The sequence below is a fragment of the Anarhichas minor genome, unplaced genomic scaffold (assembly GCF_050575085.1).
Source record: "Anarhichas minor isolate MPS153535 unplaced genomic scaffold, ASM5057508v1 ptg000006l, whole genome shotgun sequence".
Lineage (NCBI taxonomy): Eukaryota > Metazoa > Chordata > Actinopteri > Perciformes > Anarhichadidae > Anarhichas > Anarhichas minor.
The window spans coordinates 2518607-2590695 of NW_027466452.1; the positions used below are offsets into that span (position 1 = coordinate 2518607).

The 72089-nt window shown below is 40.7% G+C and overlaps 2 protein-coding genes across 4 annotated transcripts in view; one reads left to right on the plus strand and one right to left on the minus strand.

Annotated features, from left to right (window-relative positions):
• Nucleotides 1-12095: 12095 nt before the first annotated feature.
• On the minus strand, nt 12096-27190 carry LOC142933886 (dual specificity protein phosphatase CDC14AB-like). The gene is made up of 14 exons (XM_076078170.1): nt 27145-27190; nt 24674-24764; nt 23078-23153; nt 22815-22907; nt 22629-22708; nt 18243-18309; nt 17895-17957; nt 16178-16265; nt 15714-15944; nt 15385-15523; nt 13528-13735; nt 13247-13320; nt 12359-12499; nt 12096-12138 (listed from the first exon to the last, which is right to left on the minus strand). Exons 1-14 carry the CDS (start codon nt 27188-27190, stop codon nt 12096-12098), a joined length of 1440 nt encoding a protein of 479 aa, XP_075934285.1.
• Nucleotides 27191-47392: 20202 nt separating this feature from the next.
• LOC142935085 (xenotropic and polytropic retrovirus receptor 1 homolog) overlaps nt 47393-72089 on the plus strand; it is a 59060-nt gene continuing 34363 nt past the window's right edge. The window contains exons 1-2 of one of the 3 annotated variants that reach the window (XM_076079219.1): nt 47395-47942; nt 49082-49131. Coding sequence is in view for 2 of the 3 variants with exons in the window: in XM_076079227.1 (XP_075935342.1) it covers nt 47874-47942 (69 nt within the window). In the remaining variant the exon portion in view is untranslated. Of the gene's footprint in view, nt 47943-49081; nt 49132-72089 lie in introns of all 3 variants that reach the window. The other 2 variants (XM_076079227.1, XM_076079212.1) reach the window with 2 other exon arrangements.

Below are 72089 nucleotides of genomic sequence, written 5' to 3' on the forward strand. Positions count from 1 at the left end.
CTCATTCAGCAAACACTGTCAATGTGCATGCGTGGGTATATGTGTAAACAATAGACAGAGGGGGAGAAACAGAAGAGAAAGTATAGTTACATTTGTCAGGTAAGGATGAGAGAATGGCTGTTTTTCATAAAACCACAGTTTTTTCCTAACTTGACCCTTTCTTGACACCATTTATTTAGGAAATTTCAATTCACAATTTGGTAACTTGTTTAAGAAACACAGATACTTTATTTCTGGATTCAGTAACTTTGCTACTGTAATTTGATTTGCTCTCTCATTTCATGAAAAACACATTTGAGCACATTCTAATTCTGAATACATTTTTAATTGAAAATTGAAACGTTGAAAAGAACTTCAGTAGAGATGTAAAGTCTATGACCTAAGGTGTTCTGCAGTTAGAATTATTAAACTCTTGAATGTAAAATAACATTAACTGCTAAAAGGCATCAGTGAGGTGATGTTGAGGTTTTCCAGTTGATTTGCCTGGAAACGTTTAGCCGTACACCGTTAGCAACATATGCTGAGGATAGCACAGCAGGCTGGTTGACGTGTGAAGGTTAGGGTTAAGAGATGAATAAGTATTTCGGAACCCCCTGTAACCTCTCCCCTCTTAACTTCATCTTATGAGAGCCCATACGCCTAATTTAATGTGCTAATTTAATGTGCTAATGTGAGTCTGTGAAGTCTTGTTAAAAAATAGAGGTTGGGGTTAGGATTGGTTGGGTAAGGAGACTGTCTCCAGGCCACTGCCACAAGTCACTTCATTTAAAAAAATACACAAACCGAATTAAAAATAAAACCCACTGTAAAAAACACCAGTTGACAGGTGCGTAGGAGAATACCTCGAGTAGACAATATAAAACAAGAAGGTCCCGCTCACTGTCTTCTTCACTTGCATTCAGAGATATTTAGTGACGTTTCGGTACATAGACCTTCATCAGCTTACTTTACAAAACAATGAGAGAGCATGTCTTAAATATGTTGGTTTACCCACGTAGTACAATCACACTACACAATGACATCGCTCAGTCAATCAAGAATCATTAACATCACATCGAGGCACCAAAGGCCGACAACATCAGCATGAAAACATATACATCTTTATATATAGAAAGAGTGTGGTCAAAATGGTTCAAAATGCACATCAACATAATCAAGAAAAGCTGCCATACCAAGATAAATGTTTATAATATGTAGTTCAGAATTGGAAAGTGGAAGTTTGAAAAAATATGTCTTCTAGAGTCGGTTCCTAGACCGAAAGGAGAAGAAATGGTATTAGAGAAAAACATGTAAATAGGTTCTCAAGAAGCTCATAAAGAGGAAATCCGCTGTAAAATATGTAATCCATTTGGGATGAGTACAAAACAAACAGTACATCAGAAAAATCACAGAGAATATCTGGGAACATTACACTGAGAAGCAGCTCATCATTCAAACCCTTGGGAGACAAGGCTTTTAGAATGAAGATCTAGAAAGCTTCACGTTGCTTTAACAGCAAGTCAAGATCGCCACCTCTCGGTGGTAGGCTGAATGTTTCAATGTCACAAATACTTGTCTCGGGCCAGACTATAGAAGATATATGAAATGATGTATATGTTTTCATGCTGATGTTGTCGGCCTTTGGTGCCTCGATGTGATGTTAATGATTCTTGATTGACTGAGGGATGTCATTGTGTAGTGTGACCTGATTGGCCAACATGGGTCGACCAACCTAAAGTAAAGTAACCTGATGTAGGTCTATGTTGTCACTAAATATCTCTGAATGCAAGTGAAGACAACAGTGTGGGGGAGTTTTTTGTTCATTAAAGCCCACTATAAAACATCAGGAACATCAAAGATAAAAAATATATAAAAGGAACATGCATCAATAAGTTAGTGCTATGTGAAAGACATCAAAATGTATAACAGAAGGTTAGGTAATCCCAATATCAAAACGAATAAGAAATGTAAATAGACAAAGACAAACAAGCAAAACACAACAAATTAAATATATATATCTACAAATGTTCAAGTCAGGATGGAGGGAATACCTCCTCTAGCTGGACCGTTTTGGTTACGTAAGGTAAGGAAACTGTCGTTACAGGGCATTGGCACAGGTCAGTTGTCATTCTAAAATGTCTAACCTCATTAAAAAAGGAAGGGTGGAGCATTACAGGTAAGCGTAGACCCATAGCAGCGTAGTACAAGGACAGTCTTTTGGAATTGTCCACTGTGTGTAATACCAAATACACACACACACACACACACACACATAACCCATCAACCACACCCCGCCGCCTTTTACTCAAAAACACAAGGTGACCTGTGATAGATTTACCATTCATCAGTTGGTCAGATTGGGTCAACAGTGTACTCCATGTCTTGTTTCCAGTCTTGACCACTAGAGGGTACTCTAGTCCTTCCTAAATCCAGAAGCCTCAACTAGTGTGAACCACATATTCTCCATCATCATCATATAATGTGATACAATATGTGACCACGTTTTTTCATTGTGGGACATGGGCTTTGTGAATATGTTGTTGTGTACAAGGTGGTGGGGTGGTGGTTAATGGGTTATTTGTGTGTGTGTGTGTGTGTGTGTGTGTGTGTGTGTGTGTGTGTGTGTGTGTGCGTGCGTGTGCGTGTGCGTGTGTGTGTGCGTGTGTGTGTGTGTGTGTGTGTGTGTGTGTGTGTGTGTGTGTGTGTGTGTGAGGATGTGGAACTGTGGGAACAGCCAGTAATCGAGAGCCGGAGGTCTGCAATGGTTGTACTGGATCAGGAGATCTGATAAATATCTTGGCTCTAAACTGCTCAGTGATTTATGAACAATCAATATAATTTTGAAGTTGATTCTGTGAGAAACTGGCCAGTGACAAGCCAATGTAGTGATCAGAGTTATATAAAGTTATGAGCTTTAGAGTCTTTTGGGTCCTTGTTTTACAACCCTGCCATTGCAGTAGTCCAGCCTGCTGAGATAAAATCATGTACAAGTTCCTCTAGAGCAGCGGTTCCCAAACTTTTTAGGCCACGCACCCCCTTCTACATCCCAACCGGGTTCACGCACCCCCAATCCCCCACACCTTAAAAAAAAAAAAAATCAACAGAGCCTATTTATAGCCGCATAACAATCGGACCAATGAGAGAACAGTTTGCTCGCGCGTGGCGTTTGTTTACAAGATTTAGTCCGCTGTTAAATGTTGCAGTGTGAACACAAACCGAACAAAGGGGCAACTGCAACATTGTATCATATTAATCCCTGAATCGGAACAAAGCAAACGAACTACGGGTGTGAAAACGCCCTGAAACACTGCAACAAAGTTTCAATACATTTCAGTTACACAAGGCGTCACTTTTAAAGAGCAATAAGGATGGCGAGGACACACGCACAGGCTCAGAGGCAGATTGCATCACATTTAATTTACAATTAACCATACATAGCGGTTACATTAATCTGAATCGAATTACAATAAAGTTACTCTCTCCAATCATACATTCCACCATCTCTTTGGCAGCTGGCGAGCACACGTCTTCGGCGATTATGTGAGGTAGCCCCTTTCTTGATATTCTGTAACTGACCAGATATGAAGCCCGTAGTGCGTTTTTTGTAGACCCAACACATGAATGAGACTGCAGTTGTTTTTGGCTGTTTTGTAACTCCTCCAATTTCGATATAAAAAATGTAAGGGGCTTTTGACTTGCACTGGCACGCTTGGTGTACAGGTGGCGACGTAAATAAGAGGGCTTCAGACAGCTGTTAGCCAGAACCTCACTGCACACCATGCACTGTGGCTTTGGGCAATCTTGCCAATCCAAGTGAAGCCCAGACCCAGATCATTTTCATCATATTTCCTCTTTTTTTTCCGAGTCTGATGCTCACTCACGTTTCCTCTTGTTTCACCTTGACTCCGCGATGGGCCTATGTGCTCCCGATTTGTCTGTGCTATCCCTTCCTCCTTTTCGGTCTCCTCCGTCTCATCTTTCTCTGACTCCTGCTCGATTTCTTCTCCCGGTCTCTCCCCAACGCACCTCTCTGTTCCTCTCGCCTCCGATTCCTCTCTCTCTCTCTCTGTCCCTCTCCTCTTTTATGACTGATAGCTTCAGATGTTCCACCTGACAGTTTCAGCCAGTTTAGCATATTTGCATGAACGTTGCTGTTAGCTGACGTTATAGCTGCACAAGCTAGGCTAGCTAGTGTGTAGTAAAAGTCTGGCGGCAGGAGCTGAAGTGCATTTATTTACTAAATTGTAAGTTTTTAAATTTAAATGTTACAAAGGGAATTTTTATAATTCATGTTTTTGTGAAAAATCCCACTTACATTTTTTAAAATTATATCTAATATCAATTATTACACCATTAGACCACCATTACATTTTTCCTCTCGCGCACCCCCTGGAGGCAGCTCGCGCACCCCCAGGGGTGCACGCACCACACTTTGGGAATCCCTGCTCTAGAGCATCTTTTGACATCAAGTCTCTGATACTTTACTTACGATATAAGGTGGGAGAATTTTGTTATTGATTTAATTTAACTATTGAAATTTACATTTAAATTTAGCTTGCTTATTTTCTTCAAGGACAGACTATTAAGAACAGACTTTAAGTATTGATTGCATCATTTTTGTCCTTAGTAACTGCTGTAATGGTAAATTTTGACTTAGTATATATTTCTACTTACTTATATATGTATATGGTATTCATGCATAAGTACTTCTGCTCTGAACTCTGTTGAACTTCACCGTGTCTCTGTTGTGCAAAAGAAGAATTCTCCTTTGCCGGCACACAAAGATAACTACCTGTGTTGTATGAGAATGTTACAGCACCATGGCCGTCTGGCCGCTGGTTTTTCATTGTTGTTTCTATCAGTCTGAGACCAAAATGTCTGTAACATTGGCCTCCACCTTTGTATAAAGAAGGAGCTTTACACGGGGTTCTTCCTCGCTGAGACTGTACGCATTCTGTTGTGATGATTGAACCTTCTCTGCGCAAAGAATAAATACTCAAAAGGTGATATTCTTTATTTCAGCATTAAAAGACTCACGCAAAGCGGGTATGGAATTTTTCCCACCACACTGCACAAACATTTGAAATATCTACTAATTTGCCTAACGAGCTGTATTCATCTACATCATATTCAAAAGAGTGTCAAAGTTACTAGGGTGGGTAGTGGGCACAGAAGAGAGGAAACTGTGTTGGGTTAAGGTTAAGGTTAGGGAATTGTGAACTAATAAAAACACTGAAAATGATCTGGAAACGGCAGACAGGCTTCTGTGGGGGATGTCCGGAAGAGGAGTCAGTTGAGTGCGTAGTTTTGAGTTGTAGGGACTATGGGATGCAGCGGTAATTAGGACCACTCTGAGGGATTAGGCAGCCAGGAATCCAATTTATAAGGATTGTAGAGCATGGGTGAGATGGGGTGAGGTACTGTTAGCTTTCTAAAGGAACACAGGTGTTTTAGTAGTATATGATGGATCAGCAGCGATAGGGTGCAAGGGTGCTTGTCAGGGACTCAGATTTATGACAAGAGTTTAAAACATGAAGGATAAAATATAGGTGCTCGAACTACCGGGGTATCACACTATTCAGCCTCCCGGGGAAGGCTTATGCCAGGGTGCTGGAAAGGAGGCTCCGACCGTTTGTCGAACCTCAGATTCAAGAGGAGCAATGCGGATTCCGTCCCGGCCGTGGAACAGTGGACCAGCTCTTTACCCTCGCAAGACTACTGGAGGGGTTCTGGGAGTTTGCCCAACCAGTCTACATGTGTTTTGTGGACTTGGAGAAGGCCTTCGACCGGGTCCCTCGGGGGTTCTTGTGGGGGGTGCTGCGGGAGTATGGGGTGCCAGACCCATTACAATGGGCGATCCGGTCTCTGTACGACTGCAGTAGGAGCTGTGCCCTTTGTCTAACACGCTGGAGGGATTACATCTCCCAGCTGGCCTGGGAACGCCTCGGGATCCCCCAGAATGAGCTGGAACATGTTGCCGGTGAGAGGGAAGTCTGGGTCAGCCTGCTTGGCCTGTTGCCACCGCGACCCGACCCCGGATAAGCGGAGGAAAATGGATGGATGGATGGATGTTTTTAAAGGATGATCCACACTCCGGAGCAGAAGGTAGCAGAAATGCACCATTAAGCTGGATTCCAGCTGCCTTAAAAGCAGAAGAAGGAGAAGACAGCTGATATCATGGGTCTTTCTCATTTCCCGAATTTGTGGCACCTCGATTCCTTTCCTCGCCTCCTCGCGTCTTAGTCCCGCCCACAGGGGATGCGAACAGAGGAGGAAGAGATGTGAGGAGAGAGGAGTCAAGGGCACAAGCATTTAACAAATGAGATCTCCCCACTTCGGACCGTCATTTTAATGCAATGTCAATTAAGTACGGCGTGTGTCATAGCTGAATCAGCTGTCCATTGTTTGGTTATACTGCTCTATTTATGATCTCTGTCAGAAGAGCATAACGGTGTTCATGACAGCTTATATACTAGTAATTTAATTCACAACGTGGCATAATGTGACAAGAATATTTCGGATGTCATGCATTTTTATTGAACACACACACCCACACACAAATGTTATAGGCTTTATAGATTATTTTGTGTAAAGCACTACAAATGAAAAGTGACATATGATTAAGTCATATACATGTATATCATATACACACAGTCCTGTCTATCTACATAACACCATGAAATACAACAAATTAGTGCTAAATCCAATGTTCTTATCTATATACAAATGTGATGCAGCAGCTGTTTGCCATCATGTCAGGATTATAGCTGTGAATTGGATGTAGTTTACATTAAATTTAAAAACATAAGGAATATCAAGGAGAATGTCATTAACAAAATGCGGTTAGAACAGAGCCTTATGAGGAGCTACATAAACTTTGAACGGCAAACACTTTGATCGCACATCTGACCATCTTAAATATCCAGAAATTATGAATACAAAAAGGAACAGTTACATTTGTAGTGTCCTGCTATGGTTTTAGATTATTCCAGCTGTGTGTGTCACGTATATTTTATATGTCACGGGGGCCGCAAACACTTCTTGAAAGTATACAAGGATACAGCCTCCTCGATCCGTGCTCCGCGAGATGCACTATAGGAATTGGGATGTCCTTGAAGTGCTGGAATCGGTTTCTGGGTCACAAGCCGGAGGAACAAGGAGTGAGGTCTCGAGGAGGCACAAAATCAGGAAATGAAAGACCCCATGATTGACAGGCCCAAACAATGAGAGCAAGGAAATTAGGAGTGAGCAGGGGCGTTTCTAGGAGTCAAAGAAAGGGGGGGCTTAGCCCCAAGGAGAGAGGCATGTTTACGCGCGTAGCGCGCGGCAATTGTTTTTGGGGCCCATTTGGGGCCGTGGATATCCATTGTTTCAGACAGTTCATAGATTGGTTCAATCAGAAAGAGTGTGATTTTGCTCTGTAGTTTTGCTTGCATTCAGTATATGATAACACAGGAGACAGAATTTCAGGGTCATTGTGAAATTTGACAACACAAATATGAACTTTTCTCAAATAAAGAGAGAGAAATAATTTTCCTGCTTGTAAAGGAAAGACGGATAAACTAGCTTTCATATCCGCGTCACTCCCAAATCCTAATTCTTAAAGGGACCGCACACAATGGATGGAGAATGGACCTGACAGTGTCAACTTTTGAGTTGTTTACTTGTTTTATTATGAGCAGAAGGGAATAAGATTTTGATCAATATTTACATCTATTTTGTTGTCCGTGTAGTTTTTACATACCAGTGATATTTTATGCTCATTTGGACACTATCACTGAGATAAAGATGAACTAGTTCAGTGTCAAATATACCATTCAATGGGAAAAAAAAACATGCACGCAGCAGCCTCCCCAAGATCCTAGTGCCCGGGGTTTATATCGTTAAGTATGATGATAGGCTATTGGATTGTAATTTGAAGGGGGAGAAAACATACAAACCAGAACGCACGCACATATGTAGCATGTTAGAGTTATAAATAACTTGTCCATGTGAGAAACAATAGTTTAATGACATCACCAAAAAAAAAAAAAAAAGCCAATAATGCCAAATTATTTGGGGGGGCTGAAGAACATTTTAGGGGGCTAACGACGCCCCTGGGAGTGAGCATGACGAGAGGAGCGAATGGCAGGATGTATGAGAAATAAACTACAGGTCTAAGCATGCAAAAGTATATTCTTCCTAAACTTATGCTGAAAATGTATTTCAGTCAAAAAAATACTTTGAGTTTATGATTTGTAATAAAATCATTAGTCAATTAGCATTTGCCTAACAGGATTCTTACATTCAGAAAAGCCAAATGCATTGTGTTAGGGTCAGGTACAGAGATTATTGTCTGTTGGCGAAGAACAACAGTCAGGTTTAATAATTGTGCTGACTAAGTTGGATACACCCTGTTGCCTCTATCTCTAATCATGACAGCTACTTATGATCAGGTCTGATATCTGACATGAAGTAGTGCTTTGTGGGGGACAAGTGATGGCGACTGTGGCTCAGTAGAAGAGCAGGTCGTCCCTCAATCAGAAGATCGGCGGTGGTCCTCTCGCTTGCCTCTCCGCTGCCCCGGTCTAGCCTCGCACCTATTTGCTATGTCAATGTAATCATAACTATTATGATGGTTATTATAATTATTGCTTATAATATTATTATTATATGACTATTATATGATAACATGTCTTCAGATGATGAAGGGGTGCAGCAGTCGACGGGTCATGAACACAAGGCCGGAACAAAAGGTAGAACTGGCAGAGCAGCGAAAGAGAGATCTGGCATCCAGGACACAACGTCCTTCAATCTTTGTCGGGGCGTATTAGGCCAAGACGTGGAAGAGGCATATTCCGAAGTTCTTGCTTTCAGGTCGGCTTTATGGCGATTATGGCGATCTCAGAATGTTGGGATGTGCCGGGCTCACAGTGGGCCTCCGGTCTTCAGGGTAAAGTTGTAGAGATCACAGTTAAGCGTCAAAGTCCCGAGTAAATGAGCCACTTCTTCTGACTTCTACTTATCTGCTATTATATAATATGCTATTATCTTCTGAGAAAGGGGCGCTGTTCAGTGGTGCACACAACATATCACTCTTATCTTAATACCTAAATCGATTCTTTCATGCTGCAGAACGGTACTAAACACTTTGGTATAATTCACCTGATCAGTTGAGAAGCGCCTGTTGTAAAACCTGATCAGTTGAATTAGAATTAATTAAATAATTACATGTAATAATATAAACGACAACTTTGTTATAAGGTATACAAACACTACAACAGACATGCCTATATATGTTATGTATATATATGTTCCTATATGCATAGTAAATACATATTATTTACACAGACTTACGTTGCACCACAATAGCTGCGTTAAGCAAAGCCTGAGACAGTAGTGCCCACCTCGATGTGTGCGATGTGCGTTGAACACAGCGGCAAGCGCAACACTATCTGTGTCCTGCGTTAGAGGCCAGTTAACTTGAAACAATACTAGATCATGTAGCTCCTTAGGGTTGTGAAATGAAACAAAGGCCCACATTCACCCATTCTACAAATCTGGATACAAAATAAACAGTAATATGAATAATTGTATCATCATCAGCAACCTTTATTCTTCATTTAAAAAATAATCTCTGCAGCAACTCCAAAGACATCTTACAATAGTACATTGAATATCTCATATGATCATTTTTGAATTAGACAATACATTTCTAAAACAAAACTAGCTATGATGGTCACATATAAACCACAACCAGATTAATATATTTCATAATAAATGGAACAGCATTTGCATTGCACATTAGAGTTAAAAATACAATTTGCTCATGCAGATAGGAGAAAAATGTTTTAACACAGCTACACACACAAACCAAACAATTTTCCTTTTGTCATTCCCTTATGTACGACTTTCATGACTAACCTTTTTGGCTGCCAAAATTATTGTTGGCAACTAAAAATATCATATGGTTACATTGTAATCTTGGCTCTGGAGAATTTCTGTGAACAGACTTTCTCTCCTGTGACCTTTCAGCCTTTGGGCATCTCTGAAGGAATCAAGGATCATTCTCGTTCCGTTTGTATACACAAACATTGCCACCATCCCTCACAGGGTTATGGCAGACTTCCCAGATTCCATCTAGGTCTGCAAAAATGACATGACATTCAGGGCTGCAGCTGAGTAGGGATCCACTTGGTGAGCCCCCAACGGTATGGGTAGGCAGCCCTAGTGGATGGGGCTTTCACTACAGGCTCTGGAAAGCCTAACGCCAACAGGCTGTCCCTTTCAGGGGCCAGGCCACTAATCTGAGCCCTGCCGGTAAGAGGTGGAACAGGGTCCCGCTTGACTGATTCAGCAGGTCCCTCCAAAGCAGTAGCTCCCATTGCATTCTGTTTAGAGGTGTAATTGCTGAAAACCACGCCATGTGGAGCCAAATAGGAAACAGCCTCACCCCTTCTACCGGAACGCTTTTGAGAAGGCAATGTTTCAACATTGTGCCTACTATCTGGAAGCGAACAAGGTGACTGCCAAAAGACTGCCATCTCCTGAGTTTGGACCTCTTGACATCTTGACATCTGCTGTCGTGTTCAACGGCTCTGGCACATGCAAAGCCCTGAGTGAGCAGCAGAGGGCGAGCCCACAGCCACAGTATGCCGGTTTGCATAGGTTGGGGAGCCTAGGCCTCCCTACCTGTCAATGTAGGCCGCCATGGCTTTGCTGTCAGCTCTGCCAATGACGTGCTGAGCTCTCAGTTTTGGCAGCAACTGTCAAAGTGTGAGGAGATCATCACAGACACATCCCTGGCAGACTGGCCACATCCGTGACCCCACAGTCTTTGTGGACATCGCCCCAGTTTGTCTGGGATGCGTCTCAGTAGATCAGCTGGCTGTAAACCACTGGTCCTAGAGTACTTTCCTTTACAACATTGCCTGAATGTAAAGCCTACCTTAGGCTATACCTGTACTATGAATGCCGTTAAGCTCATGAGACAAAGGTCAAGTCCCTAGTTGACCCAATATGCAGCTGACAATCTGCAGTGGTATTGCTCTTGTGCTTTTAGGCTGCTAGATATTTGAGAAACTTGAACTTCTGGTTGAAGGTCTAGTGATAAACCGAAGGATTCGCCAACCTTGTTACAGGAGGTCTGCAATACAATTTTAACCTGTAGCCATGGGTTATCATGGTGAACACAACACACAAGTTCAGAACCTTCCAGTGCCTGACGGGACAGATAATTATTAGAGATAAAGGCTCCAGAATTAGCAACATGGGACTGCGTAGCCATAGCTCTGTGGCATCTTAGCAACTAGAGGGCAGGTGGCTTTGCCAAAAATTATGCTAGAGGGAGAAACCAGCAGAGAGAGGGCTTGATAAATCCGAGGGCATAACCAAAAATCTACCTGCTCTCCACCCTGCAGACCACTTGTGCAAGGCTACCAGTAAATACAAGTGTTTGCACAAGCAGATCTTTAAAATCAGACAGGAGGTGTACATCCACATTCTCCTGAAACCGACAGGGGGAACTATAAGGCTTTCAGTGAGGGTAACATCTAGAGCTGCCTAATAACCATTATTGTTCATAACCTCTTCAGTGTCTTGCCCACGGACACTTCGACATGGAGCCAAGGTATGAAACCGGCAATCTTTCGATTGGTAGACGACCCATTTATCTCACAATCCATTGAGGACTAAGAGTTCTCCCTAGACAGTATAGTTGGTTGATGTTCCAAACACTACACTGATCATGGCCATCTTCTAATGGTATTAAATGCGACAAAGGAATGTCCCTGCTGGCTTGCCATAGCTGACATAGCACTTTGAGATTTGTGGGGGGATAGATGTAAGTGTGCAAATATCTCCTTTATCAGCTTGTAATTTTTTAGCACTTTAGTTCAAATATAGCTAGGTGGTCATCATCATGCATGGTGCCAGGGTAAAAAAATATAAGCTTCTTTACTTTGAGTTGACTCTACAAAACTCTAGATTATGTGAATCCCTGCAGTTACTTTGTCAGACAAATAATTAAAATATTTGTCAAGTTTGATAAAATATTTGAGGCCTAGACAACCGAGGCATGGTGGTAGTCCGGTTTATGACTTCATTATCATTTGAATCAACTTGTGCAAATTGTGACGTCAGTGAATGGCAGCAGACCTGGTGGTGAACAGACTGAAGGGACTGGGGAGAGAGTAAGAGAGAAAGGAATTTGCTTTATAATTCTTTCAATTCATTGATTCTCTGTATATATAATCTGGAGGATGACATGGGAAATAATATGAATGTCTGCACAATAGTGTTGTCACAGTCAGTTACCTGTTTGGGCATATTTTGCTGTATAGTTTTGATGCACTGCATTTCAAAAATGCAATTGAAATGGTACATGAACATGGACACTCACCTCTTGATCTGCGTGGCGAGGGAGGACGAGCTTCGTATAAGCTTCTTAGAAGAGGAGGAAGAGGAGGGGAAGGAGATGGAGTCTTTAGGGGACTTCGGGGGTGGGAGAATGGAGCCGTGAGAGGCCTTGGACAGGTTTAACCTGAATAACAAACACGGACAAACAATTGATTAGAACATATGTCATTTTGATATTTTCTAAATCATCGAATATACCTAAGAATCATGACTGTATAATGTAAAAATTTGATCAGAAAATATATAGAAACAGGAATTACAGAATGTATGCAAAATTAGTAAATATTGTAAATTTGATGACACACAAATATAGAAAATATAACGTTATGCTACTTACATACAAAACATGACTGAACTGTATGTGTCATAATAAAACATTTGGGGTAGTGAAACTTCTGCACAAGTTGAAGTTATGTTTAGCTGTGCTGAAATTAAGTGAGGTCATCAATCAGCATGAACAAATAAGAATGATAATAGTTTGATGCAAAACAAAATTGGACATTAAACCAATGTCAACCAAGTCTGTACACACCCACATCCCTTAGATGAAAATAAGTGAAAACACCTGTGTAGAAGGACCATGTGTGTGCAGAGCATTGAATTTGATTATATTTATTGTCTGTATATATTCTGCAATAGCCATTCAATGTATATACACTGAGTTTTCACTGCCATTCAAGTTATTTTCTCTCACACACACACACACACACACACACACACACACACACACACACACACACACACACACAGAGACACACAGACACACACACACACACACAATGGCAAACTTACTTTAACAATAACAATTACATACCTTACCCAAATTATAACTCTAATGTTGGCCAAACAACTATTTACAAGCAAGTTCTACCTTGAGGAGGATGAGGTTGATCTAGGCGGTCGTTTTCCCTTCAGGGCTCTCAGTTTGTCTCCCTGAGTGAGACTCTACACACATACAGTATACATAAGGAATGAGTGAGAGAGAATATTATCAGCATATAAAGAAAACGTTTTTCAAATTGAAAAAGAAAATGTCAAGTCATCACATTGATCACATTGTAAATATAAACCACATTGTTTATAGTTTTAATTACAACAATCCTCATTTTCAAGGGAGCAACGACAAAGATGCCAGAACATTCCGATACTCACCTCATCCAAGCTGTATGATTTGTAAAGGGTGGTGTTGATTGATAGGTCATCCATGCTGGAGAGTAGGTGGGACATGCCTCCCTCAGGGCTGTGAAGCTGCTGCTGTTGACGATGTTGCTGTAGCTGCTGTCGTCGACTCAGTCTTTGCTGAATGAGCTTCTGTTTGGAGCGATAAACGTCACCCTGGACCCACAAACTGTATTGTTTCCTACACACACAAGGAACAGACAGTGCGGTTCATTGACCGGTCAAATTCTTGAGTCAGATATTATTGCTGGTCAAAAGTCTTTTCGGTAATGGAGCTGTGCTGACAAGCCGCAAGCTATCAACTCTCCTGCAGTTGTCAAATGATAATTCTTAATACCCACTCATAACTTTTTTTTCTGTGATAAGTTAACCTAGGTACCAAGTGACAATACCACAGATAAAGAAGAAAGAAACTCAAGCGGAAAGCTAACTGTTCTACTGTTGTTGAGCTGTAGGTTGTTCCCTGAGCACCACTCTGTGCACTTTGCAGAGCTCCTTTTTCTACAGTGTGTTTCTCCTTTTTGGTGCTGGTGTGTGGAGAGGCCCAGATCCCACATCATGTCCCATGCCTTTCGTCTTAACCTACCTTCAAACTGAAGTAGTAAATATTGATTTGGCGCCATCTACAGTTAAAGTGCATGCTGCAGCCATTTGTCCTGCCAAGAAGGCTATGGGAAGAGATCGCCTCATCAGAATAAGGCAAAAGAAGAGTCTCACCGACTCTGCCCACTGTGCGCTTTGTCTCAGTAGGTTGTACGCACGGTTAACATAACGCAGACACAGAAGCTATTCATTCATTTCAGAGCGTGCTCGTAAGGCATGGCTCTGTCAAAACAGGGTTTGTCTAATTGGCTGTGTCACACAAGTCTACAGTGCAATCAGAATGGAGCCTCCACAGGGCGTCTAGACGCACCCCACAAGAGCTTTATCCTCAGCCATGGACCTCATCAGAGGGATGGCGGTGGCAGACATCTGTGCAGTGACATCCTGGGTTTTTCCATGCCCTTTCATCCCTTTCTATCTATACAATGTATCTAAGTCCTCCCTGACTCATTCGATACTAAATGTGCTAGACAGCAGATGAAGTGTTGCCTGATCTGACACTTTAAGCACATGTCTAACGGTGCACCTCTAATCTGATCATCACAGATTAGTGTGCTGCATATAGGGTACATTATGGTACATAATCGACATCCCACTCTTTTGCAGCGGCAGTACTTTTTTTCTTCACACAGGGCTGGCATGATGTTAACCTCCTTGCCTAATTACGCATGTCATTTACTGTTTGTGAATTGGTGTGCATTGTCTAAATTGGGAGCAGAACTATGGTCGCATGGTTGTTGTATGTCGCAAGGCCAAAAACCCTAAGAAGGGCCGTGCAAGCGCTCGCTTAAAAGAATTGTACGTATCTAACATTTACCATGTTCACCATCCCAGTTTAGCATATTAACCTCCCTTTTTACCAGAAATCATATTACATTTGGAATCAATAGTTCTTATTTAGATACATTCATTGTTGATTTGGGTATTGTCATGGGATTTATTGACAACAGAAAGCATTGTATTTAAAAAAAAGTATTTTTAATGTATACGATCTTAGATTCAAAATTTAGAGTCATTAGAGGCACTGTAAAAAAAAAAAAAGAAGTTAAGTCAAGTCATTAGGATTCATCCTCTCCAGACCATGTATGACCATATAAAATTCCAGGACAATCAATTCAGCTTCTTTCAATGCATTGCACTCTGAACCAACATGACTAGTCCCAGAATTTTCAAAGATTATCCTCAAAGTTATCTCGTTTATATCGTGGAACCACAATTGAGACTCACTCCTCTAAGAAGTTTTGCTGGGGGCCGATGATGGAACCAGGCCGGCAAATTCTGATCCATGCAATGGCCTCAGCTGCAATGAACCGGAAGTGCTTCATCAGGTAGCAGCCAATCAGAGTGCCTGTACGGCCAAGGCCAGCTGCGATTGGATGGAATATTTAAAAGGAGAAAGTCAGGAGATACAAATTTGAAACAAATGAAGAAAAGGTTTAACACCTTGACTTGCAACACACTTCTATACATATATAATATTATTTTCTGCCTATCTGCTAGATGCAATGTCTTTCGCTGTGAAAAACAAAATCAATACACACACAAATGTACTTTACCTTTACAGTGCAAAGCCACAGCTCCTTCAGTACTTTCACATATGTGCAGGAAGCGCCTGATGATGAGGTCAGAGGGCGTGGTCCCATCGAGGAAGAAGAGGTCATGGTGCTCAAATCCTGCATCCTCAAACCGCCTACTGTCATACAACTTCCTGTTAAAACGGACCACAGCTGTGACGTCATTTTGGCGAAAGTAATCAAAATACGCCTCTGGTGCGTGGAGAGGGTAACCTGGAAAAAAAAACATTACTATTTGTTAGAACTGAGTAATAGCACTTTAAAGTTATACCATGAGACATTTACAAATACTGTGTACCTGACTAATATAACAACCAATAATGTAATAATGGTGAAAATGTGGACTGTGCGACTTCTGATCAGAATAGACCCATGACATTCTCATGCTGACTTTAAAATAATTATTTCAATTAAATAAAATTCTGGGTGATTTAAGTCTGACTCACCATTCTCTATCTTACTGTGATGGTGAGGACTGCTGAATGCCAGAACTTTTCCTGGAATGATCCAGTTCATATCCCTGTTTTCTACTCGCTAAAAACACAGACAGAAAAGAAGGAGATGCAGTGTGTGACTGAGGTGCTCCAACTATGTGTAACATAACAGGTAATGTAACACATGTTTGACTTTGCTCAGGAGGATACCTGCACTGGTAATTGTCCTTTCACTCTTTCATTATCTGTGCTAGAAGAACAGTGCTCTCTTGCTTTCTGTGTTCAGGATAGGAAATCCAGCAGATGACCCTTCATATCCTACCTTGTGGCTCTCAGTGTAAAGACAACATATTTTTATATTGTCATTATTTATATACAGTATATATTTTTATGAACGTAAGTAAGTACATTTACCCAGGTACGGTACTTCAGTACAAATTCAAGGTACTTGAACCTTACTTGAGTATTTCCATTTAATGCTACTTTATGCTACATTTCAGAGGGAAACATTACTAATAGTACTTTTAACTCGATTACGTTTCCTTTAAGATTTATATATAAAACACATGATCAGTTTACAGAACATTAGCAGTTATAGATGAAACTGCCTAACAGTATGTGAAGTGGTTGCACCTTGACCATGGACAACATCATAGTACCACTTATATATTACTTTAAAAGATCAATAATAATGATGCCATCCTGCATAATGAATACGTTTACTTTTGATACTTTTACTAATACATCTGTACCTTACTCAAGTAGAATTTTGAAAACAGAATTATTACTCGGAATAGAGTATTCTATATAGTATGGTACTGCTATTTCTAGCTAAGCCAATTATTTGAATACTTCTTCCACCAATAATTTCACAAAAGGTGGCACTATAGTTACAAAGTAATTACAAGAAAAAGACAGGAAACATTGATATAACAAGGTAATAGAATGGAATAGAATGAAATGGAATATAAATTAACAAGCGTGATAAGTGTAAGACTAGCGATTTCACACATAAAGGTCAGTCTACTCGTCATGAGGAGTACTAATCTTCTTGAGAAAACCGTTGTATAATGTTCCGTGTGGCTCAAGAGGAAGGTATATCCCTAATGAGGGATGTCACCAGAGTTATCTCCACTTGGGCTTGGAGAACAAATTCATGACAGAAAGCCTGCCTTACTAACTGGGGGTGTGGCGTATGCGAGACGAGGGCGTTTATCAAACAGGTAAAATATTCTGGTTGCATTATGGGAAATGTAGCTATCTCTATATAGAATTAGGGATTCAAAATCCAGATATTATGGCCTCCGTTGCTTGAATTCTGACATCTGCACAGATCTGTTTCCAACTTTGTGAAAGAACAGAACTAAATGGCTGGAATATAACTTTAATTTGGGCTGGGGTGGAAGTATTGTGCATAGTGTTCTATTGATGCATATGCGTATGTTCATGTAAGAATGAGTGCATGTGGCAATATGTCTGTCAGTGCCAAAGCAGGTGGGTTGTGTTGGTCTTGCTCAATCCGAGCAAAGCTAAGTACTTTTCTCCGACTTCTACTTAGATCACTGAGCAGGTGCACCCACACTGTCTCAACACATTCAATGCTCCTTGTCTTTTAAATACATCTTTTATTGTTACATGGAATGAAATTGCCCATAATTGTGTCTTTTAACTGTTATGCAAGTGGGTCTGTGTGAGTTGATGATAGTTACTAGTGTCTGTGTGCCCTCACCTCATAATGTTCATATTCCTTCACATCAAAAGTTTCAAAGTCAAAGAAACCATGCTGTAATGCCTGGAGGAGAGAGAGAGTTCAACTTCAGTGAGAACGAAAATCCCTAGTTTTCAGGGCAAATGCTGTATTATCCTATACTGTTTATCAGAATAGCTTACATCGGTCAAATATGATATAACAACAGGGGGTTAGAATTGTTTCCTCAGGTGACTGGATAAACTTAAGCTGACACACCATTGACTAATCGCTGATAACGAGTCTGCGTGTGTGAGGGGTTAAGTAAGTACTCAACTACTCAATTTACTAACTTAAGTCACTGCGGTTCATGTTGTTGTGGTTGTTTACCTTCCGTATTCCTTGTAAGCAATCGAGGAGAGTAAGGTTGAAGAAGCACTCTCCCAATGCTGCGTCCCTGCAGGACACACATGCACATGTGAACACAACAAGGGCAGTTTACTAGTGGTGGCTGCTTTTTTATACACTGATATTGATCCTGTTCATCGTGTTGTTGTGTTGGGCAGAATTAGCCTGTCAAAACATAACACAACTAGGTGGATGGCCAACAAGAAAGAATGAATATTACGATACTTGTACTTTTTGTGATTGTATTTTAGTGCAATGCAGATAAATGTAATTATAGCAGTTTACTATAACATTTCTAGTCAAAAGCAAAGTTGCAATCATAGACTCTGAATAAGAAGTGGAAGTAGTCGCCATGATGTCACCCAGTGGTTTGTGGACTAACATTTTTAACCTCAAGTTTGGCATTAGGCCGTCGCCATGTTGGTTTGTTCCTGTCGCCATCTTGGCTTTTTGCAACCAGAAACTACATGAGAGGTTGGAGCTAAGTACAACCAAACGCTGAATAAGACATTACAAGGCAATCTAAATATTACTTAATTAACACATTTTCATTAACTGAAAACCAGTGGTGTATAAAGTACCGCAAAGCCATACTTGAGTAAAAGTAAAGATACCTGACTGGAAAACTACTCCAGTAAAAGTAAAAGTCACCTATTAGAATACTACTTGAGTAAAAGTCTTAAAGTATCTGATATTTATTGTACTTAAGTATCAAAAGTAATTTTCTGATATTAAATGTACTTAAGTATTGAAAGTAAAAGTACAAGTAAATGCTGTTAATAAAAAAGCAAAGCGTCAGAATTTTGAGAATTATGAAGTTTATTCTTTTAAGTGCAGTGGCCACCATGACCAAGGACATGGAGCTGTGTTGACAATAATTGGGTTGGCTGTGATCCATCCAGGAGCAACAATGTTCAACATAATATATTGTACATAAGTATACTTTTGCATCTACTATGAACTTATCATTATAATTCTCCTCTAGTCGCAATATGACACTATGAAGGAGTTGTAACAGTGCGTTTATAAGTATGCTCATTCCGACTAGAGGATGTAGAGGGCAAATGCATAATATTGTGTTCAGCAAAAAATATCCACTTGATGCATCAGGTCAGTGTTTAGAGAAAGGACACCTGCCTTGTAAACTCCTATGGGCCTGATTTGAACACAATAGGCAAAGGTTTTGCTCAAGCTGAATCTGCAATTGGGCGACTGCTACCATCAGAACTCCATCTGATCATCCACAAAATGACTCAAATATCAAAACATGATCAATACTAAAGCAGCACCGAAAGTAACAACCCAGTCATTACTTGAAACTGAAAAATGTCCTGTTCATCTTCAAAAGAAGTTGGTTTTCAAAATTGCGAGAATTCAGTCTCGCTCTTCTTGGGCTGAAGACTAGTCCTGCGATGCTAAATAGCCTTTCACAGGCCGCTGAGGCAGGTAGAGGTGTGTTCAGCTTCAGAGACAGCTTGCGCACAGCTGGGAAGGATTTCCCTACTGCTGCGCTCTCGCGGCTCCTGTCAATCATATGGTGTGGTGGCTAGCTAACGTTAAGTTAGCTAACGTTAGCCAACTAGTGCTGCACAACTGTCAACACTTCCTCAGCTCACTAACTCGCTAGCGAACCACGGGTGTTGGTCTTCGTCACCACCGTCGTTTGTTGCGGGAGTAGCAGGTGCTTCCATTTCTGCTTCCATCATGAAATCAGTCATCGTAGAGTGGAATTCTGCTCATGTAGTCGCTCGCTAGCTATAGCATATAGCATCCTGGGCATCACTGGGAATCAAAACACCGCGGCTTTGAGAGCACTTGTTTGCAATTGCGCATTAACGTGATTAACCAATGATTTAACTTGCAAGCTAGGACCACTAGTTCGCCAAACCTGCTTGCTTGCAGGCTCTGTTCCACCACAGTCCCCGACGTTGGTCTCATGATTCATTTTTTTTCTTAAGATAGATTGATTGATTTTGTAGCGAGTAACGAAGGTTTCAGGGGAAATGTATCGGAGTAAAAGTATCAGTTTTCTTTGCAAAATGTAGTGAAGTAAAAGTAAAAGTCAACAGAAATATAAATAGTAAAGTAAAGTACAGATATCCAAAAAAACGACTTAAGTACAGTAACGAAGTATTTCTACTTCGTTACTGTACACCACTTCTGAAAACACACGTTAAAAGCATTGAATCACATCCTGCTTTATGGTCTATTTGACTCTAAATGGATCATAATTTACTAAATGAAATGTATTGAAGAAGAATTGAAACTAGAGATTGAGACCATAAACTCATGTTTACAATGTTTACTGAGGTAATAAATCATGAGAGAAGTAGAGTCATTTTCTCAGACTTCATTACAACCAGAGGAGTCGCCCCCTGATGGACACTAGAGAGAATGCAAGTTGAAGGCATTGCAAAATATGACCAAAATATCAAATCATTTTCATATCAGTGGGTTTGAGCTACAGAATCTTTGCAAAAAAACCAACACATACATGATAGTTTGCACAACACAAATATGTGTGTGTGTGTGTGTGTGTGTGTGTTTACATGTAATGTGAGTTGTGTGTCTGGTGTTTATACAGTATTTAACTGTAAAGTGTATGAGACTCTGAACTGGAAATAAACAGAAGTTGAGTATGATGTTTGCATTTTGGAAATGCCCATTTGCTTCCTTATTGAGAGAGAGATGAAACAAATTGATACTCCTCTCATATCTGTTAAAGGTCCAGTGTCAAAGAGTCAATTGGGAGAAATGGAATATAGTGTTCATGAATCTGTTTTCATTAGTGTATGATAACCTGAAACTAAGAACTGTTGTGTTTTTGTTATCTTAGAATAAGCCCTTCATATCTACATGTTGTCCATGCTAAACTACCAGGTTTCTACAGTTTTTACCACTAGATGGAACAAAATCCTACATACTGGTCCTTTAAATATGAAGTGACCCCCAGCCGCTGGACAGCATAAAGACTGGCTCTAATAAAATTGACTTACCAGCACATCTAAAACTCACTGCTTAAATACTTATATTTTGTTTGTTTTATCTGTACGTAAACTGAAGTGGGAGTGTCTCTGTACCCTGCCTATAGGCTTGGGAAATGCACTCACAATGCCATTCCATCAGGCGTTTCTTGGACAGGGAATTACAAGCCCCACCCTGAAGCACATAAGCAGCTGTTCAGTGTGTCTGATGGGGGCCGTCCGTTCAACATAACATGCCAATGCACAAACTGTACAAAGCAGATGTAACTTTGCCTCCCTTAGCCCCGCTACGGTCACCACGAAGCAGCAAGCAGCTTGAGTGCACCAACAGTGCTGTTAGTTCACACACTCTCTTAGCTGAGGGTAGTGGTAAATGGACTTGTACTTGTATAGCATCTTTCTAGTCTTCCTACCACTCACATTGCTTTAACACTACATGTCATTCACCCATTCACACCCATTCATACACTGATGGCAGGCTACCATGGAAGGTGCCACCATCCATCAGGGCTAGTTAACCAGTCACACACCGATGGCACTACTACAGGAGCAATTTGGGGTTAAGTGTCTTGCCCAATGACCCATGAGCCACCAGTGCCAGTAGCAAAGCCATCTTGAATGATAACGCCTTCAGAGACGAGGGCTCCAGTAGCTCCAAGAGCCCCTTTACCAAGGACTAAAGTACTTTCCATTGTGGAGAGAAAGAGCGGATTACTGGGCTTTGAGAGGGTGGTCTGTTGCTAAAACCCAGTGGCATGAGACAGCCCTCTATCCACCAAACACTGCAAAAAGGAGAGAATAGATCCAACAGCACAAGACAGGGGATCTAGCCCCCTTTCCTGGCACCAGTGTTGGAACCTTGACCACTTTGCCTTGTAACAATAGCGATCCCACTCTTGCCGCCTGGATGGCCTGTACAACCTGTACAGACAGTCGAGCTCTCCTCAGCCTGTCCCCCTCAGGAGCCAAGCCTATAGAGGATGGCCCAGAGGGGGCGATGTGCTTATCACACCCAACTCCTGAGACAGAGCCACCGGAGACTGGGGGATGGTCCACGGCTAGGCTGCCATCATCTGTTCCATGTCTGTATAACACAGAGTGACCAGGGAGGAGAGGGAGGAGAGCCGAGATGGAAGCTAAGCTAACCCAGCTAAGACCTGATGCTACTCCACTACCCAGCCGACTGCTGGGTGTCTGATAGACCTGGTTCCATCGTTCATCCCGGATCAAGTTTCACTTGACGGGTGGACCGCAGGACAGAGAGCAGGACTCTGGTGGGACCAGAGGAGGTGGACATCATGATGCTTGGTGCTCAAACATCCTTGAATCTTTGACCTGGGGCTACCAGAATGACAATTGTGTGTTTGTGTGTATTTAGTCCTACCTGAATGGCAGGTAGCATGTGTTGTTTCCTGAGATCAGAGTTCTGTAGGCTTCTTCTGGGTTTCTTTTCAAATAAATCACCTATAGGGAAGAGGTTAGACTGCATTATTAATAATGGACAAAAGGACAGTCAGATAAAGTAAAAGGATGAATAGAAGGATAAGTGAACAAATATAGAAATACTTACAGCATAGGCACCGATGAGAAGAGCAGCATTTGCTCTCTTCTTCTGGTCATAACTGGTATAGTGGACCAGTTTCTTTCTAGACATCGTGAAGGACTGAAGTGACAAAAAAAGTCAATATCTGATGAAAAATCAGTAACAAAACCGCACAAGTTTTTTATTGCCCAAAGTCCATGTAATGTAGACAATGAATTTACATCACAGAGCTTTATGGTAATTTAGGTAATTTGGCTGTGGCTATTACAGGTATGGGATAAGTCTGTTACCTTGAGCTTCATTATGACTTTGCAGCAGTATCTGTACAGCATGGCCAGGTTGAGCGGCCCAAAGTCTGCATAGAAACTGCAACACATAAAGAAACAGATGAATGTGTCGTGTCATCCAATCTGCTCTCAAATCAAACATAATCAAATAAAATGTTTTTATAATTTCATGTATTTCATGTGTGTCTAAATTAAACTTCACCTAATAAAACTATTCTACTCTAAAGCTATTACTGCCGAGCTGAGGGGCTTGAACTGGTCAGTGAACAAATTAAAGAGTAGCTGGCCACCAACTCTATACTATCTACATTTCAGTCAGAAAGACATAGTACTTTGAATGCTGCTATGAAAGTCATGAACGATACAACCGAACCCCGAGATAACATGCAAGGCTGTCTTTCTCCGTTCATAGACCTCTCTGAGGCTTTTGCTACATCTGAGACAATTAGGGAAATATATCGATATAATACTGAATCTTTGATATGAGGCTAGGAGTGGGCGATATATAATCGTAGAATTATATTATATTACTGTATTTTTTAGGGGGTTTGCGGTGCTGGTGTTATATCATATTACAAAATGATATGGACAATATTAATTGTATTAAGAAATTAAAAAGGGATACTTCCTACTTAAAAGGGAACTTTTACTTTATGGCAAATTGAACATATCTCAATACAAAAGAAACCCAACAAAACGGACGTGTTTATCGGCTCCAAATAAAATTGAAATAGGCCCTACAGGCTTTTATGTGTTTTGGGAGGAGGAGTCCTGGATGTCAGCAATAAATAATATATTATTGGAAATATTTTATTTTTTCCACACATTAACTGTTGTTATTATTTCAACCCTTTGTCACCTCTTTTCACTACTCTCGGCTCATGTTGTTGAACAGTTCATGCGTAGTGCTTGAGGGCCAATGTGTGAGCACCGAGCCGATTTGCCACTGACCTGAGCCCTTCGCCAGGGAGCTCCAACAACTGTGGAAAATCACCTACATATAAACTTTTAAATTTGAAATGAGGAAATTGCATTCTCCGTTTGCAGTACTTTGCGTCTTGTTGTTCCCAAAGTCAGAACTGAATTGAGAAAGAAAGTGTGTGTGTGTGTGTGTGTGTGCGTGTGTATGGGTGTGTTGTGACAGAGAGAGAATTAAAAATGGATAACCGTAAGTGAATAAATATTAAATGATACTTTTTATCGAAAAAATGTGTATTAGATTTTTTTGTTGTTTTTCTTAAAAGCGAGACAAACTTTACACAAAAGTTAGTTACACACAGAAGTGCAATTACAAAATGGTGGCTGCTAAAAAATACGAGTGGCAGGAAGAATTGAGAGTCCACCAGCCACTATGGATGTTGAAAGAAAAAGTGAATTTCTAACACGGTCTATAACATCTATAACGAATATTTTGAGTCATTATACATCTTTTAATGTTTTGGTGCACTGCTGTGTCACCATATCTAGATAAGGGCATCTGCCATTTGCCATAATTGTGTTTCTGTCCCACTGCCTTGCATTGCATGGCGTTGAGGTTTCTGTGGCGGCCTGATCTCTGGTATTGTTAATTTGATCCAGCGGCTCATCACAGAGACTTACCTCTCATATATGATCTCCTCGTCCGTGCTGAAGTAGTGTGTGTTGGCTGTATTCTTTGGTTTGACATGTAGAGTGGCAAAGTACAGACGGTCTGTGGTAAACAACAAACACACACAGACAGACAGGAGGACAAGCAGACAGATAACACCGAATTATGATCGGTCCTGTATGTTTAGGTGGAACACAGACAGTTTTGGTTTTATGTCAGAAACGGAGCAAGCCATGCTGTTCAATAAGCCCTGGATCACATAGAGAGAAATATTGATTCCTTTAGTTTGCAATGTACTCATGGATGTACAGACAACTACCACTGGGTTACTTTTAAATGTGATGAAGTTTTAAAGTAATAAGGAATGTCTTTTTTAACTTTCCAAGCTGATTTATGTAACGGTAAAAAATGTTTTAACATGGTCTCTGCATAGTCTCTGTAAGAGGAAAGCGCCGCTGTGCCATAAAACGACTCCATATAAGGCAATAGCATAAGACGAGGCACATGCAAGCCATTTAGGGGTAGCAGCAGAGGACGAGGCGCCTTCCTGTAATGCAGAGGACATGTACCAGACACTGATGCACACGTATGACTTGTCCCCCCCCCCCCCCCCCCCCCCCCCCCCTTCTCACTGTCTCCTTTGTTTGTGAAGGTATAAATAAGAATGTACAGAGAACCGTTTTTGGGGCATTCTCATCAGACTCTGCGATACGTGTCTGTGAATCTGCTCTCTTTGCTTGCAAGCGAATAAATGGACAAAGACAACTTTGAATCTTTTGAAGACTTTGTTATTAATTTGTGAACAACTCTCTCTTCTCCCGATTAACATAGAAATATTCCATAACACTTATGGATGTTTTATTTGTCAGGGATAATGATATCTTTAGAAAATGTAACTCACACTTACTCCACAAATATGCACACTTACTCAACAAATATGCACAGTTACTCAACAAATGTGCACACTTACTCTACAAATGTGCACACTTACTCAACAAATATGCACTTACTCTAAATATATGCACACTTACTCTACAAATATGCACACTTACTCTACAAATGTGCACACTTACTCAACAAATATGCACTTACTCTAAATATATGCACACTTACTCTACAAATATGCACACTTACTCAACAAATGCGCACACTTACTCTACAAATGTGCACACTTACTCTACAAATGTGCACACTTACTCGAAATATATGCACACTTACTCTACAAATGTGCACACTTACTCTACAAATGTGCACACTTACTCAACAAATATGCACTTACTCTAAATATATGCACACTTACTCTACAAATATGCACACTTACTCTACAAATATGCACACTTACTCTACAAATGTGCACACTTACTCAACAAATATGCACACTTACTCTAAATATATGCACACTTACTCTACAAATAGGCTTTTTTTTAAAAGGGTTCTAAAGAAGGCTACCTCATAGATGTATCCATGAGCTGTGTGTCACGGTCACTGCTGCTGCTGCTTCAACTGTACTGGTAAGCAGGCCAAACTACAATAAGTAATTTTCCATTGCTTTAGCTGTTTTAGAGAATAACCGAAACAGAATCAATGTATTTTGTCAGGATCCCTGTCAGACCAGACACCTCCCATGGCCACACAGCTGCAGCTACTTCAGCTAATCACCTCCTGCAGGCTGACACACCAGACTCGTGTCCCACTAACGATTACCCTGGCACTATATAAACTCTGGCCCCCCAGTCTGGGGTTGTGAGGTCGTACCGTCTTTCACCCGCTGCAACACCGTTGCAGCTTCTGCCTCAAGCGCCTGCCTCCGGTGTCCGTCGGTCCGGGAATCCCCCGTGCCCTCCTTTGTGTTTACGGACTACTCTCTGCCGCTCTGCCCTCCGTGGTGTTAACGGACTACACACCGCTGCTCTGCCCTCCGCTGTGTTAACGGACTACACACGCCGTCAAGCTGCCAGCTCTCCGGTGTCCAGCCACGGGACTCACACCGTCGATCTGCCTACTCTCTGGTGTCGGACCACGGGCTCCACACCTTCCTGTCTTCCTTACTCTGGCTAAATAAAGTCTGTTTCACCGTACTCTGTCTCCTGTGGTCTTGCTATTGGGTCCTAACCGTGAACTCCCGTGACATATTTGAAAGTATTTGAATACTATATCTGTGCTTCTAGTGCAGTTATTATAATCTACTGTAAGTGGTATTTTACTTTTAAGTTATCAATGTGATATAGACCCTCATGTGACTCTTTAGTTACTCTACAGGTTATACATTTTTTAAATAAATATGGTATCTATAAATTAAACATCATGTTTTCCAATGGAAGTCTCAAAGTTCATGTTGAATTTATTAGCTACCTGATTAAAGTTAACATCACCTTAACCTCACAGGATGGATGTTGGTATAATAGTGACATGTCTACAACAAGCTTTACAGTTGATTATATGATTATTACTCATTATAAAATATAAATGATATGTAACTTACCTTTAATGAATTCAGAAGCATTGTACTGTTCATTATCTTCTGCCATTTGACATGTGATTCCGGTAAAAAGTTCTCCGTTCCAAAATAATTTGCTGCTAATGTTCTAGTCTATATGAAATTGAAAATGGTTGTCTCTTGAGATGTTTCCAGAAAATCACGAGTTGTGTATAAAATATCACAATAGCCTACCAGGTCCGTCATTCAGCTTTGATCGGCCTGTCATTACTTGGAGTTAAAAACGCCCGATTCCAAATAAAGTGATATTTACTCTTCTGCAAACAAACTGTTAAAACTACAGAACGATCCACACGCGTAAAAACTATCCGAAGTCAACAAAACCCAACATTCACCTCGTCTTCCTCAGATGACTATTTACTGTTTGAACTGAATAGTTCCACTCAAAATGATTGATCCGCGTCTCTTCCCGGAATATTCCAGCAAACAGTCGGAGAGTTGAGGACACGCACCAAACCGCCCAGAGTCAGATTGAGCGCTAATCTCTCTGCTGCTCTGCATGTCAGTGGCTTCACACAGGCACGGACACGCGCATGCGCGCGCGCACACAAAGATCGGTTGGCTAAAACCATGGTGGACTCATTAATGGATGAAACAGTGCCCGTTGTATATTGCTGTAATCCCTGATTTACTGTTATGTAAACAGAATTATTTTTCCCTGCCTACCAGTGCCCCGGTAGAACTCTTATTGTATGGTATTTAGTCCCTCTCCTATATTTTCTTTAGATTTACTATAATGAGACTTGTCCTATCAGGACTCATTTATAAACACTGCAGATTGACTTGTCTGGCCTGAGGAATGTAGTTTGCTCCTGTCATTCAAGGGTGTGGAACCAAGCGCCAAATTTCTAAGCTCCCCGATCGCCCGGCTGAGCTGTGAGATTCACATGGGGACTAAATCTGAAGTTATATCACACTGTGTTTGAGATGGTGGTAATACGGTAGGTGTTTCTGAAACTAGGGCCCTCTGTCGAAATTTAAAAACCAAAAACATTTACACCCTGCCTATAAAGTGCCATACAAAAGCTTTTTTTGCTTCCGCACGTGTTGCGGACTTTGGCTCATTGTGTCAAAACTGTACACAGAAAGCACTTGGGGATGAACATCTCACTTCTATGTCAAAAGGAAACTCTTTCAAAGCAACAACAACAGACTGATGTACTTTACCATTTCCTTTTATCATACTGACTTCTGTGACGGCCCACCAACCAGACAAACCTGCCCGACCAAACGCCACCAAACTGCCCCAGGGAGGAGAGGGAGGAGAGCCGAGATGGAAGCCACTACCCAGCATGCTCCTGGCTGTCTGATGTTCGCAGGAAAATAAGATGGATGAAATAAGACTTCTGGCAAACCCAGGAGTGGGAGGTCAGTGACTGTTGAGCCCACATCCTCACAGAGACCTGGATCCATCGTTCATCAGGATCAAGCTGCACTTGACGGGTGGACAGCAGGACCGAGAGCAGGACTCTGGTGGGACCAGAGGAGGTGGACTTTGTGTTTACATCATGATGCTTGGTGCTCAAACACAGTCAAAGTTGATGTACAATGTTTCCCTGTCTAATTTTTAATGTTCAGATATCGGTCATATTATCTGCCCAGAGAACTGTTATATTGCTGCTGTTTACATTCCTTCTGATGCAAATTCAGAAAATGCTCTACAGGGTTAGGGTTAGGGTTAGGGGTTGTTTTGGATTTGTTTGTTGTGTTTTTCTTGTGTTACAAATGGGCTACAACTGCATTTTGTTATACATCCCTGTGTTGCATAATGACAGTAAATGATCCTTGCATCCTTGAAAGAGGTAGAAAAGAGGTGACCTTACCTGAGGTCTACTTGTAGTGCTAAAACTGACTGACTGGACACATTGAACAGTCTTAAGTCAGTGGAAACAGACTGCTGGATGGGTGAGACATGATGGTCACACACTTCAGATTTTAGCTCTGTTTGTTGGTCAGGTTGACATTTGCAGTTTTGAGTGACATACCTAAACTATTGGACGGATTGCCATGAAAGGAAGCTATAGTTATTCACGTTTCTGTTAGGATAAATTGTAATCTTATTGGTAATCTCTGACTTTTCAACAAGTGCCATCATCATGTAAAGTATGTAATTCCTTAATACTTTGGTTTAAGATCAAATACATGCAAAGCTAATGACTGAATAAATGGTTGCCATCAGAATCAGGTGTTCATGTTTAATGCTACTGAGCAAATGTTAGCATGTTAATGTTAGTGTGCATTAATAGGCTATATAGAGATGATGACATAGCTGTCAATTCTTAGTAATTAAACTAATCTAAGAATTGTAAGGCATTCTAAGAAATTCTAACACCTCATTTGGTCAGTGAGTGTAACCTTGATGTGGCAGAACAAAATGCCATGAGACGTTTCGATAGCTTCAACAAACAGAAACCGGCCTTCATACAGCTTTTCTCCACTTCACTCATTTCAATTTAACTCTCATCTCAATGTCAACTTTTTCAAGAAGTTATGAGATACCTCTGGTTTCAAGTTGAGATACACAGCACATTTAGCACAACACAGCACAAGTTATGCAAAATTCAAGTTGCCAGTGTCATAGATATATTATTGCCATTTCAATTGACACTGACTGTTTGAAAGGTTGATTTCAAACTGTGACTTTCTGTAACCCCCTATTTCCTTTAACTTGGTCATGTTATACTAACCTCTAACTGTGACACCCTCAGACATATTCGTCTTTGTCTGTGGGATGTGGGAAGTCTATTCCTGATCTAGCTTCATCTACTCTATTTAGCCAATTAGACGTGAGATTATCAGACTGAAGGGAGTGAGCAGAGTCATCACCGAGGACACCGGTACCATGAACACAAACTGAAATACAGGATAAAAGAGAGCTGAATGATCCTAATGATGGTTTATAATCAATTTACAGAGAATGAAACAACGTATGGACAATGTCATAATTCACGTTTCAAAATTTATTTTTTCATGAGGGTGATGTATATCATTCATAATCATTTTCAAATGCAGAGGTGAAATGTAACACTACTGTGACGGCCCCTGTCTCTAATCACTGCAAGTATGCTTTTGTCCCTCTGTCCCTAGAGAGCAGATTACCTGATGCAGAGCACCTGGTCCGGGAACAGGGAGGGCATAAAAACCCTGCTCTAGCGTTGCTCGGCGCGGGTTTACTCTCCGGCGTACGTGGAGTGATCCCAGCCAGTTGCTGCCAGTTATTTTGGTTTTGGTTTCCTTTGGTTTCGCTGACAACACCCACACTTCATCCCACACGCATTCACGGTGACACTACTGATGTTATTGATTGACACACTTCATAAAGTTAACTATTTCTTTATTTAGTCAAATAAACATTTTACGTTACCATCATTTGTTGTGTCTCTGCCGTATTTGTCATGGCCTAGGAGCCGGGTTATGACACTACTGACTGCCACACTGTTCAAATGATCCTAATTAGAAGAGATGTGAGGATATGGGGGTGGATATAAATTTGGTCATCCCTCGAATGAGAGATTGCCCTCTAATGTTCATACACATCATAACATCTGCTTGAGCTGCTACTGTAAATGCTGTTTGCAAATAATAATACTTTTATTTATATAGCACCTTTAAAAAACAGAAGCTCAACAGTGAGGCCCAATAAAGCACGACAACTAAACAGAACAATAGATGAAACGGGGAAAAAACTGCCGATACGATTAAAATAAACTACGAATTGAATAAAATAAAAATAATTTAGAAAAATAATTTTGTAAAATCAACAAATAAAAATAAAGCAGTAAAGCGACGACATCACATGAAAACCAGTCTGTAAAAATAGGTTTTAAGAAGTGATTTAAAAGAGATTAGGATAATATCTTTGATAAGATATTATGTCCAGCACTATCCACATATAAGTTTACTATGCGTTATATTTCCTGGTCGAATGTTATCTTAAATATTCTCCATTGATTTGTCACGTTAAAATATCTGCTGTGACTGATATATCACTATAATCTTTATTATTAGATTATTAATCCTGATTATGAAAGTAGCATTTCACTGCTGGTGGAGCTATTTAATTACTTTATATACAGGTAGCCAGTTTAGTCCAGAGGTATCCAACCTACGTGTTTATCCTCAAAAGGGTTAGAGGATAAATCTGAGGAGTCTTGAGATGATTAGTGGGAGAGGAGAGATGAAAGAAACTTACCTTGTTGGGCCTCATTTAAATAAAACTTTTGGTGGAACTACTCTATGAGTTCATAGACGTATGAAACATGAAAAGGGCAGTGTTGAGGTCATAATCGGAAAATGTTTGGAACACTTAATCTTTAATAATGTATTTTATTGTATAAGATTCTGTTATTTCTGATGTAAAACATTAATCCGAAAACAGCTGTCAAATAAATGTAGTGGAGTAAAAAGTAAAATATTTGAAGTATAAAGTAGCCAAAAACGGAAATACTCATGTTAAGTACGAGTACCCTTCTCCTTTTACTTAAAGGAACAGTTTACAGGATTTAGGGGAATATATTGGCAGAAATTAAATATAATGTTTATAATTAATAAATAAAATAACTATGTTTTCATTAATGACCTGAACATGAGAATCATTGTGTTTCGTTAGCTTCCATGTAGTCCACCATGTTTCTACAGCAGCCCAGAACGGACAAACTAAACAATGAGAGCCTTTAGGGTTTTTACGCTACCTGAAGGTAGAGATGGGTCTTGAAGCTCAGGCGTTACCGGTTCGTTTGCTAGTACTTTTTCATGTTTTGGTATAATTTATTCGTCCTCTGCTCTCTGTATTGGGGCTGAGCTCCTCCAATCAAAACCTAATACCGAGGACCAGACTTCGGTATTTTCTGACAAAAAAAAACTTGACTTTGGAGCAGCAAAGATATTGTTAACACCAAGATTACAGACTCGCTCCTCTGATTGCCGGCATTGCTTGAGTGTGTGGGTGCATGTGTGTGTGTGGGTGGTGAAGTGGTGAAGTGGATGATCTTGTCGCTACCACAAAATCTGAACTCATCTCTTATCTTATCTTTGATAATGTCAACAACTTGAGGAAACCGAACAGGTAGTTGAATCCATTCATCCCCAGACAGACATCATCTGACCAATAGCTCCTGTGCGGTCGAGCTACGTTAAACAGTGGCCAGTGAAACACAACAGCTTTTTGTAAAGCACTTTCCAGGCTGGGAGAGCAAACTGGATTTTGGGGTAAAGTGTACTTGGATCCGGGTCCTGGTCCCATATGTGAAAGCACCCAAAAGACTCAGGATGTACTCAATAACACCTGAGTTAGAACTTCTGTGAATTGTTTTTTTTTTTAAAGTTGAGCCAGAGTGTTCATGCGAGAGAAAATGCATGTAGTCAAAACTGCTGTGCCAGCCTCAATGTGATGAATGTGTTCGGGGACGTAACACATCAGAGAGTGATGGTACATGGAAGTGCCATTGAACTTTCCAATCTGTTCGTCTCTGGCCTCGTTGCCAAAACGCCGCTTCCTATTGATTCCATTACAGAAGCATGACGTAAAACAAGTTACTGCTTGACCAGTAATGTAACACCATCTATCTGATACTGTCTGTTGAAATGACAAGAAGCACATCATCTTTTAAATGATGGCTTTGTCATTGTGACACAGTCCTCAGTCAAACTACATTTTCAGTTCAGTTGTGGACTGATTCCCAGTCCTGCAGCAGTTCCCTCATCTCATGAAGCATCACAGCTCTCAGAGACTGTTGTCCCCCTCAGAGGTCTGAATAGATCAGTTCCCAAAGCTATTTCTGCTTAAATGTCCTCTTACAGGAAATCAGTTTCATTCAGAAGATCTGGCAAAACTCCTAAAAGAGTGGAAAGACAGCAGCAGAATTACTGTGGAGAAACAGAAGTGTGAGAAATGTGGAAGCAATTAGGGCATCATCAAATACTGTTACTGTGAGAGTGCTGCATGTCACACTGCCATGCCACAGTCTGTCAAATGAGAGCACATATCAAAAGGAAAACTAGGACGGAGTTTTGGCTGTTAGTAGTGAGCGACTCGATGTTCCAAGACCAATTTGGTGCAGAACAGCAAATGTGGAAATCGGTTTACTGCACTTTAAAACATCCGGTACCGTAGAGGTTTGGTGGAATAAACTCTGTTTTATCATTAACTTCATGTAAATATATATGCTTTGTTAATTTCAATTAAGTACATGAATTTCTTAACCTGGGGCCCTCTTTGTTGAAACTCTACACTCAAAAATATAAACATATGCACAAAACATAAAATATCTTCATTTAAATCTATATAAACTCTTCTGTGGTATTTTTGCATTACAATTTTACACACAAAACCCAAATAAATATCTCTTTCCACATGCCGACTATAACACACTGTTAGCCACACTCTAGTCTTTGGTATTTTCATTTGTAACATGCTACAAATACAAACCAAAAGAATGCAATATGTTTATTCTCATTATTCAGTATAATCGAAACAGTTTCAGACACAATGAATTTAATTAAAGATGACATGAACATAGTTACTATATTATCCTGGAAACAAAATACAGTATACTACAATTAGAGTCCTCTCTTTCTCTAACATTGGCCTCCATTGTTGTGTTCTAACCCGGAACCTGTTTATAGTGTTCAAGCTCTGATTTCTAAGTGATTTCATTGGTTAAAGGTGTTTCCAGGTGATTCATATTTGAGTGTAGAGTGTTTAGAAAACAACACACAGGCTTTTCGTTTTGAACGATGTGCCTAGATTACCGTGTGGAGTTATTTGCAATAACAGCAGTGTGTTTTAAAATTTCAAACTTAGTGTAAAGCTTATGGTTTAGCATACCTGGTCAATAGGTAGCTACATGAGTGGTTTCAATGATTTTGCCACAAGTACCAGTTTTTGTGTCTCGGCAATTGCAAAAGACTTTAATACATGTTAAGATAAGTACAGTTCTTGAGTAAATAGGCTGCGTACTCTACAGCATATACTGTATATAAATATATATATATATAGGGACAAAAACAGTATTTGCAACACATTTTGGCTCCAAAAGAAGAAGAATTCAATGATTAAAACGTATGTTTAGTTGTTGTCCCCACAGTGTTACATGCCAGAGGAGGAAACTGTTGTGACCATTTCCCCCCCCCAAATACCTTTCAATTTTGAAATAGTTTTCCAGTCCAGAAAAGCATCAGTGACCCTAGATCATTATTCATTATTGAACCACAAGCGGTCCTTGTATTTGCTCTAAATATTTTGGGTAGCCATTTTCCTTTGGGCCCTCCGCAGTCTACTCAGTGATGAGATTGAAGTGGTTTAAACTTTGAGTTATCAATCCATAGTATGTTCAGATGATATGCAATCCAATTCAAATACTGCTAAGCCTACACTTATCATTTCTATTGTGGCATTTTAAGAATAACGTTGTTTGAGCAACACACCGGTTAATATTCCAGCTTGTTTAAGCTATTATTCTGCTCTTAACACTGAAAGGGAACTTGTTTAAATCTGCAAACAATGGTTGTCTTTTCTGCCCTTTCAATTGTCAGTCTGGTCCAACCTTGAAGTGTTTGGTTCTCCATGTACAAAACTGTTCACAAAATAACATCTATTTGTAAAGAGGACTTTCTTATCATCCCTATAATTGGCCATCAAGCCCACCTTGTGCAATTTGTGTAGTTGCAGAATATCAACTGCCCCTCAGGTTGTTACAAAGACAAGTTAAAATAAATATATTGTACTGCCATTTTATAGGCTAAGTTATTGTATTAATTATCTCTTTTAATAGTAAAGAAACAAACTTTTGTATAATCATGATCATATTTTGTTGACAAACTCTCTTGTGTCAAATTTGATAATTTCTTATTATGTTTCGTGGTATATAAAATCCATTTTCTCACTAACACGTGATAATCATGCTGTATTTCGCTCTGTGCTTTTAAACAGCTGAACAATGGGAAAACAGAGCAAAGTGACAGATCCAAATGGCAGCATCCTCTCTGCAGGAGGCCTATCCCGGTCTCAAGGGCAAAGAGGGGGAGGGGTGGTGGTGGGGAATGAGAGAGAGAGAGAGAGAGAGAGAGAGAGAGAGAGAGAGAGAGAGAGAGAGAGAGAGAGAGAGAGAGAGAGAGAGAGAGAGAGCATCTGTCTGCATGGTGACGTCACCCCGCGCCAGCCGCTTGAAACCTGTGCGTAATCCACCGCCCGCCCGTCCGCACTGTCCGGGAGGATGAATCCAAACACTTTGATTTCATTTAACAAATCCGTCTCGAACATAAAAAACAATTAAGCAAGATCATTTTCACCATCCAGGGAGTGCGAAGTAGATGCTGAAAAAAGACGGCGCCTCATCGACAAGTTTTTTAAAATCAGAAACATTTGTTGTTTTCTGCATTAAAGGATTTGGAGAGAAGAGGAGGAGAGGGAGGATGTAAAGGCTTCGGGATGGATCCTGGACGAAATAATGCGACAAGGAGGCTCGCAGCTCCGTGTTTCTCTGCAGATGTCAACGCTCTTCATATTTAGGCAATTCATTCTTGTTATTTGAAACGATATCTAATAATAAGGGACTGCCTTTGTGCGAAATTAGACTGATGTAAAATGCATAATTCCTACGAAAAATGTATGTATTTTTATTCTCTTTAAATGCATATGTAGCGGTCTTATTGTTTAACAGTTGTTCAGGCTGTGGTGGAGCACATAGGCTAATGCTGCATGGCACGGCCCACATACTGTAATACTGCTCCATATAATGTCGGGAGGGTGGCATTAAAAAAAAAAAATCACTCTCATTTGTAAAGGGGCATTTTGTGTGTCAGCGCTTGTCAATATTGAGTTTATTGAGACCTATTCGTTTATGATATGTATATTTGATCATCACCACAATATTCCAGCAGGGACATTGTGTCTGTAGTACAGTGGTGTGTTTACAGTACTGCGGTGCCTGTAGGATGCTTTCTTCTTCTTCTTCTTTTTATCTACCACTATATCATTTTCATTGTTCATTTATATCAAAATAACATTTTAATAATATAGTCATTGTTAATAAATAATTATTTTTTTGTTGCATTTTTCATGAGGAAAGTGTCTCACCATTTGGCATAGGAAGGGGTTCCTATATAACATTTTTTTTTTTTAAACAACAACAACCTTTTTGCACAATTTAGTGCCTTAAAGTCGTCTTTCTCACCACGATGACGTGATTCAGATGCTCAGTTTACATTCAAATCTGGTCTTAGCCTCATTTAGATCCCTGCAGCCTGGGCTGACTCTGTAATGGCTGCCTGCTGGATGTGTCCTTGACATGTCATGAAAAAGAGGGATAGAATATTATCTGTCTGTGTATGACTTTTATGTCTGAATACATTCTATTAAGGCAGGCAGCTGTAAACAGTTGATGGCTGTGATGAAGTTTAGAGCAAAAAAAAGATGATCAGGAGGTTTATGTGTGACCTTTAAATGTTGTCCGTCAGGAAGTGTATTTTGAAATAATTCAAACAAAAGGTATAGACAATGTTTCAGTTTTACATATGTTGATAGTTATTGGGGATTTCTTCTATGATACTGCGGAAGCTGTGAAAGTACGACAGAATTACAGAAATACATTGCTGCTGCATGCTTGTAAGAGAAGAAAATTGACAAGTGATGCTTTAAAGCTATTTGCAATTTGGATATTTAGTTAAAAGTGTGTTACTTAGAATAATAATCATTTTAAAGGAATACAAAACGTATGTAGGTTTAACCTCAGCACACTCTCCCTCAAGGTTACTGTCCCTGTCTCTCTCCTCATCTGAGACTCTGGGCTTCCTCTCTCCGTGTTCACAGTGGACCTTGATTTAAAATCAGTCAATTAAGGCACGCGGTGAATGCCAAGAGAGAAGCCTCGCTGCTCCAGAAGGGCTGGACTTTGTTAGGGAATGCTATATGTGAGTGTGTGCTGCAGAGCTCATGAATGCTCTCTGGAATGTATATCTTAGCTGTACCATAGTGCTCGGAAAATGTCCAAAATGATTTGTGGTACAGCTTAATGTTCAGGATAGCAGTTTATTTTCTATTTGTAATGCCTTTCACAGAGAGGAATTTCATCAGCAGGGAAATTGGTTTTGCCTCCTCATTGATTGTGGTCTCACAGACCTCACTGCTGTATGTGTACAATTATTGCTAATAATTGCAAAATCAACCTTTTTCCCCCTTTTGTTCTGACCTTATTAAAACCCAACATGTATTAAAGCACTGAAGTATTAACTCTTCCCTTTGCCTCAAAGCAGATTTGCACAGTTGATGACAAAACACAGATATGAAAGCTATTACAGCAAAATAATTACACCGAATCAGAAGAATACTGGGGTGGAGGATGTATTCAACTGATTTACTTAAGTAAAATAAATACAACGAAGTAAAAAGTAAAAGTCCTGCGTTCAAAAAAATGACCTACGTCGAAGTACAGAAGTATTTGCAACAAAATACTCAAAGTATTAAAAGCAAGTACACATTAGGCAGAAGAGCCACCATCATATATTATAGTATCACTATTATTGCTGTATTAATATATAAGCAGTTCATTAATGTTGTAGTTGGTGGAGCAGATTTGAACTACATCATATACTGCTAGATAGTTTATATTAATGCATCATATATAATAAACTGATCATGTGTTTTGTATGTAAAAGCTTATCTTTAAGTACAGAAACTAGTGACTTGAGCTAAAAATAGAAGTACTAAAGTAAAGTACAGGTACCTCAAAAAGGTGAAAGGCATGGCAGCAAAACTCAAACATAAGAGGCTATTATGTTGCATTATGGGAAATGCTTGACCAATACTAGGGACTACAAATGTGGAAGTGCAGTGCTAAATAGCTAGGAGTACACCTTTAAGGAAAAGATATCAATAGCATTTCCGGTCCCCAAATACAAAGGTCACAACAATACATTTATATTCGACTCAGCAAATGACATGACGGGTGTTTCTGGTGAGGCTCCAGACTCAGAGGTTGGGTTGAACTGGTCACAGCTGGAGAAACAAGGTGATAAACAGTTCAACAAACTATAATGAATGCAGCCTCATACACCAGGCCTGAAATATGATGTCAATACATCTCTAAAACAGTTTGAAAAAAGTAGAACATTCATGAAGATGAATTTATTGCAGGGATGTTGTATTAGTTTAAGCGCCTAATTAACTGGCAACTGAGTATTGAAGGACTGCAAATTATACTGTGATGTTATCATGACCAGTCTTTGAAGAACACAATGACATGCCCTCATCAAGTTTCAATTCTTTCACTCTACTGTGAAGTAGAGACCGTATCTTCCTGCCTGCACATCCTGTAGTGGTGGCTGGTAGAGACCTCTCCTGAGCCTGGCTCACAAGCTACTCAATGCCTTAAAGCATTTGTCTACTGTCCTGCACTGACGTAGTGCTTATTGCCAGAATATTCTACTTATATAAACAATGAAGACCCTTATAGTTGGATGCCAGTTTTGGTCAGCAAAACCTTTCACATTAAGTTGATAGGGATTAAAGCATTCCTATATTGAAATGTTCTACAGATGATTCTCAGACTCCAGGTGAAGCTGCTCCTCTCCTCTATGGGTGTCAGTAGAGCATCCCCCAGGTTCTGTTAATGTGACAGCCATCACGATGGGTTCGTCTTGTTCTCAAGAATCAGAATAAATCTGTTTACTACTTTATTTCTTGGACTTTGTTCCTACATTGTTCTCCATGTGGGTCAGTTCTTCATAAGAATGACTTGTTTTTCTCAGCCAGGGTAAATCTAATCAATTCAATGTTCAGATGTGCCCTGCAGTGAATGTAGGGCACACATTTATAATATTTTCACTTTTTGCTGAAACTGAACAAGGATCTTCTATTTGGTGCTGACAATCTGACTTTGACAAACATGTTACAACACAAATGAGGCTCTGGTTATTTATTTCTCCTCCTTTACAGATGTTTTGTCAGTAAAACAAACTGTGTTTCTGTCTTTGGATTATTCTGTCATTATGTCCAGCTGTCTGTTTATTTATTTATTTAATCTTTATCAAACCTTAAGCTAGAAGCCTAAAGCAGCTATTAATATCTTTTTATTTTATTTTTTTACAATAGCAATGTATCAAATGACAATATATAAACAATAGGACAATGTGGGGTTGCCTCATGAACCTACAGAAAATTTAAAGTTGAATTCTCTCTACTGGCCACCAGTACTGACTTCTGCTTGCAAACAGAAGTCAGTACTGCATGTCTATTTTGAAAATGATGGTCCCATTTAACAGAAAATAGACCATGGAGCAGAGTATGCTTTCACGTGGCTGCTTTGTGATTGACTGGTTGGTACCGCGCGGCAACCTATCAACAAGATCAGGTTAGAGGCGTAGCAATGCAAACTTCTTCTTTTTTTCACGTGTATATTTATTGGGTTGTCATCATATAATCCCAAAGTACAACATTTCACCCAGTTTTACATTGTTATAAACGTACAAAAATACAGTGTAGGAGCCGACCCTCCCACCTCCCCAACATGAGAGCCATGCTTACACAGACGAAACAAAACAGGAAAATAACAGACAAAGAAACTAAAAGCATACATGGGGAAACTCAAAGACGTTCTGGTGTTGCACATAGGGCTACAAAACCAGTTGCATACGCCAACCTACAAAACTACTCTGCAAAATGACTTCATGTATTTTACCAATCTTCCAAAGAAGGATTAGCATAAGAGAAAATAGGATCCCAAGTTTGGCTCCAACAGAGACAAAAGCAAAAATATTGCTCTTCTTTTGAGTGGAACAGTTACATTATTCAGGAACACCAAAAATAGAGATCAAGGGGCTGGGGACCACAGGCCGTGTGAGGGCTTTTTGAAAGTGTATAATAGAAAGAGGACCAGAATAAGCCCAATCTTGGACAAGAGAAAAACATATGTCTGATTGGTCAAGCTTAATTTTGGATGAGTGTGTCCTGTGTAGGACCTTAAACTGAATCAGTGTCAGACTACCACAAGATGCAGTGAGATGGCCCTGTTGAGGGCCATCTGTCACCACTCATCTGAAAAGGCAGTACCAAGTTCTTTTTCCTATTTCCTATAGTATTCCTAAACCTGCGAACACGAAAGAATGATGAAAATGATGATTAACTTCAGCACGACCGAAATGAATCCATGGACTACAGTCAAAGATAGTATTGTATCAATGAGAGAATCAGGTGGTCGATGGAGAAAAGTGGGGAGGTAGCAGCAGGAAAAGTCTCAGATTTGAAAATATTTAAATAAATGAGATTGTGGAAGATCAAATTCAGTCCTAATATTGTCAAAAGATGCAAAACCTTGTCTACCAAAAGTTAATGTAATTTTAAAGTGGCGTCTAAACTGCCTCCTCATCTTGACTGTCGATAGGATAATTGGGTTACTGGGGTATTTAGAAGGGTATGAATTTGGGGGGCCGCAGATTAAAGCAAAAGGAAGCGCAGGATCAAGCTTCCATTTCCAGTCTGGGGGAATTGGACCAAATGAGATTTTTTGGGATATTGACCGTAATAGTATGTCAAGAAATGAGGTAGTGCCAAATGTTTGTAAAATGTCTTATTGTAAAGAATCGTATTGATTCAGGTCGTAGGGTTTGAGACACAGCGCAAATGGTCATCTGCGTAAAGCAGGACTCTATAAAACTATAGTTGCTACGTTAACTTATCTAGTCTTAACTGCCTAACGTAATTGCGACCATACAGGTGACTTTTTTTTTGCCAAACCTTTCCAATCAGTTGTGTTATTTCCAGGTCTGTAGATATTGCCGGAGGGTTCTGGAAAACTACCAGACATAGCAAAAGCTCAATCACTATAATAATGAACCTAGCACCAAAGAAAGAAGGAAAGAAGAGTCAGTTTGTTGGTCCCAACCAACAACAACCTCAAAGCCACGAACGGAACCGGTATTCTTGGAAAATATGTTACATTCTGTGCATATGCTGTCTTTTATGCATGCGCAGAACGGATCGGGCAGCTGGCATGGCTCGGGTACTGACAGACAGTAACATGATGTACAAAGAGAACCGGATACAGCATCGGAGGAGGAGCGCTGTTCAATCCAGTTTTTTTCTTTTTTCGTACCTGAAGCTAGTATTTCTTCTTAAGTTTAACTTGTAATATTATTGGTAGTATTATTGGGGCCTCCATCTCCTAGTTCTTGGCTGAAAGACTTAATGTACTTCCTATACTTAGAGGAGATTAAGTACTGTATTAAGGGTTGTTCTGAACATTTTAACCAAACTTGGGATCCTATTTTCTCTTATGCTAATCCTTCTTTGGAAGATTGGTACAATACATGAAGTCATTTTGCAGAGTAGTTTTATAGGTTGGGGTATGCAACTGGTTTTGTAGCCCTATGTGCAACACCAGAACATCTTTGAGTTTCCCCATGTATGCTTTTAGTTTCTTTGTCTGTTATTTTCCTGTTTTGTTTCGTCTGTGTAAGCATGGCTCTCATGTTGGGGAGGTGGGAGGGTCGGCTCCTACACTGTATTTTTGTACGTTTATAACAATGTAAAACTGGGTGAAATGTTGTACTTTGGGATTATATGATGACAACCCAATAAATATGACATTATTCACCGAGTTTTTATAATTAATATTTAAAAAATGTCTGTTAGCTGTGTAAATATCTAATGTTAGCAAAAGGAAATCTAAATACAATATATAAATATATCCCAATATGCTTTCCTCTACCCACACGTTCACAACACTATCAAACAAGGTGGAGGAATGGAGGGAGAGGCAAACACACCATGACTACGCCCACTTAGGAGACAGGAAGTGTACACCATCTCAAAACATTGGTGGAGCTTCTGATGCATCATCTTTGTAAATGAGTATCTTTGATAGAGTGCTGCAAGAATGAGTCCTTCAACCCAGAAATAAATGCTCATTTTTGCACTTACAATTTTCTTTCTTCTTTTTTTTGGGTTAGATAGCTGACATAAGGTCTCAGCTAACAACACAAGCTTAAGAGATAGATTTAGCTCTACGACATAAAATACGTCGGTAAATTTTTATTTTTTTTATTTTAATTTATTATACTATATTGATCCCTTTAAGGGGGAAATTTGTCTCTGCATTTGACCCATCCCTGTATATAGGGAGCAGTGGGCTGCCAATGACAGGCGCCCGGGGAGCCGGGGGTTCAGTGTCACTTCGACAAGTGACGTCCCAGTCGAGGATCGAGCCGTTGACCCTGCGGTTGCCAGACAACCCTCTTAACCTAGTGAGCCACGGTCGCCCCAAAATACCCCATTTGTGACTGTTGAAGCTTTGATGTGTGTTGAAAATGGCGGTGGCTAACATGTGGCGAAAGGAGACAACTAAACGGCATCACACCGACTAGTCCGCCTTTATGTTAGTGGTGGTGACGTGAAACCATTTCATTTTTTAAACACGTTCTAGTAGAAACCCAAAACACGTATGAACCTGAAAATGAGCATGATCACATGCAGCAAACCTGCTAATCGGGCAGAGCTTTGCCTCTGAAAACTAAAACAGTTTGGAAGTATGTATTGGGATTGCAGGGGATGACTTTGTATTCATTGTCTGTTTCGATCTGCAGACACCAGCTTGTTAAAAGACGAGCCAGTCTAATCTCACCCTGCTGGCTGTTAATCCTCAGTAATGATTGCTCTACATTTCGTCCTGCTGGCTCCCTGGATGTTTCTACAGGCAGCAAATTGTGTCACCCACGCTCATTATTTCAGAAATGTTTAGGTTGTGTTACAAAATCTAGTTTAGAGTTACCTTTTATACAGCATATAATGCATCCACACAACCACTTACAAACACATTCATGCAACACAAGATTATGTAATCCAACATGGTTTTATCTCTATTGATCCAGTTACATACTTAAATGTATTTTAAGTTGCATGTCTTTCATATGAATCCTTCAGAATCAGGCAGAAACATTTTTGAATAAAATATTGTATTTTGAGGCAACTGCAGCCTGCACAGTATATAACAGTATTGTGTGAAATACGATTGCGGTTCCCTACTCAGCAACCCTGCCAAAGGTGACAGTCTGTTTATAGAAACAAAGTCTAAATGCCTTACAATATAGCAACAGAGACACAACACGACATGTGACCTTGGAGCTACCATTAAGCATAGGCAGTCAATAATCATTAACCAACAATCTTTGTGAATCTTTGTGATTATTTTTAGCTGTAGAAAATTAGGCTCAAGGCATCCGTATGTATTTAACTGCAAAGTAGTAATGCGTGTTTCATACCTTAATTCTTTGCATTAAATCATACTGGGATGTTTGCTGAAATTGATTGGATGGCCCTACCTAGAAAACTTTCCACCAGCTGCCACTGGGTCTTTGTATGACCAAAGTGAGAGCTGTGTCCGTATACTCGGCACAAAGTTGAGCATGTTTCCAGTGCGTGATGGCCTCCACCAGGGTTGTCTCTTCACCAATCCTGTTTGTGATTCCAGGGACAGGATTTCAAGGCCCAGCTGGAGGGAGAAGAATGTCCGGTTTGAAGACCGCAGAATTGCATCCCTGCTTTTAGCAGATGATGTGGTTCTATTGGCTCCTTCAGAACGTGACCTTCAGCAGCACTGGGGCGGTTTGCAGCCGAGTGTGATTAGAGTCAGTACCTCCCAGTCTGAGGCCATGGTTCTCTGCCGAAAAATGGTGGATTGCACCCTCCGGGTTGGGAGTGAGTCACTGCCCCAAGCGAGGGAGTTCAAGTATCCCGGGGTCTTGTTCACGAGCGAGGCTAAAATGGAGCATGAGATGGACAGGCGGTTCGGTGCAGAATCAGCAGTGCTGCGGGCGTTGTACCGAACTGTTGTGGCGAAGAGGGAGCTGAGCCGGAAATCAAAGCTCTTGATTTACCAGTCCATCTATGTTCCAATCCTCATCTATGGTCATGAGCTTTGGGAAGTGACCGAAAGAATGAGATCGCGGATACAAGCGGCATAAATGAGCTTCTGGGCTCAGTCTTAGATGTAGGGTGAGGAGCTCAGACATCCGGAGGGAGCTCGGAGTAGAACCGCTGCTGCTTCATGTCGAGAAGGGCCAGCTGAGGTGGTTCGGGCATCTGATCAGTATACCTCCTGGACACCTCCCTTTAGAGGTTTTCCAGGCAAGTCCAAATGCTAAGAGGCCCCGGGGTAGACCCAGAACATGCTGGAGAGATTACATATCTCGACAGAGGGTTAGGGTTAACCCTAACCCTCTGTCGGTAAAAACATTGCCTATTATGTTTCTATAAACTTTATATGCTTCAAATAGGTCACAACACAAAGGCCAAATGTATGCAAGCGCACACTCCTAGTGAATTACTTTGTAATGTGAACACTGTATTTTTACTGTTGACCTCACAATCGTCACAACTTAAAAAAGGTAAAAGTTTCTGCTATTAAAAATCTCCAGGCCACAAATCCAGTGTCCACGGGAAAGGTTTGCAGTAAGCTTTAGATGGTTTATCCAATCATCTGCTCCAGTACTCTTTAAAAGAGCCTGCCCTTTATCAAACAGTTTCCAATGAAGGTTTCTCAGATGGTTCTGAGTAATAAAACCATCTGGCGGTTCAGTTTAATCTTATGGATGCGAGAGGCCTAAGATCAAGGAGGTTGGGCGTGGGATTGAGAGTGGTGGGGATAAATAGTTATTGTTATTAGTACTAGCACTATTGATACTAGTTGTGCTTCTACTGGTAATACTGCCTCAGTAGTGCTACTACCACCGTTTTTCTAATAGCATTCAAATTGATTTGAACTCTTATTTATTATTATGCTGAAATACAGCAAAGAGTGTCTAAAAGACAAGAAAATGTGTTATTCAATCTAGAAATAACCAAAAACAACTGTAGTGATGCAATGTCTTGTTCGAACACTAGAGGGTGCTATTAACCTGATTATCAACAACCCCTTAAAGATAATACTGAATTTGCAACAAATATTTCATGATAAGATTTAAATAGCCAAAACAAGCTACAAGAGCATTATCATCACAATTATTTACAGAAATGGACCTGTCCAAAAGTTTACATCACTAAATGTTTTTGCATGGGACCAAAATCTTTACCAAAAAAAATAGATGTATTACTTTTAAAGAGAGTTCACCCTGAGGAGATGAGTCTTTGACATCATTATTCTAATTATGTATCTATTTAATTGCTCTGTAAAGATATCACAGATCCATTTTATGATGACATTTTGGTCATCCTTGCTGTTTATCTCATTTTGCTGTGTGACTAAAGACATCTTATGACAAAAATGATAAAAATGTTTAGTGTGACAGATAAACACTTACACTGATCAGTGGGATTTTCAAAGACAAAGACAGAAAGGGAAAGAGATGTGACGACTTCCAATTTATATTTTCGCCACAATATCTTTAAATTTACTTCAATATGAGGAGTAAGAGTACATGTATTCAGAGTGGCTTGTTGAACAGAATGGTACAATGACATGAAAGTGTTGATAATATAACTGGTCATAGAACACAAAGTTAGTATGTAGCCAGAAAACAGCAGAGAAAAACTCTCCTTCTGAGACAGAAGCCTCGTGTTCCTCCAGCATCAGTAAAACCAAGGAGCTGATTGTTTCAATGGAGCTGAGATGCAGTTTTAAGTTCTCGGAATCAGCATCACAAACCTGACATGGTCATCATCACACATCTCCATCCTGGTAAAGAAAGCTTAAAAACGGCTGTGTTTTTTAGGAAAATTTAGGAAGGCTAAATTAATGTGCCAGGTTTTTGTAAACTTGTACAGAGGGGCAATAGAAAGCATCCTGACTGGAAACACTACAAACTGACATTGAAGGTGTGTGCGAGACAGGACAGGAGGGCTCTACAGCGGGTGATCAAAACATCATACCCATAAGCATCAGTGATATTGGTGAGAAGAGGAGCCTGCTAAGAGCTGAATGATATTAAAAGACAAAACCCACCATAGCTACAACCTGTTAACCTGCTGCTGTCTGGAGAGAGATACAGAATAATCAGCTGATGAACCACCAGACTTTAGAATGGCTTCTTTCCTCTGGCTGTGAGACTCCTTAACTCATCCTCCACTCTCCATATATAAAGATACAGTTTATACATTGTTTTTACAACAGATATAGTTTTTGTGTGCGTGTGTGTGTATTTTGTAGCAAAATGGGACAAAGAACCTATTGCGCAACACTGTTGTACACCAACAGCAAACGACCCTTGTAACCCTGAACATTTCATGTTTGGACTAGCTGCAGTTTTTAGGATAGGTGGTTAGTAACACCCTGTGATATCAGGGACAAACACAGTTATAGTAAGATTTTTATGGTTCGGGACATAACATATTTAGATTATAGACAGCAAGTTAATCATCAGGACAAAAATGCAATCTAGGTCGGCTATAAAACTGGTTTATTTGCAGTGTTCCCCATGGGAAATGTTTCATATCTCAAGCAATATCTTCAATAAGGTTTTTTGTAAAAGGCTTTCAATATACAACTAGTGATAGTCATTCCCAATAGGATGTTTTCATTGTTTCTTGCTATTATATGTCCTGAGGACAACTTTCCACCCAAAAATATCCATTGTAAAGAATCATTAGGTTATTGTAGGCAAGTCAGGCACAAGCACACCCAGTGGATAGCTAGGTGATGGTAACTTTCTGTCTGAATTCACCCCCTCACCAAAAAGACAATCTACATCTACGTCATCTTCTCCCAAAGGTGGCCGGCGACATCACACATGTGACATTCATCGATCATCGGAATACAGAGCTATAGCAAAGACAGCGTTTGTTCCCTGAGATGCCAGCTATATGAACAGAGTTGAAAGGAACATCGAAGAGAGAGAAGACGCAGCAGTATATTATTAACGCCAAGCTCCGCTATCCGGAGTAAGAATCGGTCATTAGTATTATTTTTTAAAATTCATATACAATGGTGAAATCTAGACTTATCAGTGGAACAACATCGGAGACAAAATGATCATTTGAAAAGCACAAACAAAATCCAGCAAAGCTGAATGAGGAAAACACTATCTGCTGATGAACAACAAAAACAACTGAGATAAACAAGACATCAAATGACAGCTCCTGTGCTGAACATACAGTGAGCGAAGACTGCATCACTGTTCCTCTCTCCTCTTCGACAACCAGCGCGTTGTTACACCATTAAGTCTAAAAACCACTGGTTGACCCGTCCCGGTGTGGTGACGCTTCCTGAAGGAGGGTTGGGCCACATCTCGTTACACCCATCAAATAAATGTTCATGTGCGCTCAAGATTGGGTTGTTTTAATATTTCCAACTGTACCTGAAGGCAGCGGGAGACGGGAGGTGGAGTGAGAAGTAGAGGCTGAACAACAGGAGAGAGGAGAGAGAGGGGGAGACAGACCCAGCTGCTAGCGCACACAGGAGACTGTTTACCAAACCTAACCGCTATTGTGCGGTATTAGCGCTACAGATAAAAACACATTTTAAGCAGCTGAGATGTTAACATTACTCCACCAGCACTTCCTCGGGTGGGTCTAACACGGCCGGAATGTGCCCCGGTAGCTAGCTAGGTTGACGTGAAGACAAAAAGGGCATCTCTCTGTCTTTTACCGTGCAGCACGGACGTAATCTCCGCATGACAGTTTCTGTGTTGAACGTTTGTGAACCGTTTCGGCAAAACCTCCCGCTGCCCAACGGACCTACCGGTCCTGGTTATATAAAGAGCAGGAGAGGGGAAACCACCAAGCTGTCAAGATGAAGTTCACAGAGCATCTCTCCGCTCACATCACCCCGGAATGGAGAAAACAGTACATCCAGTATGAGGTAAGTTAGCTTCATATTAAACCTACACTCTGCTAGCCAATCGCTAACTCCCTGACTGGCTAACTGGCGGTATGGCTGCATGTCTTTCCAGTTTCATACCGGTTATATCTGTTCGGGACTAACGTTATATGAATATAGTTGGAGCTTCCGTGTCCTCTGTCGTTACACAACAGGAAGAGAGGAACTGCTTCATTTGTTACACCCTAAAAAACCAAGCGACAGCAGCCCCCTAGTGTTAGCTAGCTAGCGAACTAAACAAGCTAGGTTTGTGTGTTTGCTGCTCTGCAGGTACCGCGGTCACATCAGTGTGTACTGAGCTGTTACACACACACCGGCCGTGTGTCTGTCCGCTACACTGCTTGGAATGTGATTAGGAGACAAATGGCATCTGGCTGAGTCATAATTTACTGAGCTCATGTTAGTTCATTCTGCGTCTGTCACCACATGATGTCCAGCCTCAGCAGTCCGCTCCTGGTGTTTTATCATGAGGGTGCACGGGGTCAGTCGGTGACAAAGATAGCTCAACCTGCGACCTTTGACCCATTAGTGCAGAGGTGTCAAACTCATTTTCACCCCAGGCCACATCAGCATCATGGTTTCCCTCAAAGGGCCGGATGTAACTGTAAGACTGTATAACTGTAACTACTCCCGAACATATTGTTAAACAACTCTCTCTGCATTTGATTATTGTTTATTCAAGTGTAAACATATTGTAAATGCATTTATATAAATGTAAAATGATATGCACATTTCTCTGTTATTATAACATAAATCAAAGATCAAACTTTTAAAGAAAATATAAAAAACTAATATCATCAAACACAAGTTAGTTATTTTAATTATTAACTCTGTTCAAAGCATTTTTGTCACAGTTGAGAGGGACATAAGTATGGTAACACAAATGATTGTGAGCTGCTAAGAACATGTGTGACAGATGTTACATCTAACTCAAACAGCCTTGTAGAGGGCATACAACCAACTAATGAGAGATGGTTTTGATTACAGTAAACATTTGGCTGTATGAACACATACACCTAAACACACTGTGTTTATGTGTTATTGCTATACATACAAAGTAGTATATTTAATAACTCAAAATAACAATAAGATGTGTCTCAGTTCATAATTATATTGTTCAGGTTCCGGGTGAGGTTGATGAGGTGATGCTGCATGGCCTTGAACACAGCAAGTAAATACTTCCTCACCCTAGGACACCATATCACACACCATCCTCATCCATTGATCATGTTCTGAAAATAACAACAAACAAAACACAGCCATTCAATTTCACACATATTACACTGTACTTATTCTTGGTTGAAATACATTTTATTATATTTTTAATACAATTCAGGTTTTAAAAAATGCTTACCCATTTGTTTTCTGGCCAGATGTCTGACACCGTTTTCCCGTGGTCAGTCCGTCAATGTCTGGCTTTAGGTCTTGTGCTGTAGCAATCCGTAAAACAGCGTGGAGGTTGTCGTCGGAGATGCGTGATCTGTGCTTTGTCTTATTTAGATTCATTATTGAAAACATCTGTTCGCACAGATAGGTGCTCCCAAACATGGACAGAACACGGGCAGCTTGAAGTCGGAGCTGTGGCATCAAAGCAGGAGGCAGGAGACGGTAAAAATCCTCGATTGCAGCATCCTGGAACTTTGCTCTCAGGTCACTATCGCTTTGAAGCTCTATTAACTCCATCTGAAGGAGATGGGGCGCACTGTCGACGTCGGCGGTGAAAGGATTGGCAAAGATGGCAAAGTCAATGCGCTGTGTTCTGAAATCAGAAGCGCCGATCAAATTCAGTCATTAACCGGTTCACTTTGGTAGCCAATCGAGCACATGAAAAAGCACCAGGAACTGAGGCTGAGATTTCCTGTCAGACAGGAAAGTGTGCAAGATTGTCCTGTTCCAGTTGGGACTTCCATAGCTGCAGTTTACGCTGGAAAGCTGTGATCATGTCTGACATCTTTGTGATGACTTGTTTGCGTCCCGGCAGCCTCTGATTCAGTTGGGCAAGATGCTCCGTTATGTCACACAACATAGCAAAATCACACAGCCAGTTTGGATCTGACAGTTCAGGCAAAGATTTTCCTTTACTTTGCATGAAAACAGCAATTTCTTCCCTAAGATCAAAAAATCGTTTGAGGACGCGTTCCTACTCAGCCACCTTACTTCTGTATAGTACGGCACATCTCCATGCTCCAAGCCTGACTCCTTCACAGCTGGAACTGGCGGTGATTCAGGCCCCTCGCCCGTACGCCCGAATGAAGTTCACTGTTTTCATGACCGTGGTTATTATATTATCCAGTTCCAGAATCTTTCCACACAGAGCTTATCTGAGGTGTGTGGCAGTTACTTTTTTGCATTTTCTCCTTCACTAGTCCAACCAAGCCTGTTTTTTGTCCACACATTGCAGGCGCGCCATCAGTAGTTAGCCCCACCAACTTTTCCAGGGTAATTTAGTTTTACTTACGGACCTCTCCACTGCATCAGAAATGTCCCTCCCCGTTGTCGTTCCATGCAGGGCAACTACATCCAAGAGCTCCTCACTGACAGTCAAGTCTGCCTTCACGCCTCATACAAAAATTGACAGTTGCGCTGTGTCCGTGTTGTCTGTGCTTTCATCAACAGCTAATGAAAAAGCCACGTAACTGCTCGACTCTTCGGCTAGCTGTGTTGTCAGATTGCCTGCTAGTTCCTGAACTCGGTCTGCGATGGTGTTCCTTGACATACTGACATTTTTAAAAGCCTGCACACCTGCTCACAAACCTTGAGCATACACTCCTTCAAAAATGCACCCTCTGAAAAGGACTTGGAAGCTCGGGCGATTTCTTCAGCCACAATAAAGCTAGCTTTCACAGCGGCATCATTTTTGGCTGTAGCTTTTGTGACTATGTTCTGCTGCGGTTGGAGTCTGCCATTTAATTTTTGGACAAGTTGATGTTTTTCTTGGAGGCTAAATTTAGCATACTTGGCTCCGTGTTTGGTAGCAAAATGCCAGCGTAAATTGTGTTCCTTCATCACCGACACTGCCTCATAGCACAGAAGACAGACCGGTTTCTCTCCTTGAAGAACAAACATATATTCGCTTTCCCATCTTTCATTAAATGTCCTTCCCTCTGTATCAATTTTCCTCTTCTTAGACATTTTGGGATTATTTGTCGAACATTTTCAACTCAATAATTTGTTGGAAAACCGATTTAGTTAACGCTACTAGCGGCCGGAGTCCGTCATTTCGCGGGTCACAAACTCAACATGCATTGTGGGAGGTGTAGTTTATGGTCACTGTAGTGTACACTATGAAGTATCATAGAGTTTAATTTTAAGACAATCGTATGCCTTTTATATGGAAACCCATTTCGACAGCAAATTTTTTTAAAACATTTTGCCTTCGCGGGCCACATAAAATGAAGTGGTGGGCCGGATTCGGCCCGCGGGCCTTGAGTTTTGACATGTGCATTAGTGCAATTCAAATGTGCCATTCAACTCGTATCTCTATGGTGCCTTGCTTCATATTTAGTCTGTAAAGTAAACAAAAAAATCCAAGAAGGCCTTTACATTTGTGCTAACAATTCAATAACTTTTTCAATTCAGTTCATTTGTGTAGCCCAAAATGACATTTGCCTCAGAGGGCTTTACAATCTGTACAACATGTACACATTGGTAGTCCGAGCATGCTATCAAGGTTGTATACTGGGTTTGCAGAAGAAGTAGTAGTAGTAGTAGCAGTAGTACAGCATATTTGTACACAGCAGGCACATCGTGCTGATCCTGAGAGAATGCCAGTTCTCATGTAAGTCTTGTTAAAGCTTTATCTAGCTTATAAGTGACATTCAAAGCTGTCCAGCACAGAATTTCATCACCAGTAATCAATTTTTAATTGGATAATAATAATAATAAACAAAGTGTGCTAATGTCTATTAGGTTAAACACAAATGATACATTTCCTTTCATCAGTATGCATTAATTAAGTTGAATTTAGGGTTGAGGTTTCATAGCTGTTTTTTCAAATCTGATCCAGAATCAAATCGTCTCATTAAATCTGAATTCAACTTTCAACATTTTTTTTTTTTTAAGCTTCAAGCATTTGTTGCTTTGTTTATACACATGCAGACAACGCACAAGCTCCGAGCATGAACTCTATATTCTCCAAAACATCAGAGGGCCTACAAACAAAACTAACTTTAACAAATAAAACACACACAGAGTGTAACTCATAGATATGCCCATAGAGTGTAGGTGTAACCAGCAAAAAGCCCTAAACCAACTTCCACAATGCCGAGGAGGGATTGTAATTATCTGTAAACTCATATCTCATATTGCCTTTATACAAACCCTGTAAACAAAGAAGTCAAGTATTCATTTTATTATAAAGAAACGAAGGTTGAATATCCTGTAAAGAATTTGATTTGGCTGCAAAATATTTAGTCAAATGAAGATTTTTAAGTCCACCTGTTTCTAAAGTATCTTTGTAGTTTCCTTGACATGTAAACAGTGCTTTTATCAGTGAACTATTTGGCACAGTCACGTGATAGCGCGTGCTAAGTTACAAAAATTCAGAGATGCACGACCAAGCGCCGTGACCACTGCGTGCCCCTCATGCCGGCCGTGATTACACCATTTTGTGGCGTGCACCTTACACCGGGTTCTCCCGTGCTAACCTTCCTTCCAGCGGGCCCAACAATAGGGCCTGGGTCTCCAGCACTGTGGCTCCAATGGGGTCCCACCAGAGCTTTCGACTGCAGGTTGGACGTGGTCCATGGTGGGCCCACTGGAGTCTGAGCTGAAGGAGTCCAGCTTTTTGTGTGGACTCTGACCTGGTGGCACTGATGACAAGCTTTAAGAATATCTATACAGAAATAGCCATTCTTCCTGTCACTGACGGCCTTTTTTTTTATTTATGTAGGTCATATAGAGATCAGTATTAAATTCAGACTGTTTCATTACCAGTTAAAAGTTCCTCACGGTACCTTTTGTAAGAAGAAAATCGCTATTACTGGAGACTGGAACACTATAGGTGTTAGTGGCAGCATAATGTCTGCAATCTGTAGTAACAACCTGAAAATGATTGAATATGCATCTGACACCCAAAAAGTAACCTTTTAACTCCACAACTTATTTTTCACAAGTTATGCTTCAAACACAATTAAGTTGCTAAGGCTAACCTGTTTGTATGATAGACATAAGATTTGAGGAATTGATCCGTAAGATCCCCACTCTGAACAGTGAAACCACACAGTTTAGTTGTGATTCTGGAGTAATGTTAAGCCACATTTGACTTTACTTTGGTCGAGGACGGGCTTTAACCAGACAGCAGCCAAGAGTTTCTTTTTGGTCTGTGGGCAAGTTACTTACGGAATGAACTTTAATAAGTTGCAGATTATGGTGATGTTCGTAATTTCAACTGATGAAAAAGCCTGTTACCTTTGCTCTTAAATGGTGAAAAGAACCAATTAGTTATCTTATTGATTAACCCGCAGACTATTTTCGTCTTACAATATCAGTCTATGAAATGTAAAAGAATAGTGAAAAATGCCCACCACAATTTCAGAGCCCAAGGTGATATCATCAGTTTGACTCTGTCCTTCCAACCATCACACATGACGAAGAAAAGCAGTACATCTTCACAATGAGATGGTGCAACAGTGGAAAGTTTGGCATTATTGTTGAAACAATTCCATATGATAATTTATCGTCTTCCAATGGAATGGTATCGTGATAGAATCATGTATCTAGATACCATGATACACAATGACGTTGAAAATATCTAAATTGATAATAAGAAGCAGAAAATCTGAGCAATCTATTGTCTTAATCTTGTGTGTGTGTGTGTGTGTGTGCGCACAAACAAACAAACAAACATGCTTTTAGCATGTGCTTATTTCCTATAGACTATTTATATATATAGTTATATATATATACCAGAAAACGTGCTACAGTGGGGCAAAAAAGTATTTAGTCAGCCACCAATTGTGCAAGTTCTCCCACTTAAAAAGATGAGAGATGCCTGTAATTTTCATCATAGGTACACCTCAACTATGAGAGACAGAATGGGGGGAAAGAATCCAGGAAATCACATTGTAGGATATTTAATGAATTAATTGGTAAATTCCTCGGTAAAATAAGTATTTGGTCACCTACAAACAAGCAAGATTTCTGGCTCTCACAGACCTGTAACTTCTTCTTTAAGAGGCTCCTCTGTCCTCCACTCGTTACCTGTATTAATGGCACCTGTTTGAACTCGTTATCAGTATAAAAGACACCTGTCCACAACCTCAAACAGTCACACTACTCCACTATGGCCAAGACCAAAGAGCTGTCAAAGGACACCAGAAACAAAATTGTAGACCTGCACCAGGCTGGGAAGACTGAATCTGCAATAGGTAAGCAGCTTGGTGTGAAGAAATCAACTGTGGGAGCAATTATTAGAAAATGGAAGACATACAAGACCACTGATAGTCTCCCTCGATCTGGGGCTCCACGCAAGATCTCACCCCGTGGGGTCAAAATGATCACAAGAACGGTGAACAAAAATCCCAGAACCACACGGGGGGACCTAGTGAATGACCTGCAGAGAGCTGGGACCAAAGTAACAAAGGCTACCATCAGTAACACACTACGCCGCCAGGGACTCAAATCCTGCAGTGCCAGACGTGTCCCCCTGCTTAAGCCAGTACATGTCCAGGCCCGTCTGAAGTTTGCTAGAGAGCATTTGGATGATCCAGAAGAGGATTGGGAGAATGTCATATGGTCAGATGAAACCAAAATAGAACTTTTTGGTAAAAACTCAACTCGTCGTGTTTGGAGGAGAAAGAATGCCGAGTTGCATCCAAAGAACACCATACCTACTGTGAAGCATGGGGGTGGAAACATCATGCTTTGGGGCTGTTTTTCTGCAAGGGGACCAGGACGACTGATCCGTGTAAAGGAAAGAATGAATGGGGCCATGTATCGTGAGATTTTGAGTGGAAACCTCCTTCCATCAGCAAGGGCATTGAAGATGAAACGTGGCTGGGTCTTTCAGCATGACAATGATCCCAAACACACCGCCCGGGCAACGAAGGAGTGGCTTCGTAAGAAGCATTTCAAGGTCCTGGAGTGGACTAGCCAGTCTCCAGATCTCAACCCCATAGAAAATCTGTGGAGGGAGTTGAAAGTCCGTGTTCCCAGCGACAGCCCCAAAACATCACTGCTCTAGAGGAGATCTGCATGGAGGAATGGGCCAAAATACCAGCAACAGTGTGTGAAAAGCTTGTGAAGACTTACAGAAAATGTTTGACCTCTGTCATTGCCAACAAAGGGTATATAATAAAGTATTGAGATGAACTTTTGTTATTGACCAAATACTTATTTTCCACCATAATTTGCAAATAAATTCTTTAAAAATCAGACAGTGATTTTCTGGATTTTTTTTTTCTTCTCATTTTGTCTCTCATAGTTAAGGTATACCTATGATGAAAATTACAGGCCTCTCATCTTTTTAAGTGGGAGAACTTGCACAATTGGTGGCTGACTAAATACTTTTTTTCCCCACTGTATATGGAGATATTAAATTGGGATAGAATATTTTGGCCATATCGCCCAGCCCTACCTGGGACCTTAGTGAATGAGTTGGTCTCTCAGGAATGGGTCTTGTTGATAGAGAAACACCAGTGTTAGTTAAAAGAGTTTTCATGGCTTTATTGGTGCTATGTTGAATGTTTGTACATTTACTGTAAAGTAACTTTTCCTGTTCCTAAGCACCAAATAATGCACTGGTGTATTTCTGCTACATTTGGAACTAGTAGGGTGAGGAAAAGGAATATCACAATGTTGTATATCAGTATAACATAATTTGTTGTCGCAGCCCATCCCAATATACATGTATAAATAAGCTATGAAGTTGCATCAATAGGTGAAATATGTTGTTTCTGTGCTGTGAGGTCAGATCAGGGCCGTACCTATGATCTCTTTCCCCCTCTGTGTTCCTGTAGCAGCAATATCTGTATTGTTTGGTGGTTTCAGTATTCTCATAAGTCATCGCCGGTGCTCTGCATAGGCACATACTGCTACAGCTCAGGGGGACTGCAGCACATTCCTTCAGCTAGTGCCACAGGGTCTGTCACCAGACCAAAACCTGGCAGAAAGATGGTCTGGAATATATATATATATATATATATATATATATAAGTGATCCCCCCCCCCCCCCCCCCCCTGTTAAAACATAAATTAACTGTGGTTTATCAAAGTAATTGAGATCTATCAGTCTGGAAAAGGTTACAAAGCCATTTCTAAAGCTTTGGGACTCCAGCGAACCACAGTGAGAGCCATTATCCACAAATGGCGAAAACATGGAACAGTGGTGAACCTTCCCAGGAGTGGCCGGCCGACCAAAATTACCCCAAGAGCGCAGCGACGACTCATCCAAGAGGTCACAAAAGACCCCAGAACAACATCCAAAGAATTGCAGGCCTCACTTGCCTCAATTAAGGTCAGTGTTCATGACTCCACTATAAGAAAGAGACTGGGCAAAAATGGCCTGCATGGCAGAGTTCCAAGACAAAAACCACTGCTGAGCAAAAAGAACATAAAGGCTCGTCTCAGTTTTGCCAGAAAACATCTTGATGATCCCCAAGACTTTTGGGGAAATACTTTGTGGACTGACGAGACAAACGTTGAACTTTTTGGAAGGTGTATGTCCCATTACATCTGGCATAAAAGTAACACGGCATTTCAGAAAAGGAACATCATACCAACAGTAAAATATGGTGGTGGTAGTGTGATGGTCTGGGGCTGTTTTGCTGCTTCAGGACCTGGAAGACTTGCTGTGGTAAATGGAACCATGAATTCTGCTGTCTACCAAAAAATCCTGAAGGAGAATGTCCGGCCATCTGTTCGTGACCTCAAGCTGAAGCGCACTTGGGTTCTGCAGCAGGACAATGATCCAAAACACACCAGTAAGTCCACCTCTGAATGGCTTAAGAAAAACAAAATGAAGACTTTGGAGTGGCCTAGTCAAAGTCCCGACCTGAATCCGATTGAGATGCTGTGGCATGACCTTAAAAAGGCGGTTCATGCTCGAAAACCCTCCAATGTGGCTGAATTACAACAATTCTGCAAAGATGAGTGGGCCAAAATTCCTCTACAGCGCTGTAAAAGACTCATTGCCAGTTATCGCAAACGCTTGATTGCAGTTGTTGCTGCTAAGGGTGGCCCAACCAGTTATTAGGTTTAGGGGGCAATCACTTTTTCACACAGGGCCATGTAGGTTTGGATTTTTCCCCCCCCTTAATAATAAAAACCTTCATTTAAAAACTGCATTTTGTGTTTACTTGTGTTATCTTTGTCTAATATTTAAATTAGTTTGATGATCTGAAACATTTAAGCGTGACAAACATGCAAAAAAATAAGAAATCAGGAAGGGGGCAAACACTTTTTCACACAACTGTATATATACAATTTAATTATTCATTGGTTCATTCATGGGTTTGACTGTTTTTCCATTCAGTATGAAGCAGAGCTCAGATTCAGATCTCAGTCATCTCCTCTGCCTTCCTGACACATTGTGTGTTCCTTCTGCAGCATAGTCACATTCAGCTTTGAGCCAAAGGTCTTTCTCTGCAGCTATAAATGCAGTGTGTTGAGCAGCATCAGCGGTGCTGTTCAGTGTTATATCAGCCTACCGCCTGTTTAAAATTCACCCCAGCTTAGCTCGGCACCAAAGATCCAACAACAACCAAATCAGCTTCCGTAATTACCAAACCTAATAGCCTCGGGTGAATGAGAAATCTTCTGAAATCCGGACTAGCCTGTAGGCTGTTTGATATTGTCTTCCCATGTTTTCTCTGCTGAAATGACCTTGGTCTGTGTTTGAATACAGTACAGAGCACTGGTTCTCAACTATGGTATACTAGAGGTACACAGAGAATCTTAGATAGATGTGTGTATAGGGTTTACATGTTGCCCTGCATGTTATTCAGTTCACCTCTGTTGTCGGCTTCATATACAAAGTGTTGCCACATTGGTTCTCTTTGAGACTAAGTATGTCATGTTTCGTCTCGTCACCCCCCCAAAACACACATGGACTTTCTATTAAACAAACACAACATTTCAAGTGGACCAAGTGAACCGAGCCCAAGTGCTAGTAGCTACGTAATCAGCACCAGTGAAGTCTCCATAGCACCTGCTAGCAGCAAATGGCACAATACAGTCAGGAGATGTGGCTTGTGATGTTTTTTGTTGTAATGTTTATGTACTGAGGTGGGTCACACATATAACTCGCATTGAAAAGATCTTTATAGTCACATTTTGAAAGCACTGTTTAAATATAAAAGCAGTTTAGATTCATCCTGCTGTTTTTATTAATTGATGAAAAAGTAGCCATGTGCAGTAATATAGAATATTCAGGATGAGATGCATTGAGCATTCAAATAGTTAACAGTTGAATCATAATTTAATCGTGAGGCCAGTGAAAATTCACACCTGGACATAACTTTCTTTAAATCTACCAACTGTAGAAGTTTCTTTCCTGCAATATGCAAATACAAATTAGGCTAAAAAAAACAAAAGGCAATCAGTGAACTAACCCCAAAGCTTTACACAGCCCCCTGATGAAGCATTTTAGGGTTAGGATGGGTTAATCGCACAGGTCAATTTTCATGTACCTTAATGTGTGTATGTATATGACAACTGATTAAAGTTTCGTTTCGGCGCCATATTTTAACTCTAAATGAATTTGGGTTAAGGCATCATAGCTCAGGTCTGAAGTTCTCTTAAAGGAGCAGTGTGTGAGGTTGCATAGTTGTCATTCTTTCTGTCCTCTGTCCTCCTGTCTGCTTTATCTCAGCCAGCACAGATGTTTACAAGAACCAACCAAGATAAACGGACTACAGACTGACTTTTTGCTCGCAAATGTAACGAGTGTAGTTGTCATCAACTCAAGTAATCTTCACTGTGTGTGTGTGTGTGTGTGTGTGTGTGTGTGTGTGTGTGTGTGTGTGTGTGTGTGTGTGTGTGTGTGTGTGTGTGTGTGTGTGTGTGTGTGTGTGTGTGTGTGTGTGTGTGTGTGTGTGTGTGTTTGTGTGTGTGTTTGTGAGTGAGAGAGTGAGAGCTCAGCCCTGACAGAGAGAGCGATGGAAATGCTCGCTTTAGCATGATATTAAATTATACCAAAACATTAAAAAGCACCTGTAACATCGGAGCTAATCAATACTCTCTTTAATAATCTGGGGCACGTTTGATACCCAGTTTCGGTAGAGCCATCTCTAACTTTAAGTGATGTAAGGCGATCAGCTCTCTAGAGCCAGTGATGGTTGGTGTTTGTCCATTCTGGGCTGCTGTAGAAACATGGCGGACTCTGTGAAGAGGACCCGCTCCCTCAGTGTATATATAAATTAAAACGATTCTTAGTTTCAGGTCACTAATGAAAACACAGTTTTGCATATTAAATTATATTTCTGCCAATCAATTCCCCTAAATGTTACACACTGTTCCTTTAAATCGTACGTTGAGTTCTTACATGCGTCCTAATTAGCTGCAGTCGAAATAAATTGAACAGAATTGTTGTTAATTGATTTTCTGTCGCCTGGCGACTAATTGATTATGTGACTAATTATTTCAGCAGTCGTTGAACTTCTGTTACCTGGCCTGGACAAATACACAGTGGATCGATGTTATGTAACGTTGTCAGGGCTCCAGACTAACGTTTCCACTAGTAGCACTGGTGCTACACATTTCTCCGTTGATGTAACAGCACATGATTTGGTCGCACCCTTTTTGGTATTAATCAGTGCTGGAAAGTATCCAAGAACATTTACTCAAGTACTGTACTGCTACTCTCCACCCCACTCACAGGGATATATTGGACTTTTTACTTCCCTACATTTATTTATGAGTATATGACATACTATGAATAGTTAAATAGTAAATTTAACCACCCAGCAGTATAATAAAATGAGCTCTATCTGGTATATATAATAATGCAACAACTAAAAAGGCTATTTGGCTGTATAGTGAGTACTTTTACTTTTATACTTAAAGACTTTGAATGCAGGACTTTCACTTGTGTTTTTTACATTGTGGCCTTAGTACTTAGATAAAGTAAAAGATCTCAGTACTTCACCCACCACTGGTTTTAATCAATGACACTTATCATCAGTGACGAGTGAGTCAGAACCTCTCACTACTGTCCCTCCCCACCAGCCTCATGCTCTCTCTCCTCATTTTGCTTTTTTTTAAATGATCAGCTCTAGGCCGCTTAAATTTTGGATTGCGGTAACAGCTAAATGGATTGTTTTGTCTTCTGCCACATGTACATGCGCATCATGCACTGCGACATACACACATATGGTGTTTAAAAAGTCTCAACTTTCACACAAAAAAGACATGATACATGGTACATGATCGTGGTACAGAAAAGCATCCTAGCGTGGGATCTCTGCCCTGCGAGCTCAAATGCGGTCCCACAAGCATGCGGTTTTGATGAGCACTCGTCAAGTTGACTATTAACCCTTTGGAGGCAGGGATGGAATAGACGGTGGCTGATTTCTCCGCTCCATAATGATCATCATGCACTGGCACAGTCTGGAGCCCTGCAGGTGATACCCAGCCTGATATCTTTGGTGCACAAAGAGGGATAAATATAATTCTTGTTGTGCACTTTTCTTTTGCATATTTCCACAGTAGTTTCACATGGTCTCTGCTTTATTCCTGCTCTTGCACTGTTTGAATGCAGACCAGATGTAGCTTGTTGTTCCAACCAGCTGTAGATCTGGCCCTGGGCCCAGTTAGCTTTAGTCCTGTGAAGATGTGGGACTCAGGCCTGGGAGGTTTGCAGAGCCATGCTGACCAGGGCTGTTCCATGCATGGCATGTTGTCTCATGGCAGCTGAGTTTGGGTCAGGCACTTAGCAGGACAGCTATATAAACAGAGGTGTGTCCTGGACTGATGAGATCTGCTGTCCAGGTTTTCCTGGCTTTTAGAGGGCTTAGGTGCTGAGCAGCCAGCGGAGTTAACCTCACTTTCAAAACCGTAGGTCTGATTGCCACAAGATCTTCTGTGGACCATTATTGAATCAGGCTTATGAAAAATCTCTCAAAACCTTGTTGATATTGTATTTAGTTTTCAAAATATTGTTATAACTAAGTCAACAACCGTTGGGCCAAACATCACAAAACTTGTCCACGATAGTACCTGAAACATACCCTGAACGTTTAATTCAAAACGACCTCTAGGGGGCGTTATATATGCAAATAAATACTGTTGCAAAAAACAAACTTGGACAATAAATCAGTAATTGTTTGTCCAGTCAATACAAACTAGATATGTTTCATGTCTATGTTGAACCACGTGTGTAAAACTACTTTGAAATTGTGTAATAGGGAGCGCCACTAATTCCAAACGTTCATGTGCCTGGAGCAAATATGGCCATAAGTCAATGACGGTTTGTCCAAACATCACCAGAATTGCTGGATATTTTTAATTAAGCTGTTGAAACCTGTCCCCAAAATGCCAACAACTATTACTGGCAGGGCTTCATACATTGTCATGATGAAACAACTTTGTGATTGGTCTCACTCCTTCTTTAGACAGACTCAAACTAGCTGAAGTGACTTTTCTTAGCTTTGTGAAACCTGCTGCTGATTTGATTTTGGCAGTTAAGCTGCTTCTCTCTGTTGAGCTAAACGGGCCTGAATCTGTATCAGCCCCTTGCTGCTGTATTTTCTACTATATACTAAGGACAGAAGTTGCTATAGTTAACCTGTTCTGCTCCCTGTGGACGCCGGCGTCCTCAGCCCACTTTGCTGTCTTTCAGAGGCTGTAGCAGGCTCGGCGTTAGTGCTACAGTGTAGATACAGATATCATATGAAAACCATAAGCATCTTTAAGTACCAACCATGTCATGCTAGCTTGACAGGAAGGAGGCTAAGTAACGCTCCGTTAAACTTTCAAGTTAAGCTAAATCTTGGCGGGGGAAAAACTGGCATGGTCATATTCACATGGAGCCCTTGTAGAGTTGTTCCGATAGCGATACCAGGATCAGAAATACCTCGCATACAGCCTGAAATGATCGGGTATCAGTGAGTACACAAGTCTATGCACTCATCCAATATCACGTTATATAATTTTCATATAATTAATCAACACAACACATGTCACTACCAGAGCCATACATCCTGCCTCCAATGGAACTGCACATTTGCAAACTAGTACTACACACCTGTGATCAAACACTCTCGGACATCCTATCTTTATCTAGTGGAGTAGGGGCGAAGTAAGAAAGGACGTTCCTCCCCATTCCCCAAACCAAAGTTTCAGTTAGGAACATTTATTTATTACTTAATATCTCATTACTACTAAATAATCTATCTGCCAAGAAATGCTGAACCCTGAATGAAATAAACAAACAACCCAACCAAAACAAAAAAACATTTACTAAATCTGGCTCCATAGGGTACATCAGAAATATTACCATACAAGTTAAATCCTCACAAAAGCAACTAGTGCACTAAGTCTAACCACAGTCTTCAGAAATGACCTCAGGTTAAAGAATAAATAGGTCTGGAGGCCGAGGACACAACGCTGCTGCTGTCAAACGGCTTTCACCAGACTTCTCATTACTACTAAATAATCTATCTGCCAAGAAATGCTGAACCCTGAATGAAATAAACAAACAACCCAACCAAAACAAAAAAACATTTACTAAATCTGGCTCCATAGGGTACATCAGAAACATTACCATACAAGTTAAATACTCACAAAAGCAACTAGTGCACTAAGTCTAACCACAGTCTTCAGAAATGACCTCAGGTTAAAGAATAAATAGGTCTGGAGGCCGAGGACACAACGCTGCTGCTGTCAAACGGCTTTCACCAGACTTCTGGAAACCCAAGCTTCTTCAAAACACCGGAGGTGATGGATGACCAGTCAGCAGCAGAACCCCCGACTCCAGCCAGTCAGAGAGAGAGACACTGAAACTGATGCAGAAGACCCACACAGCAGAGGGCTGAGGCCGTAGCGTAATGTTACATTGAGATGGTCAGGAGGAGTGCTAATTACCGCTGATAGTCCTGCTTGTCTAAATAACACAGCTAACCGCTAAGGTTAACCAGGTTGCATTAAGTTATATGATGTGTTCAAGCTCTATTCATTAAAAATGAGTATTAGGTCAAAGGTAAATTCAAACTTTATCATGTTGTATTCAAATGTGATCTTGTAACATGTAGTTTTTTTGCGAGAAACTTGAATAGATACAGTTTTCACAGCAATATAAACTAGATATTAGAGATGAATTATGACTTGTTTAACTTCCTAGAACTAGCTCTAAGCAGTTTATAATACACAATTCAAACTACTAATGCCCCCAAAAGAAGTGATTCATGTGAGCATTTATTAAGAATTCAAGTGCAAAACAAACTGTTTCAAGTGAAGTTATAGGGAAAATAAATGAATATAGCCGTAGTCTTCAGCATGTTGTGCCCTCTAGGAACAAAACAGCTGCCACTGTTTTTGTTATACTGCGATAGAAAAGATATAGACACAATGTAAACCATAGACATTTTTATATCGTTTGATGTTATACATCGTCATATCACCCAATCGAGAGGGTTCGGCTGCTTCATTGTTTATTTGACTCCATAGCTCGATAGCTAACAGTCCCATTGATGTGATGTGAACCTAATACGCTCAGCTCCTTTATTTTCATGCTGGCCTGGGGTGTTTCAAGCATGCCATGTGTTATTACAGCTTATGCCTGTAGCTCACATTATTGACATTTTACAGTGTGAAACTTGAAGTTGTATCTAGATATCATGACTGAGTCTGGACAATAGAAGATACTCACTTTATTTATCCTGACCTCTCAGCACATTGCTCTTCATATGAAACTTAGGAGGCCCTTTGGCCTTGAGTGCTCTCGTTAGTTTGGTGTACAGTTAACACACCTGTCCTAGTTTTCTTTTAATGAAATCTCAACTTGTGATATTTGACGTGTGGTGGATCTAAATTTTGACTGTTAAGAGATGTTTATGTTGATTTAGAAAGGTGACAAGCATACATAAAAAACGTTAAAGTTTGTTGAGGTGTAATTGTGTTAGCGGAGTGATGCGATCACTATAAGAAGTGTGTTGTTCTGTTAGCTAGAAGCTGTTTGTGTGTTCCTCAGCTTGTATTCAGACCTTTTGCAGCTGCTGTCATTGCTCTCTGCTGTGTTTCTTCAACATCAGACAGATTTGATTTGACTAAGAGGAAACAGCCCTCAAGCTTTTTGTTTCATTTAAAAATATTTGCCAGGGTCATTCCCATTCAATCCCAGAAGATGAACAGTACGTTCGGGTCAGGAGCAGAATGGTAATCACTCTACGATGGACAGCAGCTCTTTGCTTGAATTGTAATGTCCTTCTGCCATTGGCCTAAGGAAATTCTTTTTCTTTTTAAGGTGCGCTCCAAATGTTTTTCTTAGTCAGCATAATTGTGCTGTTGAGGTCACTGCGCAGCAGCATTGGTGGAAGGCCGTGCCGCAGCAGCCTCCGTTTATGGGAAGTTAGTTTGCTGATGGTAGCTGGTTTCAGTTGGAGTGATGAAGAGAGCGCCTGACAGAAAAATAAGGGTGAATCAACAATTCTGTTTGGACTCGCAGACACAGTCCCAGTCAGCAGACATTTAGTAGAGGCTCTCTAAAAAGAACACCGACAAACCTAATGAAGCACTTCTACTTATTAGTTCTATTTTCATATTATATTGTGTGTTTACTGTTAGAGATAAATAAGGTGGTAAGAGTAAAGTCTAATCTTTTTACTGTCTAAAGCTAATTAATGTTTTGCCACCTTGCAATGTAATAGATAGTTAAATGCATAATGAGTCTGCCAGCCTTTGTTTAATAGTTGGATTCCCAGAAAGGTTGTGCGGATTTTTGTGCTTTTCAACCATTTATGTTTTTTGTGGCTAATGTGAAAATGTAACGTTTCAGTGTTCTTTTGTGTCTTAAGAGCTCACCCCCGCTATCTGTTTTAAACTTAAGCCTGTATGTTCTGAGTTTTATAGTTATAAATCTCCTAAATCACATAAATAAGAAAGCTTAAGATCATTGTCTTATTAAGTATCTGTCGAGCGCTTTTTCTCTGCGCCAGGCCGCATGCAATTCTGCTCATCTGCCTTTTATCTAAATTGAATCTGAATAATCGGTTAGCCTATTAGATTCAATATCAAAAAAGTCGTTAGTTGCAACCCTGCGGACGGATGGCGAACCAATTGGAGCACCCTCGCATAACCTGACCCATACTGTGTTTAAGTGACAGATGAAGACTAGGCTGCTGACAGCAGCAGATAACTGAAACCCAAAGTTAGGCTCGACTCAACCAGCCTCGTACACGACAGAACTAATTCAGGCACCCCTCTTCATCTTTGTTCTAGTCATTTATAGTGTTTTTTTCATAAAGGCACACAATTCAAATGATTAGCAATTAAAGATTGTATTTTCATTTATAAAAACAAATGTTGTCATTAGTAGTTTTAATGAGGTTTTATAATCTACTTAGAGCTAGTGTAAACAGCTCATAATTCATCTCTAATATCTATTTTATATTCATGTGAAAACATCTCCTTCATAGAACTAGATTTATTCAAGTTTATCACAATCTACATTTTACAGATTACATGTGAACACATCATGATAACATTGAACACATCATGGTAACATTATAATTTACCTTCGCCCAATACTAATTTTCACTGAACAGAGCCTGAACGCATCATAATGTAACTGAACTGAAACTCCGTTGGTTAGCCGTTAGCCACGTTACCAGCTCTCCTCTGTCATTTTCAACATGGATTGGTTGTTTACAATGTAACATTATCAGAGATCGGCCAACAAAAAGCATAAATGCTGACGTACTGATGGCATATTCTACTGAATATTGGCGGATAACGATGTCGGTAAAACTTTATTTCACACTGTGATGGTTAACGGTAAACTGTGTCATTAATCTGAGGTTCACATGCATGAAGAACCGTGAGGGGGATCAGTACAGATCACAGATCAACAACAATCCGTTACACTAATAAGTTGCCAACGGCTGAGAGAGTGATGAAGATCTTCACTTGATAGGGCTGTGTTTTGAAACTCTTCTTTTTAGTTGCAGACCAAACTGAGTCCTTGGCATTTGTTATAGAACTGTGAAGTACTGAAAGCTGTTGAATGTCTGGGTTGATTTGTAGTAAAGGTGCTCCTTTCAGGGTTTTTTGGGGCAGATCACCGATCTGTTAAGTCCAGCCGGCTACCTTAACTTAACCTTAACTTTGAATTTTAATAGAATGTTTTGGATAGGCTCTTTTTAAGTTTATGTGTGCACGCTCAGCTGAGAGGTTGTGTCCTTGCCAAAATGAGCCAAAAGCCGTCTTCAGTGTTCAAATAATAATTATAATATATTTACAGAGCCATTATACGGCTTCCCTATGAACATGCTGCCAAATAGCCACTTTTTTCCCCAGGCTGGCAACTCCATATCCTTGCTGCCTCTGTTGTGATTTTAGATAGCACAGCAGTGAGATGTGTGGCACTACAGTGTTGGCGTCTAGTGTCTGTTTGCATGTTGTTCCACCATGCCAGCTGTACCTGTTACGCAGACGTCAATCAGCTCTGTGACCACCGGTCACACTATTTTACAACCAATATCGTCCGATAACGATTGGTGGTCTATCGATCAGATCACCCTTTGATTAGTTTGTTCTTTGATCAGATTGTTCTTAATTTAGATCAGTTTCCATCCAAATGTAGCAAACATCATAACTGATTTTCTGGCAAAAATAATTGAAAATAATTCCATCCTCTGCTGTAACTGGGTCAGTATTAGGAATCGGGTCTTCAAGGTTAATCTTCCAGTCAGGTGCCATTAAAACATTACAGAAGAAGAGGAGTTTAATCTTCAAATGAAGGATGAACTGATTTGATTTTGGTCGTCAAAGGTCACTCACGTCCATCCTATTCTTGTGAAAGTGACAACTCGGCAACCCCTTGAGAGAATTTCTTCAAATTTGGCACAAACATCCACTTGGACTCGAGGTTGAACTGATTAGAATTTGGTGATCAAAGGCGGCTGCGAGGCTGTAACTGTAGTCGGTCTCTGCTGTGGAGTGGACGCTTCAGTGGACATTTCACGCATGTCATATTTTATTCGCTAAGTCTGTTACCTATGCACTTTGTTGCATTTTGCTTTTATTGATACATCAACTCTTCTACCTCCACCATGTGTAAACACCTTTTTTTCGATTTTCTTTTCCATTCAGGTTCTATTATCCACAAATTGAAAATGCACATTTAACAGGTGGATTCATGGAGTTCATGCCTGGCCTCTACTATTTACACCTGGCAGTGGCTGTTTTTTTGTTTTGTTTTGCCCAGTCAATGTGATACAGCAGTCACAAATGACAGATGAACATGTGAACACTGACACCTGGTAGATATGACATCGTCATGTGATATTTGCCCACATAATGGCTGGACGAGTGCAACATGACACGTTGACCTGCATGCAGTGGACTGGTGGCTGTATCTGGAGGATCCTTCAGAATGGGACAGTTGGTCCTTTTGTAATGCTGCCTTCAGCAGAATACAGTCATGGAAGAGAGCTGCTGATTCTGCCGGTCTTCCTATCTGATCAGGGGTGGAAATTAAAGAGCAAAAGATAGAGTGGAATAGGAAGGGGGTCAGAGAGAGGAGAGGGGGTCAACATGGAGGGGCATATAGATGGGGGCGGACACACAGGTCAAAATAATGCGAATAACTGGAGACATAGGACAGGGATCAGGAATCTGATGTTTCTCAAGGCTTTGTCATAATCCTCAAACAAACTCTCATACAAAAAAAAAGTGTGACGGATTGAGAAAGAGAGGAGGAAACTGGTTCAAACATCACAGGGATGTGAAGGACCAGGGTTGATTGCTGATGGCATTGGCTACCACCTGACTGGTATAAGAGGATCACATACTTGCACATAGTCCCCGTCCATGCAGACACACATGCATTTGTCTCTTCTGGGTTCCCCCAGCTGTCCCCTGTTTTGTGAGCCCAGCTTTGATAAGACATCCAGGCCCCATTTCAGTTAAGCCAAGTTCACCCTACACGACATTCAAATTCGTACTGTTCACACTACACAACCTGCTTTCTTGTAATGGTGAGGCTTAAAGTCGGTGTGGTTTTCCATACTACATGACTGACCGGCGACATGGGGGGGGCAACATCAACACAAACATAGTCATGCTTGTGTTGATGTTGTCATCGACAATGTAAATATGACATAAAATATGTGGAATGCATCTGCAAGGCTCACAGACCCTCTCCACTCACGTCTTTGCATCGTTCACACATAGCGCTCCAACCTGCATTGGCCTCTGGTCTGGAGATTTAGTCGTGGAGCTGAAAATCAGGGCTTAGGTGATGTAGTGTGAACTGGCCATTAGTGATGTCCTGCATTTCCCAGAATCCCCCTTCAGCAGCTCCCAGTGAATATGAGCATGAGTTATACTGTACATGTCGCTTCAGAGTACAGCAGCAATAGCATCGTGAGAGCGGGACACTGAGAAGAGTTCCAGTCGGTAAAGCTGTCTTGACTGTTTTGCGTCTGTGGAAAAACTGGCATTTCAAAATATTTTTGTTAATCCGTATGAATTTGCTAACAGAACTTTAACTAGATTTTTTTTACCAGTGACAAATTTTTTTATGAAAATAATTTTTTTATGAAAATAATTTTGGTGCATCGTTTGTTGCGGCTTAACACGGTGTCCTCTGGAGGCCACTGTGGTGCCAAATAAATGTGAGTGTGTTACTTATTAACTTGTTCACACACGTGTGTGTGTGTGTGTGTGTGTGTGTGTGTGTGTGTGCTTCTTATTGGATGGAAGAAACGCCTAAAATTCTAACCTCACTGAGGTAAACATTTATTGCAGGGCTGTTATATTACAGTACACTGTATTAGCGTCATCAAGGTCAAATAAAGTACAGGGGAGGTCTTACAGTAAAAACAGTTAATATGTAAATGTTTTGCAAATGTAAATGTTTTGTGGCAAATATATAAGTACAGATAAGTTCAAACAGCTTGTTGATTAATGGCGAGTCATATCAATTCTTTGCTACGGCACGACAACGCCGTTTCATGAAAAATCTTCTTTTCATCGCAAATGTCTTCAGATTTCACTGACCCATTTTGAATATCGTAATTCTAGGTGAAACTTACCGCGTGGGATGCTATGTCAAAAAGAGATCGGCCCTATGCCACACTGAAGGATGAAAACATATCAGGTTACACATTTTATCATTTTATTTGTTTCCAAGCAGCCCTAACGCCTCAAAAACAGCTTTGTTTTTCATTGTTATTAAGGCGGTATCACAGCTCCCTGCAAAAGCTTCACAGCTTTGCATTACGCATATCATCTAAAGGAGTGTTGTGCAAGAATCAGAGTGGCCCAAACACCTCATGTTGACGATCAAAGACATAAAATATGAACAATAAATAATTATGATAATCATTTTAAGAACAATAGGCCCCTAATGAGGAAAACATTAGAAGGAGATGATAAAGTAAACAAAGATGAGAACACCTCTAACACACACACACACACACACACACACACACACACACAGATTTGTGGTCAACGTTCTTGGTGCAACAGTGCCTGAGGTGATGGCCACACGTCAGGAGTCGGGATCAAGGCAGAGGTAGAAAATGCCCTCAGCTGAGTTCCAGCAGGCCAGCAAGAGGCTCAGACATTAGAGAGGGAGTGTGAGAGAGGTGGAGAAGGGAAAAGGACAGAAGTAGGGTAATCTGTGAGGATAAGCAGAGCTGCCCTCCTTCCTGTTGAGCTGCGTGTGTTTTGTTTTGGAAACCTGCGCCTTAGCACATGCTGAGCCTACTGACCACACACACATAGACACACATTCACACACAAACACGCCTCAGGAGAAGTGTGGGAAAGCATGAAGTTCTGCAGTTATCACCCAGATGTGTGTGTGTGTGTTTGCTGCTGATGATAGCATGGCATCAGATTGGAAAACAAAGCACTCTGTCACCATGAATTATTGTCAGCTTTAAAGAGACCATGTTCTGTCTGGCTGTATTTAGACTGGCTGTATTTAGACATATTTAGACATTTCACTTTTCACTAAAACTCCAAATTTGTCAATTCCAACAGTGTTTTTCATTAAGAACATTTTGTTATTCATTTAAAACATTTTGCACACCACACAAAATACAACCCCACCCATCCCTATAACCCTCCAGCCTGTCATAGTCTGTCTAGTCTGACTCACCGGATGTGGACTGTGAGTGTAAGCCTGCCATTAGCCGTGAACCTCACTAGCCGTTTAGCTCCCCTTCTGCTATTTCTGAACTATCTATTTAGCAAAGGCCCTGTTGCTGCATTCTTTGGCCTCGCCCAATACAATTGTGATTGGTTAAAAAGAAAAAGAAACAAGCGAGTGTTTTTGTCCCTATAGTAGAATGATAACTGATGGAGACGTTTCTTTAGCGCTGACACAGAGCTGTGGAGATGCTAGGTCTGGCTATGTGAGACTACAGTCTGTCACCAAGGCGTAGCGGGAAAACGCTGTCCTGTGTGTCTTACGTGTTGCCCTGGCCTGCTTTGCATTTCACATAAAAATGTGTCGAGTTTTGAAAAGTGTAACCGCTGTTGGCTCAGGCACGGCTCGGCCGCGGCTCATCTAAAGCTTTTTTTCCGCTTGACGAGCAATGTTCAGCAAAATTAGACGGTGAAAATGATCTGTTGATACCTTAGACGATATAAAATATGGACATAGTCTCTGTGACGTCATAGGCTTCTGAGGAGCCATTACCAAGCTAAAAAGGGGATGCTCTGGCAGTTGCCACCTTGGCAGTGGCGACCAAATATGGGCAAGAGATGGATTGTCCGTGGAGCTGAAGTGGGACCAGTTGATGCAGAAGAGGAGACAGCTAGCAGTTAGCGACATGCACCCACCTGTCAATTTAAGCTGCCATGCCCTTAGTTATGCCTAATTTTAAGCTTGAATATAATTTAAATGGCTGACATGTATACACATTTTCCCCCCATACCGTTGTTGTGAACAAGCAAATGAGCTATAGAGACCAAAACCGTTTCTCGTACAAGGCTGTAAACATGTTTATTTCTGCTTTAAGTTGGTATTTTTAACACGGGTCCATTGAGATTGATCACTTTTGGAGCCAGCCTCAAGTTGCCATTCAGAGAAATGCAGTTTTTGGCAGTTCAATGTTGGCCTCATTCCCATCACCAGAGATATTGACATCATACCAGCAACATTACATTTTCACTAGAGTTTCAATATAGACATGCATGATTGCCACAAATACTGATGAAAACTAATAACTCAGTAAAATTATTATTTTATTTTTTAGATTTGAATTATTTTTTGAAATACTTTAAAAGCACGAGACCTTCCAAATCAACATTTGACTAAATAAAAAATGTCTGCGGGCCAAGTTACAAAATGTCGGCTGTGCACGATCAAACGCTTTAAATCGAGCATGAACCTGTCTGCATTCAACATTCCACTCCAGTTCAGTTGTAAGTGGTGAATTGACTTTCATTTATACAGCGCCTTTTTAGTCTTCCGACCCTTCATATCGCTTTAGCCTACACTCACACTCGCTCCACAGCCTCCTTGTGACTTAGGACAGTAATGATTTGCAGGGGAACCAGACAAATCTGCCAGCTCATGTTTTAACTTCCTCAGCTGTGGTCAGATTTCCAGCTACTTGAGATCTGACATCCAATCACAAACGTTTATCTAATATAGGGCATGTTTGATTGTACAGACTGTACAGAGGAGCACCATTGAGGCATATTAGAAAAACCAAAAGACGGTTGTAGCTTATGTGGAGCTCTCTGTTGTAGCTGCTAAAGCAAAGCCTGATTCGTCTGGTTCCCATTGAGAGTAAAACACTTTTATTTTCAAATTAGAAAGAGCTACATTTATAATAAAAAATACACTTCTACACATTGGAAAAGAAAGTACGAGGATTGGATTAGGTGCAGCGGATCTTGAGACAATCACTGCCCACAAAATCAGCCAGAACACGAGGTCATCCCACTACCCAGCCTGCTCCGAGCTAATGTCGCTGGAACATGTGAAGGATGAAGTTAGACTCCAAACCAGCA

What these genes read in the sequence shown, in the direction of transcription:
- LOC142933886 (XM_076078170.1), bottom strand. Translation starts at nt 27,190, where the DNA reads ATGGCAGAAGATAATGAACAGTACAATGCTTCTGAATTCATTAAAG. An exon ending in AAGTCATAATGAAGCTCAAG is followed by an intron (nt 22,908 to 23,077) that starts GTAACAGACTTA and finishes TTGTCACTTCAG; the next exon opens with TCCTTCACGATGTCTAGAAA. An exon ending in TCACAGTAAGATAGAGAATG is followed by an intron (nt 15,945 to 16,177) that starts GTGAGTCAGACT and finishes TTTTTTTTCCAG; the next exon opens with GTTACCCTCTCCACGCACCA.